At 51.7% G+C, this 71,400-nt stretch overlaps 2 protein-coding genes across 2 annotated transcripts; one reads left to right on the top strand and one right to left on the bottom strand.

Annotated features, from left to right (window-relative positions):
* The first annotated feature begins 23,304 nt into the window (after positions 1 to 23,304).
* On the top strand, positions 23,305 to 32,634 carry SSTR5 (somatostatin receptor 5). The gene is made up of 2 exons (XM_038763559.1): positions 23,305 to 23,373; positions 31,331 to 32,634. Exon 2 carries the CDS (start codon positions 31,392 to 31,394, stop codon positions 32,508 to 32,510), a length of 1,119 nt encoding a protein of 372 aa, XP_038619487.1. The 5' UTR covers positions 23,305 to 23,373; positions 31,331 to 31,391; the 3' UTR covers positions 32,511 to 32,634.
* A 33,799-nt stretch (positions 32,635 to 66,433) lies between these two features.
* Positions 66,434 to 68,101, bottom strand: LOC119942111 (zinc finger protein 665-like). The gene is made up of 2 exons (XM_038762765.1): positions 67,032 to 68,101; positions 66,434 to 66,887 (listed from the first exon to the last, which is right to left on the bottom strand). Exons 1-2 carry the CDS (start codon positions 68,099 to 68,101, stop codon positions 66,434 to 66,436), a joined length of 1,524 nt encoding a protein of 507 aa, XP_038618693.1.
* Positions 68,102 to 71,400: the final 3,299 nt, after the last annotated feature.

Raw genomic sequence — 71,400 nt, 5'->3', positions numbered from 1 at the left:
GAAATCAGCGGGCGGAAGGGAAGAGAGCTGCCCGGTGACATTGCCTATGGCTAGTTGAAGGGGCTGAGAGGGTCACCATTAGTACATTCGTGCCCCTGCCCCTCCCCATGAGCTCCCAGCCCCTGCTCCAACTCTGGCCAGTCATTCATTCAGTCAATCGTATTTATTGAGCGCTTACTGCGTGCAGAGCACCGTACTAAGTGCTTGGGAAGTACAAGTTGGCAACATTATAGAGATGGTCCCTACCCAACAGTGGGCTCACAGTCTAGACGGGGGAGACAGACAACAAAACAAAACATATTAACAAAATAAAATAAATAGAACAAATATGTACAAATAAAATAAATAAATAAATAGAGTAATAAATACGCACGAACGTCTATACATATATACAGGTGGTGTGGGGAGGGGAAGGAGCAGCTTGGGAAGGCCTCCTAAGGCCTCTGCATTCATTTCATTCATTCAGTCGTATTTATTGAGCGCTTCCTGTGTGCAGAGCACTGGGCTAAGTGCTTGGGAAGTACAAGTTGGCAACATTATACAGCAGGCTCACAGTTTAGAAGGGGGAGACAGACAACAAAACAAAACATATCAACAAAATAAAATAAATAGAATAAATATGTACAAATAAAATAAATAAATAAAGTAATAAATACATACAAACATATATACATATATACAGGTGGTTTGGGGAGGGGAAGGAGCAGCCTGGGAAGGCCTCCTAGTCAATCAATCAACCAATCATACTCACTGAGCGCCCACTGTGCACAGAGCACTGCACCAAGCGCCTGAGAAGCACAAAGGTGAGCATTGCTTGGGGAGGCGGTCTGGGCACTGCCCCAAGCCAGTGGCCATCAAAGGGGAGACCAGACTATAGCCGGGACCCCGGCGTGAGGCGCGGGCTGCCGCTGGTGCCCCTGGATTCGGTCCCCTGCTTTCTGCCCCCTGGCAGGACTATATCTTGGGGAAGGGCAGCCGGCTAGGCCGCCGCCCCGGGCCGGCTGTGGTGCGCTGAAGATTTAATTCCCTTGAATTTCTGTGCATCAGGCAGAAACTCTGCGCATCAGGCAGAAAGTCCTCACCCTGGGCTTCAAGGCTGTCCATCACATCGCCCTCTCCTACCTCACCTCCCTTCTCTCCTTCTCCAGCCCAGCCCGCACCCTCTGCTCCTCTGCCACTGCTAATCTTCTCACCAGTAGGCCTTGTTCTCACCTGTCCCACCATCGACCCCCGTCCCACATCATCCCCCGGGCCTGGAATGCCCCCAGTCCCTCTGCCCATCCGCCAAGCTAGCTCTCTTCCTCCCTTCAAGGCCCTACTGAGAGCTCACCTCCTCCAGGAGGCCTTCCCACACTCAGCCCCTTCCTTCCTCTCCCCCTCGTCCCCCTCTCCATCCCCCCATCTTACCTCCTTCCCTTCCCCACAGCACCTGTATATATGTATATATGTTTGTACATATTTATTACTCTATTTATTTATTTTAATTGTACATATCTATTCTATTTATTTTATTTTGTTAGTATGTTTGGTTTTGTTCTCTGTCTCCCCCTTTTAGACTGTGAGTCCACTGTTGGGTAGGGACTGTCTCTATATGTTGCCAACTTGTACTTCCCAAGCGCTTAGTACAGTGCTCTGCACTCAGTAAGCGCTCAATAAATACGATTGATTGATTGATTGATGATTGATTGATTGATTGATTGATTGATTGATTGACGGCCGGAAGCCTCCTCCCTCCAGCAGGTGGCGCCGACGGGCCGGCGGCCTCCTCCTCCTTCTCCCGTCAGCAGGTGGCGCCGATGGGCCGGAGGCCTCCTCTTTCCAGCAGGTGGCGCCGATGGGCCGGCGGTCTCCGCCTCCTCCTCCTCCTCTCTCCAGCAGGTGGCGCCGATGGGCCTGAGGCCTCCTCTCTCCAGCAGGTGGCGCGGAAGGACCGCCGAGCGCAGGCTCGAGGGCGGAAGGTTGTATAATTAATAATAATAATAATAATAATAATAATAATAATAATAATAATAATAATAATAATAATAATAATAACATTTTATTAAGCGCTTACTATGTGCAAAGTACTGTTCTAAGCGCTGAGGAGCTTCCCTTTTTAGACTGTGAGCCCACTGTTGGGTAGGGACCGTCCCTATATGTTGCCAACTTGTACTTCCCAAGCGCTTAGTACAGTGCTCTGCACACAGTAAGCGCTCAATAAATACGATTGATTGACTGATTGATTACAAGGTAATCAGGGTGTCCCACGGGGAGCTCACAGTCTTAATCCTCCCCCTCGTCCCCCTCTCCATCCCCCTGTCTTACCTCCTTCCCTTCCCCACAGCACCTGTATATATGTATATATGTTTGTACATATTTATTACTCTATTTATTTATTTTACTTGTACATATCTATTCTATTTATTTTATTTTGTTAATATGTTTGGTTTTGTTCTCTGTCTCCCCCTTCTAGACTGTGAGCCCACTGTTGGGTAGGGACTGTCTCTATATGTTGCCAACTTGTACTTCCCAAGCGCTTAGTCCAGTGCTCTGCACACGGTAAGCGCTCAATAAATATGAATGATTGATTGATTAATCCCCATTTTCCAGATGAGGTAACTGAGGCACAGAGAAGTGAAGTGACTTGCCCAAAGCCACACAGCTGACAATTGGTGGAGCTGGGATTTGAACCCATGACCTCTTGAGTCCAAAGCCCGTGCTCTTTCCACTGAGCCACACTGCTTCTCTAGTAGTCAACAGGCGGCCTATACCCCAGTGGGTACCCTATGGCACGCCTGGGCCATGGGTGCCCCTGTGCCTATGGGCATCACCTGTGCCTATGTGTATGTGTGCATGTTGTGTCCATGTGCCTGCGCACTCGGAGCCATGGTGGTTCATGTTCACAGACTGCAGGATCCCAGATCCCAGCTCTTCCCTGGCAGGGGCTGATGAGCTCAGTGGGGCCCAATCAATCAATCAATCATATTTATTGAGCACTTACTGTGTGCAGAGCACTGTACTAAGCGCTTGGGAAGTACAAGTTGGCAACATATGGAGACAGTCCCTACCCAACAGTGGGCTCACAGTCTAGAAGGGGGAGACAAAGAACAAAACCAAACATATTAACAAAATAAAATCAATAGAATAGATATGTACAAGCAAAATAAATAAATAAATAGAGTAATAAATATGTACAAACATATATACATATATACAGGTGCTGTGGGGAAGGGAAGGAGGTAAGACGGGGGGGATGGAGAGGAAGAAAATGCCTGCAGAACAGAGCCACATCTATGCAATATTCAAAAGTGAAATGGCAACCACTGCAAACTCGCAAACACCGCAGGGTATTAGAAGGGAACAGACCATGGATTGAAATGGAAATCGGTGTGGCCTAGCGATTACAGCGCAGGCCTGGAACTCAGAAGGTCCTGGGTTCTAATCATCATCATCAATCGTATTTATTGAGTGCTTACTATGTGCAGAGCACTGTACTAAGCACTTGGGAAGTACAAATTGGCAACATATAGAGACAGTCCCTACCCAACAGTGGGCTCACAGTCTAAAAGGGGGAGACAGAGAGCAAAACCAAACATGCTAACAAAATAAAATAAATAGAATAGATATGTACAAATAAAATAAATAAATAAATAAATAAATAGAGTAATAAATATGTACAAACATATATACATATATACAGGTGCTGTGGGGAAGGGAATGAGGTAAGATGGGGGGGGATGGAGTGGGGGACGAGGGGGAGAGGAAGGAAGGGGCTCAGTCTGGGAAGGCCTCTCCACCTCTTGTCTGCTGCGTATCCTTGGGCAAGTCACTTCTCGATGCCTCAGTGACCTCATCTGTAAAATGGCGATTACGACTGTGAGTCCCATGTGGGACAGGGACTGTGTCCAGTCCCATTACCTTGTATCTACCCCAGTGCGTAATATAGTGTCTGGCACATAGTAAGCACTTAAATACCACAGTTATTATTACTAATAGAGGCCCTGGCTGAACTCTTAACCCACCGTAACTCCCGTTGGCCCCTTCCTTTCCAGCCTGGAGGGCATTTTGCAGCAGTGTCTCGGTCAGTCCGGTCGGTCCGGTCCTGGGATCACTCTGACTTTCAGATCACCATGACTCCAGGAGGCCTTCCCAGACTGAGCCCCTTCCTTCCTCTCCCCCTCGTCCCCCTCTCCATCCCCCCATCTTACCTCCTTCCCTTCCCCACAGCACCTGTATATATGTATATATGTTTGTACATATTTATTACTCTATTTATTTTACTTGTACATATCTCTTCTATTTATTTTATTTTGTTAATATGTTTGGTTTTGTTCTCTGTCTCCCCCTTTTAGACTGTGAGCCCACTGTTGGGTAGGGACTGTCTCTATGTGTTGCCAACTTGTACTTCCCAAGCGCTTAGTACAGTGCTCTGCATACAGTAAGCGCTCAATAAATATGATTGATGATGATCCTGCTCCTCTGGCCGGGGCCTGAACCATGTAGCTGGACACTGCCCTCCCTGCCCCCACACGTTGATGTGCAGACAGCATCATTACTGCAGTGATTACCGGAGGGGCCTCGGGGATGTAGGAAAGCTGTGGGCGGCCTCGGTGGAGGCCAGACCGAGCCAGCCCAAACAGCTTTTTGCAGTTTTGCAGGCAGGGGAAGGGGATGAGAAGGAGTCAGGAGGACCCCCAGTGCGAACAAGTGTGCATGTCTTCAAGCACTTGCCCTCCCTCTCCTCACTTTGCCCCATGGCTTGCTCTCCTGAAAACCAAGTTGGCTTTGGGGTGGAAGGGGATGTGGGGAAGAGGTTGGGGGCGGGGTTCATCGCAATTCCCCAGAAAATGCAGCAGTGCCTCCATGAGCAAACACAGACAGGCTCACATACCCAAGTCTCCTCTGCTCCACAGAGACTTCTGACTTTCCATTTCTTCTAATCCCCAAACTGCCGCTTGCAGCCAAACTCACTTTTCTCATCTCTATTTACTTCCCCCAGTCAGGGAATAATCAGGATTCCTCTTGGAGGCACTGAATTGAAGGGCAGGAGGCAGGGCGCTAATTAGCACCTACTGGAGGATGGGAGGGGGAGGCCGCTGAGATTTTAGAAGAATTTCTTGGTGAACTCCTGGGGACCAGGGCAGGCTCCTCTTGTGCTGCCTGCCATTATCCCCAAAGTTCTCCACAATTCAATAGGCAGCAGCCCCTTTATGAGTCAGACACACCTGCCTGTGCCTGTCTGATGGTGGCAGGGGCACCATTCATTCATTCATTCAATCGTATTTATTGAGCGCTTACTGTCTGCAGAGCACTGTACTAAGCACTTGGGAAGTCCGAGTTGGCAACATCTAGAGACAGTCCCTACCCAACAGTGGGCCCACAGTCTAGAAGGGGGAGACAGAGAACAAAACAAAACATATTAACAAAATAAAATAATTAGAATAAACATGTACAAATAAAATAATAGAGTAATACGTACAAACATATATACATATATACAGGTGCTGTGGGGAGGGGAAGGAGGTAAGGCGGGGGGATGGGGAGGGGGAGAGGAAGGAGGGGGCTCAGTCTGGGAAGGCCTCCTGGAGGAGGTGAGCTCTCAGTAGGGCCTTGAAGGGAGGAAGAGAGCTAGCTTGGTGGATGTGCAGAGGGAGGACATTCCAGGCCAGGGGGATGACGTGGGCCGGGGGTCGACGGCGGGACAGGTGAGACTGTCAGAGGCCAGTCCCCCTGCCTCTGAACGTGACCCCTGGAGCTCCCCCACTCCGGGGAGATTGGTCCCCTTGGGGAAGTTGCAGGGCAGGCCTCAAACAGAAATACCCTCTAAAGTCCATCCCTTCTGGCCCCCTAACCCAGCATGGCTTAGTGGATAGGGCACAGTCCTGGAAGTCAGAAGGACCTGGGTTCTAATCCCAGCTCTGCCCCTTGACTGCTGTGTGACCTTGGGAAAGTCACTTCACTTCTCTATGCCTTAGTTACCTCATCTGTAAAATGGAGATTAAGACTGTGAGGCCCAGGTGGGACAGGGACTGTGTCTGACTTGATTAGATTGTATCTACCCCAGTGCTTAGAACAGTGCTTGACATACAACAAGTGCTTAACAAATACCATTACTATTACAATTAATAATGATGGCATTTGCTAAGTGCTTACTATGTGCCAAGCACTATTCTAAGGGCTGGGATAGATACAAGGCAGTCAGATTGTCCCATGTGGGGCTCACAGACTTAATCCCCATTTTACAGATGAGGTAACTGAGGCACAGAGAAGTGAAGTGACTTGCCCAAGTTTATACAGCTAAGTGGCAATCCGGGATTAGAACCCACGACCGTGCTCTTTCCACTAAGCCACACTGCTTATAATTATTATAATAATATTATTATCATTACCCAGCTGGGGACTAGCACGAACCCCAGGTCAAGGACACACTGGCTATAGGGTCACCCTCACTCCTCTGCCAGATTTGTAGGCTGGGGAGCCGGGCGGCCCCGCTGGCCACAGCCAGGAGGACCAGGCCCCGGGGTCCAGGTGTTACTGCTGGGAATTGGGCTAGGGCAGCAGCAGCCTGGTAAGGGCAGGGCCTTGCCTGGAGCCCAGCAGCCCAAGGGGGTGAGGGAGCCAGGGGGCCAGCTGGACTGTGAGCCCATTGTTGGGTAGGGATTGTTTCTATCTGATGCCAAATTGTACTTTCCAAGCGCTTAGTACAGTGCTCTGCACACAGTAAGTGCTCAATAAATACAACTGAATGAATGAATGCATAATAATAAATAAATAATTATGGTATTTATTAAGCACTTACTCTGTGCCAAGCACTGGGGTAGACACAAGGTAATCAGGTTGTCCCACATGGGGCTTACAGTCTTCATCCCCATTTTACAAATGAGGTAACTGAGGCACCAAGAAGCGAAGTGACTTGCCCAAAGTCACATAGCTGACAAGTGGCAGAGTCAGGATTAGAACCCACAACCTCTGACTCCCAAGCCCGGGATCTTTCCACTAAGCCACGCTGCTGGGTAGGGACTGTCTCTATATGTTGCCAATTTGTACTTCCCAAGCGCTTAGTACAGTGCTCTGCACATAGTAAGCGCTCAATAAATACGATTGATGATGATGATGAATGAATGCCTGGCCCAGGGGGATGGGCTGGGGGGCGGGGGAGAGGCAGCAGGGCTCGCTGAAGGCATAGGAGCCAAGTCCAGCTGCGATAAAGGTGCCAGGTGTCCAGCAACGTGGCCCCATCCTGGATCTCCTGCTGCCATTAACCTCTTCTTCCTGGGAAGAAATAAAGCGATGCAGAAGGTGGAGGCTTTGGCCACCATCATCATCATCGATCATCAATATTATTCACACTTAGAGAAGCAGCGTGGCCTAGCCAATAGAGCACAGGACTGAGAGTCAGAGGACCTGGGTTCTAAACCCGGCTCCACCACTTATCTCCTGTGAGACCTTGGGCAAGTCAATTCACTTCTCTGTGCCTCAGTTACCTCATCTGTAAAATGGGGATTAAGACTATAAGCCCCAAGTGGGACATGGATTGGGTCCAACCTGGTTAGCTTTTATCAACCCCAGCACTTAATGCAGTGCCTAGCACACAGTAGGCATTTAACAAATACCATTAAAATAAGTATAATAATGTTTACTGTGATAGTTCTCAAAAGTTGGACCAAGGACTGTGCTGCGCCTGGGTTGGATACAAGATAATTAGATCGGATCCAATATTGGTACCCTGTGGGGCTCACAGCCTGAGAGGAAGTGCAGAACCCAGTCCCCATTGAACAGATGGAGAAGCTGAGGAGGCCCAGAGAGGATGAGTGACTTGCCCCAAACCACACAGCAAACCAGGAACTGAGCTGGGATTAGAACCGGGGACATCCACCACAGGCTCGCTTCCCTCGGCACTGAAAGTCAAGGAGAACTTTCAGCTGGGGGCAAAAGGCCTTCCAGAGCCAGAACCGGAGCCACGACCCTGGTCTCGGGGGTCCGGGTTGATGGGCGGTCGGGGTTGGAAGTCTCCAAGATCTTTGTGCTACTCTCTGTCTTTCTTATAATGTGGGTGCAGTCCCCAACCATTAAATGCTTCCAGGAAAACACCATCCAGATGAGACACGCACTGTCCGCTAATGTGGAAATGAATTGTTCTTCCTGAGCAGGAGCCTTTGTGGCTGCTCTGCCCACACCCCTCCCTTGCCCCTCTTGGGCCAGAAGAGAGAGAGATCCCTTAATGCAATATCAGGAGAACAAGGGCTCAAAACTCACCCATGGGTGCAGGAGCCTGGAGGCAGCAGACCATGCCACAGCCGCAGCCACAACCACAGCCACAAGCGCAGCCACAGTTGCAGTCGCCGTTGCCACAGCCTCCTCAGCCGCAGCCACGGTCTCCACGGCTACAGCTTCCACAGCCATGGCCAAGGCCACCCTGGACGGCAGCGAGCCAGGTGGGGCTGAGCACTGGCTTGGGCCTTATTTGTCAATTCCCCATCATTTGGCTTTACCACAGATCGGCCACGGGCCACCCGACCCCTGCCTCCCCTTTCATGGCACTCGGATCCCTATACCTTGATTCACCCCACCCTCAGCCCTGCAGCACTTACGTACAAATCCATAATTTACTTTAGTGTCTTTATCCCTGTACTTAGCACCGTGCGAAGCCCTTGGGAAAGTACAGTAAAATAGAGTTGGTAGACATGAATCCTGCCCATAAGGAGCTTGCAGTCTAGAGTGGGGAGACAGACATTAAAATAAATTACAATTATGGGAAATGGAAGAGTATATGGTTATGGATATAAGTGCTGTGGGGCTGGTGGGTGGAGCGAATATCAACAGCATACATGATAGTAATAATAGTAATAATGATTATGGTATTTATGAAGCACTTACTATGTGCCAGGCACTGTAGTAAGAGCAGGGGTGGATGCAAGCAAATCGGGTTGGACACGGTCCCTTTCCCACGTGGGACTCACAGCCTCAATCCCTAGTTTACAGATGAGGTAACAGGCACAGAGAAGTGAAGTGACTTGCCCAATGTCACACAGCAGACAAGTGGTGGAGCCAGGATTAGAACCCATGGCCTCTTGACTCCCAGTATCCATTAAGGTAGAGGGAGATGGAGAAATGAGGGCTTGGTCAGGCAAGCTATAATAATAATAATGATGATGATGGCATTTGTTAAGCGCTTACTATGTGCAAAGCACTGTTCTAAGAGCTGGAGGGTGGGGATATAAGGTGATCAGGTTGTCCCACGCGGGGCTCACAGTCTTAATCCCCATTTTACAGATGAGGTAACTGAGGGACAGAGAAGTTAAGTGACTTGCCCAAAGTCACACAGCTGACAAGTGACGGAGCTGGGATTAGAACCCATGATCTCTGGCTCCCAAGCCCGTGCTCTTTCCACTGAGCCCTGCTGCTTCTCACAAGCTATCCATTCCCCTCATCCCCCGCACCAAAGGTATCTGTGCTGGAGGTGACTGACTCGTGGGCTGGGGGCGGTTGGACCGAAGGTGTCCACACTGGAGGTGACTGGTGGGGTGGGAGCACGAAGGACACTTGGAGGAGAAGGGATTTTAGCAGGGCTTTGAAGGTGGGGAGAGTGGCGGACTGTCCGGTACTGATAGAGTTCAAGAGAGTTACTGGACACGATCCCTGCCCTTAGACTCAGGCCAGCCGACCTCCCTGGGGCCGATCTCCTGGAGAGAAATCTGAGGCATCTCAGAGATGACCTCTGAGCCCAGAGAAGCTTCTGTTGAAGAATTTCTTGGCCTCGGAAGGTCCCTGAACCCAGCTTCGCCGACCCAGAGCACTAAGGCCACCCAGAATTCCAGGAATGTAAACAGCTGGCCAGCGGTCTGGTTGGCTGGACGTCGCTGAGAGTCCTGGGTGGTCAGCCCCCACCCTGGGGTCTCCCTCAGCATCAGCCTTCTCTCTGATCTCCCATCCTCGTGTCTCTCCCTACTTCAATCCATACTTCATGCTGCTGCCCGGATTGTCTTTGTACAGAAACGCTCTGGGCATGTTACTCCCCTCCTCAAAAATCTCCAGTGGCTACCAATCAATCTGCGCATCAGGCAGAAACTCCTCACCCTGGGCTTCAAGGCTGTCCATCCCCTGGCCCCCTCCTACCTCACCTCCCTTCTCTCCTTCTCCAGCCCAGCCGGCACCCTCCGCTCCTCTGCCGCTAATCTCCTCACTGTACCTCGTTCTCGCCTGTCCCGCCATCGACCCCCGGCCCACATCATCCCCCAGGCCTGGAATGCCCTCCCTCTGCCCATCCGCCAAGCTAGCTCTCTTCCTCCCTTCAAGGCCCTACTGAGAGCTCACCTCCTCCAGGAGGCCCTCCCAGACTGAGCCCCTTCCTTCCTCTCCCCCTCGTCCCCCTCTCCATCCCCCCCACCTTACCTCCTTCCCTTCCCCACAGCACCTATATATATGTATATATGTTTGTACATGTTTATTACTCTATTTATTTATTTATTTATTTTACTTGTACATATCTATTCTATTTATTTTATTTTGTTAATATGTTTGGTTTTGTTCTCTGTCTCCCCCTTTTAGACTGTAAGCCCACTGTTGGGTAGGGACTGTCTTTATATGTTGCCACCTTGTACTTCCCAAGCGCTTAGTACAGTGCTTTGCACACAGTAAGCGCTCAATAAATACGATTGATTGATTGATTGATTGATTGTTCCTGTTCTGCCCATCTCCCCAACCCCACAGCCCTTATGTACATGCCCTGACATGCTACCCCTACACGCATATGCCTATGCCATCTATTTTAGTATTGGTCTCGTCATCTAGACCATGAGCCCCTTGAGAGCAGGAATCGGGTCTACCGACTCGATTGTCTTGTCCTCTCCCAGGGCAGTACTCTGCACACAGTAAGTGTTCACTACATACCACTGATGGATGGGACCTGCTGCAGGGGAGGAAGTTTAATCTAATGATTCCATCAGAATTTCCAGTGTTTAAGGGCTCATTTTGGGAGGGGGGCAGGGTTTTCGGTTGCTCTTGGCTTTTTTTCTTCGCCCCCTGTTTTCCCCAGAAAGTGGAAAAGGCCCCCCGACCCTCACTGAGCTACCCCAAGCACCAGACTCAGCGATGATAGCCCCAGCTGGGGAGGTCCCAGAGGTGTTTGTGGCCATCGAGTCTCCGAAATGTCCGGTTCTGCGATCCCAAGCTACACCTGTCCACTCTCCCAGTCGCCTGCAGTGCAGGCTGTAGGGCTGAGGTACCGGGAGGGAGAGTGTGGATGACTCGGTGCAAACCATCCCTGCTGCTGCCAACGCAGCTCCAGCGTGGGCCCCGCTGGCAGGGGAACGCCCCTTTCCCTTCTCCACCTCCCGTGTCCAAGTGATGTCATCCCAGTGGTGGGGCTGGAGAAGGGGCACAATAGCTGTTCACGGGAATGGGGCACAAATGTTCAAAGAGACACACAGCCCATGAGGCGGCCACACTGCTGGCCACATCATCTTCATAGGGAAGGGCAACTCCGCTGTCGGGTGCCATGCACTGTGCTAAGTGCTGGGTGGTACAGAATGAATACAAAGTGGGTAGAAACTACAAATTCCAACATCCTAGAGAAGTCTGGTGATTTACCCAAGGTCACAGCACAGGCAAATAGCAGAACCAGGATTAGAACCTGGGTCTCCCGACTCCCAAGCCCGGGATACCTCCATTAGGCCATACTCCTGCCCATCGTAATAAGTGCTCCCCGTTCAGGTCAGACGTGACATCACTGCAGCAGGAAAATCTTGCGGCTCACCCACTCCCCCTCGACGGGGCTGCTCCCAGCCAGAGGAGCTCCCACTCCAGCACAACACCCTGACCGAGCTCATGACCCTGGCTGGAAGCCTCCGGGACCAAAGAGCGGGGCTCGGCCCCGGCCGGGAGCCACTGGGGACAAAAGGTGGGGGGCTCGGCTGTGGCCAGCAACCACAGGGGAAGAAGCAGGGGATCGGTCCTGGACCCAGATCAACAGGCCTGGACCAAGACACCTGGCTGCTCCGGGCCTGGGCCCTCAAACATCTCACATCTCCAGCCCACTTGGCCCTGATGCCACAGCCTGCCTCCCCCATACCCAACTGCAGTTAGTGTCTGGACTCCCCATGACTGCTAACAGGGCTCCCCACACTGTGGCTGGCTCCCGGAGGGGCTGAGGCCGGACCAGGAGATTCAGTACCTCCTAGAGCGGGGACCTGCCAGAGAACACCGGTATCTCTCCTCCCGGAGGGCCTGAGGCCAGTCCAGAAGATCGAGTACCTCCCAGAGTGGGGACCTGCCCAGGGAAGCTGGGATCTCTCTCCTGGACTTTCCTGTCCCTGTAGACGACACCACCATCTTTCCCATCTCACAAGCCGGCAACCTTGGCGTTTTCCTTGTCTCCTCTCTGTCATTCAACCCACAAATTCAATCCGTCACCAAATCCTGTCGGTCTCACCTTCACAGCATTGCTAAAATCTGCCCTTTCCTCTCCATCCAAACTGCTATCGTGTTAATACAATCACTCATCCTATCCCGCCTAGATTACTGCATCTGCCTCCTTGCTGACCTCCCAACCTCCTGCCTCTCCCCACTCCAGTCCATGCTTCACTCCACTGCCTGGATCATCTTTCTGTGGGAACATTCAGGACATGTCACCCCACTCCTCAAAAATCTCCAGTGGTGGCCCATCCACCTCCGTATCAAACAAAAACTCCTCACAGTTGGCTATAAAGCACTCCATCACCTTGTCCCCTCCTACCTCACCTCACTCTCTCCTTCTACAACCCACTTCGGTCCTCTGAGGCTAACCTTCTCTCTGTGCCTCGATCTTGCCTCTCTCATTGCCGACTCCTGGCCCACGTCCTACCTCTGGCCTGCAGCTCCCTTCCTCCTCATATCCTCCAGACAATTACTCTCCACCCCTTCAAAACCTTACTGAAGGCACATCTCCTTCCCAGACTAATCCCCACTTTTCCTCATCTCCCTCACCCTTCTGCATCACCCTGACTTACTCCCTTTGCTCTTCCCTGCTCTCCCTGCCCCACAGGATTTACGTATATATCTGTAATTTTATTTATTTATATTGACGTCTGTTTATTTATATTGATGCCTGTCTCCCCCCACCCCTAGACTGTGAGCTCACTGTGGGCAGGGACGGTGACTCTTTATTGCTGTATTGTAATAATGATAATAATAACAATAAAATAATAATGGCATTTATTAAGTGCTTACTATGTGTAAAGCACTGTTCTAAGCACTGGGGAGGTAACAAATTGATCAGGTTGTCCCATGGGGGCTCACAGTCTTAATCCCAATTTTACAGGTGAGGCAACTGAGGCACAGAGAAGTTAAGCGACTTGCCCAAAGCCACACAGCTGACAATTGGCAGGGCCAGGATTTGAACCCACAACCTCTGACTCCAAAGCCCATGCTCTTTCCACTGAGCGATGCTGCTTCTCTACTGTATTGTTATTGCACTGTACTGTACTGTGTTACTGTACTCTATTGTACTTTCCCAAGCACTTAGTACAGTGCTCTGCACACCGTAAGCAGTTAATAAATATGATTGAATGAATGAAACGGTGCTGTATGTTGTGGCCAGTGACTGGGCTCCCTGCAACTGACAACATTGTTCCCCACACTACTGCCAGAAACCATGCTCCCCGAGACTGACAGAAGTGCTCCCTGTGCTATAGCTGGCACTGGTGCTCCCCGAGACTGCCACAATGTATTACTTCCCAAGCTGTGGCTGGTGGTCATGCTCCCCAGGACCAACAACAGTAGCTGGTGGCTGTGCTCCCCTTGAGGATGACAACAGTGCCCCCACAAAACTGGCAGTAGTGCTCTCTACCCTGGGGACTGCCGTGTTCCCCCAGGACCCTGTACCTGGAAAGTTGAGAAGCAGCTTGGCCTAGTGGATAGAGCACAGGCCTGTAAATCAGAAGGACCAGAGTTCTAATCCCTGCCCCACCATTTGCTTGCTGGGTGACCTAGAGCAAGCCACTTACCTTCTCTATGCCTCAGATACCTCATCTATAAAATGGGTCCAACCTGATAGTCCTGTACCTACCTCAACGCTTAGTGCCATCTCTGGCGTTTAACAAATATCATTAAAAAAAAGTTGTATTGGAACAGTGAGGAGCAGGAATACCAGGATGGTTGGGCCAGCATGAAGCAGGGCAACCAGAATGGTTGGGGGATGAGGCCGGGATGGGCCAGGACAACCAGGATGGTCAAAGGATGGGCCCAGGATGAAGCAGGGCAACTGGGATGGTAGAGGATTGAGGCTGGGAGGGAGCAGGACAACTAGGATCGTCAGAGGCTGGAGCCAGAACAGAGTGGGGCAACCAAGATGGCCAGAAGACAGGGACGGGATGGAGCAAGACAACTGGGATGGTCAAGGGACGGGGCCGGGATGGAGTGTAGCAACTAGGATAGTCAGGAGACAGGGCCGGGATGGAACAGGAAGACCAGGATGGTCGGGGGGTTGGGGGTCGGGGGATGGGGCTGGGACGGAACGGGACAACCAGGATGGTTGGGGGATGGGGCAGTGTCTATAGAAAGAGAGCCTGGGAGGACAGGAACTGTCACTTCAGAGAGACCCGGCCGACAGGGAGTGATGGAAGGATCCAGACTGGAGAAAGAGACCAGGTCCCCGAATCCTGTTCGTTGAAGCGTCCAGCTTTCAGTCCAGTCTGAGACATGACATCACTCCTCAGGGCTGCCCCTGGCCCACCCACTGCCCCTCGCCAGTGAGTCTGGCCAGTCCGGAGCTGTTTAGAGTCGGACAGAATCCAGGCGTGAGGCTGGCCAGCCGGGAGCGGGGCCTCGGGCCCCTCACAGGAGTCTCGGGGTTCCAGGAGGTGGGAGGAGGCTTCGGGGCTCCCCAGTGGAGACCCGAGATGGGAGACTAGGGGGACAAATTCTGCTCCGACAACAAGTCAGTGGGCAAGGAGGACAGCCAGAGGAAGGGATGGCGACCGGGACCTCAGGCCAGAGACTGTGTGCAAAATCTCGGGCCCGGGGATGCTGGAGAGACTGAAGCTGGGCTCTGGGCAGAGCAGTTCAATGGTTTCCTGTCTTGGAACATTTCGAGTACAATATTCCCCTACCCTTTCCCTCCTCCACCTTTCCGGCCACCATCCTGGATCGAGCCCTAATCAGATACTGAATGGACTGCATTGGCCTCTTCTCTGACCAACTTCCAGCTTCTGTCCCCACGGTCTGTCCTGGGCAAGCTCTGTCCTTTCAGGGTGTCCCATGTAGCCTCTACCCTCTTGGTCTGCCACCCCCACCTTCCCCCCAGCCTCTTCCCCGGCCCTGTCTACAGCCAGTCTCCAATTTTCAGTTTCCTCAATAAAATATGTGGTCAGGTCATTAGGGGCAAGGGATGGGGGAGGCAGAGGTCAAGGCGATCTGAGGAGGGAGTTTAAATTGTCTGGAACAACTGGAAAGGGCAGTGGGCATGGGTGTCAATAAGGATGGAGAAATATTTTGCCGGGCAGAGAAGAGGGCAGAGTTAAAGCACACAAGGATGAAGTTGAGGTGGATGAAGTTGACCTGATATCTAGATTTCCTCCAACAGTGCTCTGCGGCTTGTGCATGGGAGCAATGGAAGTGTACTACGGAGGTGATCCTGGGCTCGGGGTTAGAGGTTCGAGATCGACAAAGGGATAGGGGAGCCAATGAGTTGAGTTCAGTGGAGAAGGTGGTGTTGAGGGTGTCAATTTGGTTGTTGAGGGAAGGTTCTTTGGGTACAGAGAGCCCGAGAGTCCTGGGGGGGGTCTCCAGGTGCCACCGGGACAGTTCTCCAAAGACAACTGGGCATTTTCTTAGAACCAGAAATCAAAAACACATTGTGCCCGCGGGTGTCCTCGACTGCTCCCCAAGGCCCAGAGTACTTTTCTGAGAAGGATCGACAGGTGCTCGGAGCAGCCCTGCACCCACAGGCTCCAAATGGCACACTGCTCCCAAAGAGTGCCCACCAGATGCAGTGCTCGGCACCCAACGAGATCCAGCACAGCGTACTGCTCACAGAGGGTGCCATGTGATGCAGCACTCGGTCCCCGGCAGGCTCTAGCACGGCACACTGTTCACAGAGGGCGCCCATCTGATGTAGTGCTTGGCATCCACAGGCTCCAGCATGGGGCACTGCTCACAGAGGTTGCCCGCCCGATGCAAAGTCCCATGCTCGGCACCCAACATGCCCTAGCATGGTGCACAGCTTGTCATGGGCTCTGGGATAGTCATCCCTGGCCTAGTGGCAAGAGCCCAGGCTCTTGGGAGTCAGAGGTCGTGGGTTCTAATCCTGGCTCTGCAACTTGTCAGCTGTGTGACTTTGAGCAAGTCACTTCAATTCTCTGTGCCTCAGTTGCCCCTTCTGTAAAATGGGGATAAGGACTGTGAGCCCCACCTGGGACAACCTGATTATCTTAGAACAGTGCTTGGCACACAGTAAGCACTTAACAAATATCATCATTATTATTATTATTATCATCCCTCTCCCAACCTCACCTCAATCCCATCCCTGGTGGGGCATCCAACCCATCAATCACTCCATCAATCAAACACATGTTCCCCTCATGTGTTTGCTTAAAACTGGGGGGCTTGAGGAGGGAGGAGAACTTAAGCCCTCCTTAGTACTTTGAATGTATGTTTAGTCAGTTATACAATCGATCATTTATCCTGACTCCTCCATTTGTAAATGTTTCTAGGTTTGTCTCCTTCTTTATGGCAGGGAATATGTCTTAGGCTTCAGGCTTCTTTTGGATTTTCCCAAGCGCTCAGTAAGCTATCTTACAGTCTAGAAGGGGAGACAGGCATTAAAATAAATTATGGCTATGGACATGAGTGCTGTGGGCCTGAGGGTGGAGTGAATAAAGGGTACAGATCAAAGTCGAAGGACGAGGGCAATGCAAGGGAGAGGAGTAAGAGAAATGAGTGCTTAGCATTTTCCCCAAAATGGGTGTTCAGGAAAATGCTCCTCCAACCCAAGTGGGAGCTCGGTGGGTGCTCAGTACAGTGCCCTGCCCCTCATAGGAGCTCAGGACCTAGTTTGACTCCTGGAAGCATTTCACGAATCCTGCCCCTTCCATGTCCTCTGAGGCCTGGGCTAAGGGGCTATGCTAGCATAGCAGCTGGCTGAGCCTGGACTACGGGGACTCTTTAGGTAATCCAGGTCCGGGGCACTGGGGGGTCTGGACCATCTAGTGGCTTTGCCCGTGTAGATGCTTTTGCAGGGAATCGGAGAGCCGGATCATCTGGGCCTTCTAACCTGGTCCCGTGACAGGCTGAGGCTGTTTTGGCTTTGAGAATCCAGATCGACTTGATGATTAATCTAATTGGCTTACTAATTGCTCCGCGCCTCCCCTTGGTTGTGCCTGCTAAGAGCAAATCTGTGGCAGTGTGGAGAGAATAAAAAGAACTTAAACAGATCCTGGCAGCAGTCCAGCCCAGGCTCCTCACTGGCAGGAGGGCGGGAGCTGGAGGAGGCAGTCAGGAATGGACGGGGCATTAGGGGAAGGAGCTGGGGGATGGGGGAGCCTTCCCCCACCCCCCGGCTCCTTCCCCCTCCGTTACCCAAACGATCATATCTATTAAACACCTACTGGGTGCAGAGCACTGTACTAAGCGCTTGGGAGAGGACAATATAACAGAGTTGGTCATCATGTTGCCTGCACAGAAGGAGCTTACAGTCTAGAAGGGGAGACAGGCATTAAAATAAATTATGGCTATGGACATGAGCGCTGTGGGCCTGAGGGTGGAGTGAATAAAGGGTACAGATCAAAGTCGAAGGGCCAGGGCAATGCAAGGGAGAGGAGTAAGAGAAATGAGTGCTTAGCTGGGGAAGGCCACTTGGAGGAAATGTGATTTTAGTAAGACTTTGAAGGTGGGGAGAGCAGTGGTCTGCCATATGTGAAGAAAGTTCCAGCCTAGAGGGACTATGTGGACAAGGGGTCAGCAGTGAGATAGAGATAGAGATTCAGTGAGCAGGTTTATGTTAGAGGAGTGACGTGAACATGCTGGGTTGTAGAAAGAAGTCGAGGAGGTAAGAGAGGAGGAGGCAAAGTGACTGTGCCATAAAGCCAATGGTAAGGAGTTTCTTTTTAATTCAGAGGTTCTTGAGGAGTGGGGAGACATTGCCTGGCAAGAAGGAGATAATAAAAATAATAATAATGGCATTTATTAAGCGCTTACTATGTGCAAAGCACAGTTCTGAGTGCTGAGGAGGTTACAAGGTGATCAGGTTGTCTCACGGGGGCTCACAGTCTTCATCCCCCTTTGACAGATGAGGGAACTGAGGCCTAGAGAAGTTGTGACTTGCCCAAAGTCACACAGCTGACAACTGGCAGAACCCACGACCTCTGCCTCCAAAGCCTGTGCTCTTTCCACTGAGACACGCTGCTTCTCTGAGATCATACTTAACCTTTGAGAGGCCAGTTTCCATGGAGCGAAGGTGGGAGAAGTCAGATTGGAGGGGGTCAAGGAGTTTGGAGAGGGAAATAGGGCGACAACCAGAGGGAGTCATGGGTCAAGGGAGGGTTTTTTTTTTAGGATGGGGAGACATGAGCATGTTTGAAAGCAGTAGGGAAGAAGAGGGCTTGGATTCTAATCCCGGCTTCGCCACTTGTCTGCTGTGTAACCTCGGGCAAGCCACTTAATGTCTCTGTGCCTCGGTTACCTCATCTGTAAAATGGGGATTAAGACTGTGAGCCCCACGTGGGATAGACACAAGGTAATCGGATCAGATTTGCAGGTAGGAAGTGTGTGGGAGAGAAGGCAGGCGAGGCGGTTGTGCTCAGATAAGGGGATTTCAGAGTTGGTGAGGGTAAAGACTGTTCAGTAACTACAGATGATGAGATTGAACACATGTTCAAGGTGGTGAGTGGGTGAAGTGGGGTGGAGCAGGAAGTCAGTGGAGTTGAGGAGTGATAAGAATCAGGCAGCAGAAGAGTCATAGGGAACATTCACATGGCTATTGAATAATAATAATTATTATTATTATTATGGTAATAATAAAAATAATGGTATTTGTTAAGTGCTTACTATGTGCAAAGCACTGTTTTAAGCGCTGGGGGGATACAAGGTGATCAGGTTGTCCCACGTGGGGCACATAGTTTTAATCCCCATTTTGCAGATGAGGTAGTTACCTCAGATGAGGCACAGAGAAGTGAAGTGACTTACCCAAAGTCACACAGCTGACAAGTGGTGGACCTGGGATTAGAACCCATGACCTCTGACTCCCAAGCCCAGGCTCATTCCACTGAGCCACGCTGCTTCTGTTAAGCGCTTACTATGTGCCAAGCGATGTTCTAAGCGGCAAAGTTAATAATCCTTGTCCCACATGGGGCTCACACTTTTAATTCCTATTTTACAGATGAGGTAACAGAGGCACAGAGAAATGAAGTGACTGGCCCAGAGTCACAAAGCAGACAAGTGGCAGAGTCGGAATTAGAACCCATGACCTTCTGACCCCCAGGCCAATGCTCTATCCACTAGACCATGCTAAGAGAAGCAGCGTGGCTCAGTGGAAAGAGCCCAGGCTTTGGAGTCAGAGGTCATGGATTCAAATTCCGGCTCTGCCAATTGTCAGCTCTGTGACTTTGAGCAAGTCACTTAACTTCTCTGTGCCTCAGTTCCCTCATCTGTAAAATGGGGATGAAGACTGTGAACCCCCCGTGGGACAACCTGATCATCTTGTAACCTCCCCAGCGCTTAGAACAGTGCTTTGCACATAGCAAGCACTTAATAAATGCCATTATTATTATCATTATTATTACTAAGAATCAATTCAGGGATGGAGAAAGAGAGAAGGAACCACCATCATCATCAATCGTATTTATTGAGTGCTTACTATGTGCAGAGCACTGTACTAAGCGCTTGGGAAGTACAAATTGACAACATATAGAGACAGTCCCTACCCAACAGTGGGCTCACAGTCTAAAAGGGGGAGACAGAGAACAAAACCAAACATACTAACAAAATAAAATAAATAGAATAGATATGTACAAGTAAAATAAATAAATAAATAGAGTAATAAATATGTTAGAAAGGAATGTTAGAAAGGGATCAAAATGGTTCAAAAAGTTGGAGGAGGGGCCTGGGGGGCAGTAGATGACTGTGACTAATACCTGGAGTGGGTGGCTGGATGATGTGGGCTCTAAGGAAGGGAAAGAGAGAGATGGGCATGGCGGAATGGTGCAAAAACGGCTTTGGGGAGCAAGGAGGAATCCGACTCCTTCCCCTTTCCCAGATGAGTCTGGGGGAGTGAGAGAAGATGAGGCCCCCTCTAGAGAGAGCGGCAGGGGAGACTATGTCACCTGGAAATGGACATCTCCTCCAAGAGGTCTTCCCAGACTAGGCCCCACTTTTCCTCATCTCCCACTCCCTTCTGGTTGCCCTGATTTGCTCTCTTTGCCCTTCCCCGCTCCCAGCCCCACAGCACTTATAAACACATCTGTAATTTCATTCGTTTGTACCGATGACTGTCTCCCAGCTCTAGAATGTAAGCTCATCTTGGGCAGGGAATGTTGCTCTTTATTGTTGCATTTTTCCTAGTGTTTAGTAAAGAGAAGCAGCGTGGCTCACTGGAAAGAGCCTGGACTTGGAAGTCAGGGGTTGTGGGTTCTAATCCCAGCTCCACCACTTGTCTGCTGGGTGGCTTTGGGCAAGTCACTTCATTTCTCTGCGCCTCAGTTACCTCATCTGCAAAATGGGGATTAAGACTGTGAGCCCCACGTGGGACAACCTGATCACCTTGTATCCCCCCAATGCTTAGAACAGTGCTTTGCACATAGTAAGTGCTTAACTAATACCATCATCATTATTATTATCATTACAGTGCTCTGCAAACAGTAAGTGCTCAATAAATATGATTGAATGAATTAATCTGGAGAGAACCAGGTTTCAGTGATGGTGAGAAGGAGCAGTAATTGGGCCAGGAACAGGACAATATAAAGGGAAGGTTCCCCCGATGGAGTCGGATTTTCACGGGCCACATGGTGCATGCCCTTTCATCTATAAAAAATACTTGTGCCCACTCTCCCTCCCTCCCTGACCACCACCTGCACTCTCTCACTCTCCAATGGCCTCTTCCCCTCTGCTCTCAAATACGCCCACGGTAGCCCTGGGTTGATCCCCACTCCCTCCTCCAGTTATCACCTCACCTCCCACCTACCATTTCCATCCAAATGTCTCAAATGGATTGTTTACTCCCACTGCCTCTATTTCTCCTCCAACTCCCTCCTCCACCCTTTCACTTCACTGAGGCCACTCTCTCCAAGGTCACCAGTGACCTCTTCCTCCTCCTCTTCTTCCTCCTCCTCTTCCTCTGCTTCACCCTAGTCATCCGTGACATCTCAGGTGACTTTGATAGTGCTGACCACCTCTTTCTCCTGGAAACCCCATCTAACCTTGGTTTTTTTGACACTGCCCGCTCCTGGTTCTCCTTCTAAGTCTGGCCACTCCTCCTCAGTCTCTTTCACAGGCACCCCCTCTACCCGCCCCCCGCCCAAGCCCCTAATTGTGGGAGTCCCTCAAGGCTCAGTTCTGGGTCCCCTTCTAATTCCCCATCCACCCCCACTCCCTTGGAATACTCATTCACTCCCATATCTTCAACTCCCATCTCTAAGTGATGATTCCCAGATCTACATCTCCAGCCCTGATCTCTCTCCTTCTCTGCAGTCTTATATTTCTTTCTACCTTCAGGACATCTCTGCTTGAATGTCCGGGCAACCCCTCAAACTTAACATGTCCAAAACAGAACTCCTCATCTTCCCACCCAAAACCTGTCCTCCCCATGTCCTTCCCATTGCTGTAATAATAACAATAGTAATAATAATGGCATTTGTTAAGCACTTACTATGTGCAAAGCCTTGTTCTAAGTGCTGGGGAGGTTACAAGGTGATCAGGTAGTCCCACGGGGGGCTCACAGTCTTCATCCCCATTTTACAGATGAGGTAACTGAGGCACAGAGGTAACTAAGTAACTAGGGAAACTGAGGTAACTAAGCCACGCTGCTTCTGTAGACAGCACTACCATCCTCTTTGTCTCACACATAGCCTTAACCTTGACATTGTCCGAGACTCCTCTTTCTCATTCAACCTACACATTCAACCTATCACTAAGTCATGGGAAGCAGCGTGGCTCAGTGGAAAGAGCCCGGGCTTTGGAGTCTGAGGTCGTGGGTTCAAATCCCGGCTCCGCCACTTGTCAGCTGTGTGACTTTGGGCAAGTCATTGCACTTCTCTGGGCCTCAGTTCCCTCATCTGTAAAATGGGGATGAAGACTGGGAGCCCCACGTGGGACAACCTGATTACCTTGTATCTACCCCAGCGCTTAGAACGGTGCTTTGCACATAGTAAGTGCTTACAAATACCAACATTATTAAGTCCTGCCCGTTCAACCTTCACGACATCGCTAAAATCTGCCCTTTCCTCTCCATCCAAACTGCTACGCCACTGCTCCAAGCACTTATTCTATCCCACTTTGACTACCGCCCCTGCCTCCTGTTTCTCCCCGGTCCAGTCCTTACGTCGTTCTGCTCCCTGGATCATTTTTCCCAAAAAGGGTTCAGTCTGTGTTTCCCTACCCCTCAAGAACCTCCAGCGGTTGCCCATCCGACTCCACAGCCAACAGAAACTCCTCACCATCAGCTTCAGAGCGCTCAATGCCCTCGCCCTCTCCTACCTCAGCTGTCCTCCTACAGCCCAGCCCCGACACCTTCCTCTTCTAATGTCGATGTAGGAGGGAGGGAGGAAGGGTGGGGGGCGGGGGGTCCGTGCGGGTCGGCCGCTGCCTCGTTGCCCCTACAATCAATCGATCAATCGTATTTATTGAGCGCTTACTGTGTGCAGAGCACTGGACCGAGCGCTTGGGAAGTCCAAGTTGGCAACATAGAGAGACAGTCCCTACCCTACATCATCATCATCATCAATCGTATTTATTGAGCGCTTACTATGTGCAGAGCACTGTACTAAGCGCTTGGGAAGTACAAATTGGCAACATATAGAGACAGTCCCTGCCCAACAGTGGGCTCACAGTCTAAAAGGTGGGCTCACAGTCCTCCGGTCAGCTCCCGCCCGCTCCCGCCTTCCCGTGTTGAGGCCTGCGTGTGTCCCCACGTGTGTGTGAGTGTGTACGTGGGTTGGGGGGCGTCGTGGACCATTGCGAGGGAGCGGGGTGTGCCCGGCGGGGGAGGGCGGGGCGCGGCCGGCTGCCGTCGGGGAGGGGCAGGGGCCCCCACGCTCCCCGGCTCCGCCCGCAGGGGCGATGCCCGTCGGCGCTCCGGACCTCCGGACCTCCGCCCGTCCGTCCGTCCGTCCGTCCGGGGGGCAGGGGGAGTCTAGCGGAGAGCCCGCCGGCCCCATGAGGACGGGCCCCCGCCGCCCTCCGTCCGCACCAGCTGCCCCGCAGACCCAGGTAGCCCGAGCCCGGGGAAGGGACCCCCCCGGCCCGCTCTCCGTCCCCCCGCGCCCCGCCCGTCCGGTCCGGTCCTGCCCCATCCTGCCCTGCTGGGTCTGGGGCCGGGGGGGAGCGTGCTTGGGCGGGCTGGAGCCCATCGGGGCCGCAGGGCAGGGGCGGCGCTCCGGGATGGGGGGGGGGGGTGTTGGAAGCGGGAACGGGGGGCGCGGGCGGAGCCGGGATGGCGGGTGGGAGCGGGGGTCCAGGGGTCGGACTCAGAGCCCTGGCCCGGGCTGGGAACCATGCGGGGTGGGCGCGGAGCTAAGCTCTCCGCCCTCACCACCCGGGGGTCTCGGGCCCCGGACCCTCCAGTTTCGGCAGTGGGGTCCCTTCGGGTGGGGGCTCCCGGGAGGGGGGCGGGGGGCATTGGGGGCGGCGGAGCCCCGGCCCCGGCTCCGCCGCGACACGGTCCGCCCAGGAGGACCGATGTCGTGACACGGTGGAGGTTTGACTTCCCGCTCGGGGCGGGGGCGGCTCAGGCACCGGTTGGCAGGCGGCGGCCGCGGCGGCGGTGTTCCCGCTCGGACGGACCCCGGCCTTGGCCCCCGGGCTCGGACCACCGGACATTGCAGTCCATCCCCCGCGCCCCTTCCCTCCCCTAACCTCCCATCCTCCTCGCCATCTTCCCCTTCCCCTGCCGTTCCTCAACCCGCTCGTCACCCCACCCCAGTCAACCTCCCCACCCCATCCCCATCCCCTTCCCCATGTCCATCCCCTTCCCCACCCCCTTCCCCTCCCCCATGTCCATCCCCTTCCCCTTCCCCATGCCCATCCCCTTCCCCATGTCCATCCCCTTCCCTATCCCCTTCCCCATGCCCATCCCCTTCCCCACCCCCTTCCCCTCCCCCATGTCCATCCCCTTCCCCTTCCCCATGCCCATCCCCTTCCCCATGTCCATCCCCTTCCCTATCCCCTTCCCCATGCCCATTCCCTTCCCCATGCCCATCCCCTTCCCTATCCCCTTCCCCATGCCCATCCCCATCCCCTTCCCCATCCCCATCCCCTTCCCCTTCCCCATGCCCATCCCCATCCTCTTCCCCATGCCCATCCCCTTCCCCATGCCCATCCCCTTCCCCATCCCCATCCCCTTCCCCATGCCCATCCCCTTCCCCTTCCCCATCCCCATCCCCTTCCCCATGCCCATCCCCTTCCCCTTCCCCATCCCCTTCCCCATCCCCATCCCCTTCCCCATGCCCATCCCCTTCCCCTTCCCCATCCTCTTCCCCATCCCCATCCCCTTCCCCATGCCCATCCCCTTCCCTATCCCCTTCCCTATCCCCTTCCCCATGCCCATCCCCATCCCCTTCCCTATCCCCTTCCCCATGCCCATCCCCATCCCCTTCCCCTTCCCCATGCCCATCCCCATCCCCTTCCCCATGCCCATCCCCTTCCCCTTCCCCTTCCCCATGCCCATCCCCTTCCCCTTCCCCATGCCCATCCCCTTCCCCATCCTCTTCCCCATCCCCATCCCCTTCCCCATGCCCATCCCCTTCCCCTTCCCCATCCTCTTCCCCATCCCCATCCCCTTCCCTATCCCCTTCCCCGTGCCCATCCCCTTCCCTATCCCCTTCCCCATGCCCATCCCCTTCCCCTTCCCTATCCCCTTCCCCATGCCCATCCCCATCCCCTTCCCCTTCCCCATGCCCATCCCCATCCCCTTCCCCATGCCCATCCCCTTCCCCTTCCCCTTCCCCATGCCCATCCCCTTCCCCATGCCCATCCCCTTCCCCATCCTCTTCCCCATCCCCATCCCCTTCCCCATGCCCATCCCCTTCCCCTTCCCCATCCTCTTCCCCATCCCCATCCCCTTCCCCATGCCCATCCCCTTCCCTATCCCCTTCCCCGTGCCCATCCCCTTCCCTATCCCCTTCCCCATGCCCATCCCCTTCCCCATCCTCTTCCCCATCCTCATCCCCTTCCCCATGCCCATCCCCTTCCCCATCCTCTTCCCCATCCTCTTCCCCATGCCCATCCCCTTCCCCTTCCCCATCCTCTTCCCCATCCCCTTCCCCATGCCCATCCCCTTCCCCTTCCCCATCCTCTTCCCCATCTCCTTCCCCATGCCCATCCCCTTCCCCATCCTCTTCCCCATCCCCATCCCCTTCCCCTTTCCCATCCCCATATCCTTCCCCATCCCCATCCCCTTCCCGTCGCTGGCCCCTCCGCCTCCGCTTCCGCCTCCTCCTCCCCCTGAGCCTCCGGACCGAGGAAGCCGGTAGGGAGCGAGCGGGGACGAAGAGGAAAAAAAGCTTCCCGAGCTTTCCCACCCTCAGAATTCCCCAAAGCCCATCTCCTCCGGGGGCCTTCCCCGATTTATTTTTAATGTCCCCAGGTTATTCACACATACATACACACATACCCCCGGCCCTCCAACCCCCGCCAATTGCCATGTCGGCCCTTCCTCACCACCTGCACCGCTGTGTGCTCCCAACCGCCTGTAGCTCTTCCGAACAAATCTTCATACACAATTACTTAAATCAGTTCCCGAGGACAGACCCGCGGGGCGCACTGCTATCGAGAAAGGAGAGGCTCTTTTCCAGCAAAGGCTTCGCATGAAAGAGACACGAGGAGGCTAAAGAGAAAACATGAAACCTGACAACTCAGCAAGGGACAGCACACACACAATAATAATAACGGTGACGGTATTTGTTAAGCACTCACTATGTGCCAAGCACTCTCCTAAGCGCTGGGGTAGATACAAGGTAATCAGGTTGTCCCGCGTGGGGCTCAGTCTTAATCGCCATTTTTCAGATGAGGTAACGGAGGCACAGAGAAGTTAAGTGACTTGCCCGAAGTCACACAGCTGACAAGTGGCGGAGCCGGGGTTGGAACCTACGACCTCTTACTCCCAAGCCCGTGTTCATTCATTCATTCAATCGCATTTATTGAACGCTTACTGTGTGCAGAGCACTGTACTAAGCGCTTGGAAAGTACGATTTGGCAACAGATAGAGACAATCCCTACCCAACAACGGGCTCACAGACTAGAAGGGGGGAGACAGACAGCAAAACAAAACAAGTAGACAGGCAATGCTCTTTCCACTGCCACACAGCTTCTTTTAATATACACATATATATGTATTCATTCATTCATTACTGTGTGCAGAGCACTGTACTAGCACTTGTACATATACATGTTTACATATTTATATATACTTAAGCACTAACTCTTACACATATCCTTTTTTGCTCTTCTTTTTGCCTGTAATTTATTTTAAGGGCTGTCTAGTCTGCAAGCTCCTTCAGGGCAGTGATTGTGTCTTCTTTCTCTATTCTCTCCCAAGTTTTCTTTTTTTATGGCATTTGTTAAGTGTTTGTTTACTATATGCCAGGCATTGTTCTACTTCCTGGGATAGGTACAAGATTACCAGGTTGGAGACACTCCCTGTCCCACATGGGATTCACAGTCTTAAACATGTTTTGTTTTGTTGTCTGTCGCCCCTTTCTAGACTCTGAGCCCGTTGTTGGGTATGGACCGTCTCTATATGTTGCCGACTTGTACTTCCCAAGCGCTTAGTACAGTGCTCTGCAAACAGTAAGCACTCAATAAATACGATTGAATGAATGAATGAATCCCCATTGTACAGATGAGGTAACTGAGGCACAGAGAAGTTAAATAACTTGTCCAAGGTCACACAGCAGACAAGGCCTGGGAGTCATCATCATCATCATCATCATCATCATCATCATCAATCATATTTATTGAGCGCTTACTATGTGCACAGCACTGTACTAAGCGCTTGGGAAGTACAAATTGGCAACATATAGAGACAGTCCCTACCCAACAGTGGGCTCACAGTCTAAAAGGGGGGAGACAGAGAACAAAACCAAACATACTAACAAAATAAAACAAATAGAATAGATATGTACAAGTAAAATAAATAAATAAATAAATAAATAGAGTAATAAATATGTACAAACATATATACATATATACAGGTGCTGTGGGGAAGGGAAGGAGGTAAGATGGGGGGGGATGGAGAGGGGGACAGGGACTCTGTCCAACATCATTAGCTTTTCTCTACCCCACCACCTAATACAGTGCCCAGCACATAGTAAGCACTTAACAAATATCATTAAAAAATAAAGTGGTGAAGCCAGGGTTAGGACCCAGGTCTTTCTGATGCCTAGGCCCATGCTCTATCCACCAGGCCATGCTGCTTCTCAAGTTATCAGTAGGTGCTCAGAACAGTGCTGTGCACACAGTAGACACCCATAAATACTATTGATGCTGATGGAGCGCTACCTGCCCACCCTTCCCCTTTCCTCCAGGCCCCCAGAGATGGCAGGAGGGTTTCCAGAAGTCTGGGAAAGGGGTGAGAGTAGCAGGGGAGCCACTGGGGCAAGGCAGAGAGCCTAGGGGAGGAGGGGAGTTGGGAGAGGAGGGATGAGGAAAGAAGAGGGATGTGGTGGAGAGGGGAGAGGAGGGGATGGAAGGAAAGAAGAAAGGTAAGGAGAGGAAGTTGTGGGATAGCAGAGGAGATGGGGGAAGGGGATAGGGACAGGGGCAGGGGAGACTCCGGGAGATCCGTGATGACTGGGTGTCACACCATTTCTCCCCTAGGGCAGGAGGTGGTCACTCCTCAGCCTGAACAGGGGAACTCTGCTAGAGGGCCTCCCTGATCAATAATCCCACTGATTACCAGCTGACCCAAACAATAATCTTGTTCAATACCTTCCTCCCCAATCACTAATCCCACTGATCACGTCCTGCCCAAGCAATAATCCTTCCGATCACCTGTCTCCCTTGATCAATATTCCCGCTGATCACCATCCTACCCAAGTAATAATCCTGCTCAACACCTTCCTCCCCGATCAATAATCCCCCTGATCACAGTCCTACCCAAGCAATAATCCTCTCATCACTTACCTGCCCTGATTAATAACCCCTGATCACCATCCTACCCAAGCAATAATCCTGATCATCAATAATCCTGTTGATCACTGTCCTACCCAAGCAATAACCCTGCTCATCACCTTCCTCCCCTGATCAGTAGTCCTACTGATCGCTGTCCTACCCAAGCAATAATCCTGTCGATCACCTTCCTCCCCGATCAATAATCCCATTGGTCACCTTCCTCCGATTCAATCAGTATTGTGTGCCCACTACGTGTAGAGCATTGTATTGGGCTCTTGGGAGAGTCCAGTAACAACAGAGTTGGGAGACACGATCCTTGCCCTCAAAGAGTTGAAGCGTAGTGATCTCTCCCGAACGAAAGTCCTGCTCATCACCTTCCTTGCCTTCCCTTCTTCCTTGAACCCCGATCAGCACTTCCACCCCCTGGGTCATTATGCCAGAACCCCTCCTTCCCATCTTCTCCTTCCTCTTCCTCCCCTCTTCCCTACCCATTGGTAGGGTCCATCCGGCACCCCACTGCCACCCCAACCTGCCCAGGCTGGAAAGGGGGGAAGAGAGGAAGGGAGGGAGGGTCCTGGCCTGGGGGTACCTGGGGGAGCAAGGCGGGGTGGAGATGGTGGAGGTTGGCCCTGCGATTTGTACTTCCCAATTCATTCATTCATTCAATCGTATTTATTGAGCGCTTACTGTGTGCAGAGCACTGGACTAAGCGCTTGGGAAGTACAAGTTGGCAACATATAGAGACGGTCCCTACCCAACAGTGGGCTCACAGTCTAGAAGGGGGAGACAGAGAACAAAACAAAACATATTAACAAAATAAAATAAATAGAATAAATATGTACAAATAAAATAAATAAATGGAGTAATAAATACGCACAAACATATATACATATATACAGGCGCTGTGGGGAGGGGAAGGAGGTAAGGCGGGGGATGGGGAGGGGAGGGGGGGGGAGGGGGAGAGCTTCCCAAGCACTTAGTACAGTGCTCTGCATGCAGTAAGTGCTCAATAAATATGATTGAGTGAATGAATGAATGACTGCATCCAGGAAAAGGCATCCTGGAGAGGGAATGGCATTACTGTCCCCATTCTACACATGAGGAAAGTGAGGCCCAGAGAGGTTAAGGGATGTGCCCGAGGTAACACAGAGTGACTTGCCTTATGCCGCTGGTAACGTCCCTGGAGATAAGTTCAAGGAAAAGTGAACTCGACAGGAAAATGGCTTGCATTTTCAGGTGTGCAGAATCAGTTCGAGAGTCGACCCTTTTGAGACAGCTGGGATACAAGGAGAACCCAATTACGATAAGGAAACTCAAAGGCCCCAAACCAAACGATAATGCTGCGAGGAGGATAGAGCGGCACCGTTACAGTCATTTTATTTCCAACCTTATTATAAGGAGTGCCTGCCTGCCTGCCCTCCCGCCTGCCTGCTTGCCTGCTGCAGCCGTGGGGATCCCGGCCAAGTCCAAGGGATTCCAGTGTCGTTCTGGAGGGGCAAAAAAGCTAAGGTGATTCAGGCTCGGTCGCTTAAGGTCCATGGCTTCCATTGGCCAGCTGGGATCTGTAGGACCTAATCATGTCCCCTGTGCCTATATTTGTTCCTTTGTGTTTTTTTAATGTTGTCTTTGTTAAGCACTTACTCCATGCCAGGCACTGTACTAAGCGCTGGGGTGGGTGCAAGTTGATCAGAGTGGACGCGGTCCCTGTCCCTCAGGGGGCTCAATCTTAATCATGTTAATGTTATGTAACTTTCTCTCTCCCCTGCAAATGGGCGGCTTTCTGGGAGATTAGACCTATCGCTCTAATCACATGGATTATATAATAATACTAATGATTATGGTACTTGTTAAGCGCTTCCTATGTGCCAAGCACTGTTCTAAGTACTTGGATAGATACGAGTTAATCAGGTTGGACTTAGTCCTTGTCCCACGTGGGGCTCACTCTTATCCCCATTTTACAAATGAGGTAAACTGAGGTCCAGAGACGTGAAGTGACTTGCCCAAGGTTGCACAGCAGACATGTGGCAGAGCTGGGATTAGAAGTCAGGTCCTTCTGACTCCCAGTCCTGTGCTCTATCCATTAAGCTGCTTCTATGTGGTTATATAATAATAATAACAATAATGGTATTTGTTTAGTGCTTACTATGTGCTGGGCACTGTATTATGCGCCGGGTTGGAAACACAAAAATCAGTTTGGACATAGTCCTTGCCCCACATGGGGCTCATGGTCTCAGTCCCCATTTTACAGATTAGGTAATGGAGACAGAGAGAAGTGAAGTGACTTGCCCAAGGTCACACAGCAGACAAGTGGGATTAGAACTCATGACCTTCTGATTCCAGGAGAAGCAGCGTGGCTCAGTGGAAAGAGCATGGGCCTTGGAGCCAGAGGTCATCGGTTCAAATCCCGGCTCTGTCACTTGTCAGGTGTGTGACTTTGGGAAGGTCATTTCACTTCTCTGTGCCTCAGTTCCCTCATCTGTAAAATGGGGATTAAGACAGTGAGCCCCACGTGGGACAACCTGATCACCTTGTAAACTCCCCAGTGCTTAGAACAGTGCTTTGCACATAGTAAGCGCTTAATAAATGCCATCATTATTATTACTATTATTATTCCCAGACCCATGCTCTATCCACTGTGCCATGCTGCTTCTATCAAGGGCAGACCCTGCCCCCACCCACCCACATTCCCATTACCCTCAAGCTCATCCCTTGTTTCATCGTGAGCAATAGGGATCCTCTACCTCTACCTTGTAACCTCCCCAGCGCTTAGAACAGTGCTTTGCACATAGTAAGCGCTTAATAAATGCCATCATTATTATTACCCCAGGGGGGCCAGGGGCTGGGGGGACATCAACTGTGCAGCTGGTGGGGGGAGCTCAGGAAGTCCAGCTGGGTTGGGGTGGGGGAGGGCGGACAGGGAAGCGGGGTCCAGGTCCCAGGGGAGCTTGGATCCCAGGGGAGCATGGGCGGGGCCGATCAGGCCCCAGGAGGACAAAATCTCCCCACCCTCCCAACCAACTCTCCGCGGGACCTCTCTAACTGTCCCCCATCCCGGCAGACCCCCAGCACCTGAGCCGCAGCATCTCCCCACCCGGACCAGCACGGGGTCGGAGGTGAGGATGGACCCCCCGATGGAGCCCGCAGAGCCCGGCTGGGGCGCCGCCCTCCGGGAGCTCAACGTCAACATCTCCGGTCCGCCAGGCGACGGCTCCAACCACAGCGGCGAGGCCCCGCCCGCCCCGTCCGCGGTCCGCACGGTGGCCATACCGGTCATCTACCTGTTGGTATGCGCCGGCGGTCTGGGCGGCAACTCCTTGGTCATCTACGTGGTCTTGCGCTTCGCCAAGATGAAGACGGTCACCAACATCTACATCCTGAACCTGGCCGTGGCCGACGTCCTCTTCATGCTAGGCCTGCCCTTCATCGCCGCCCAGAACGCCCTCTCCTACTGGCCCTTCGGCTCCGCCCTGTGTCGGCTGGTCATGGCCGTGGACGGCATCAACCAGTTCACCAGTGTCTTCTGCCTGACCGTCATGAGCCTGGACCGTTATCTGGCAGTGGTTCACCCTCTCAAGGCCGCCGGATGGCGGCGTCCGCCGGTGGCCAAGTTGATCAGCGCCGCTGTCTGGGCCTTCTCGTTGCTGATGTCCCTGCCGGTCATCATCTTCGTGGACGTCCAGGAAGTCTGGAACACCTGCAACATCAGCTGGCCCGAGCCAGCCGACGTCTGGGGGGCCGTCTTCATCATCTACACGGCTGCGCTGGGCTTCTTCGGGCCCCTGCTGGTCATCTGCATCTGCCACCTGCTCATCGTGGTCAAGGTCCGGGCGGCGGGAGCACGGGCCGGGGCGGGCCGGCGCCGGCGCTCCGAGCGCAAGGTGACGCGCATGGTGGTGGTGGTGGTGGCCGCCTTCGTGCTGTGCTGGCTGCCCTTCTTCACGCTCAACATCGCCAATGCCGTCTTCCCGCTGCCCGAGGAGCACAGCTCCGACGGCCTCTACTTCTTCGTCGTCGTCCTGTCCTATGCCAACAGCTGCGCCAACCCCGTGCTGTACGGCTTCCTCTCCGACAACTTCAGGGAGAGCTTCCGCCGGGCACTGGGCCTGCGCCGCGGCCTCGGGCTGGGGGCCGGGGGCCCCGCCGACCCCCGGCCGGACAAGTCCAGCCACCTGCGTGCCACAGCCCTGCTGGCCGGGGGCTCACGGGCGAATGGACACATGCAGACCAGCCAGCTTTGAACTGGCCGTGGGCTGGGGTTTGGGCCCAGGCATGGGAGATTGCAGGGTGGACAGAGGGAAGTGGTATTTTGGGGTGGGCTGGGTGCTCAGCTCACGTGGGAGAGATTAGAGGGGGATGAGGAAAGTGGTCGTTTGGGGATGGGTAGGGGGCCCAGGCCATGCATGGGAGACTGTGGGCGGGTGGAAGGGAGTGGTTGGTGGGGAGCAGGTGGGGACTCAGGCCATGCAAGGGGGCAGGAGAGGACTCAGGCCACCCAAGGAAGATTGGAAGGGAGCCAGAGGAGGAAGGGATGTGGTCATTGAGGGGTGGGCTGGGAACTTAAACCTTGGCAGATTTTTAGGAAGCGATCATTGGGGGCTGCGCTGGGGACTCAGACCACAGCAGACTGGGGGAAGCAATCATCGGTGGGTGGGCGGGGACTCAGATCACAGTAGATATGGGAGGAGTGATCACTGGGGAGTGGGCTGGGGACTCAGACCACAGCAGATTGCGGGGGACTGATCACTGGGGGGACAGATCATTGCGGGGGGGTTGGCAGGGGACTCAGACCACAGCAGACTGGGGGGAAATATGGAAGATGGAGGGGAGCAGTCATTGGTGGGTGGGATGGAGGCTCAGACCACAGTAGATTGGGGGGTCTGGAAGGAGAGGGGCTGTGAGCTGAGACTAGGGTAGACTGGGAGGTGGTCTGCCCATCTCCCCACCCCTAAAGTGGACGGCTGGAACTTGAAGCTGCTTCTAAGCCCTGAGCAGGGAGCAGTTGGGGACTAGTGAGGCTGTTTAACTTGCGTTGCCACACGCTGCCTGGGAACTGGAATGTTCAGACGTTTGTTCAGGATGAAAAGTGGCTCTCTGCTTCATTGTCCAGAGCTGCAGGATTCAGAGCATGGCCACGGTTGGCCTTGTTCTGGAAGCTGGCCAGCTGGGCCAGGGCGGGCCGGGGCAGGGCTGGGGTGGGCACGCAGGGACTGGGCAGGAGTTGGGAGTGTTGACTGGGGAGACCTGAGCCACAGAGACCCCAGGCAGCAGCGGCCCGATCCTGCTCAGACGCAGAGGCGGTGGGGTTCCCATAGCAGTGACCCCCCACTAACAGGCCGGTCTGTGCCCAGTCCACTACAGAAATGGCCCCGGGCTTGTGGGGACCCGGGGGACAAAAGGGTGCCATGGCTCCGGATGGATGAAGGGGATCTGCTCCAGGTTCGGATAGCCACAAAATAACCTGTGCGATGTCGTCACCGTGCTCCGTGTGCGGGAGGTCACGAGGGCTTCGGTGTCCACAGAGCTGCCCGTGCCCCAACCCTGACTCCCAGGATGGTGGGCACCCTCCAAGCAATGCTCCTGAGGGTCCAGAAGGGGAAGACTGGGGACAGGGGGATAGTGACATCCCCATAACTCCCACATGCCTTCCCTTCCCCAACACCAAACTGAAACCCTGGCTGAGGGTTCACCCCGCCAAAGGCCCAGGCCCGCCCGGACACCTTCGGACACCACAGATGGGCCCAGTCGAGAAAGGCTCACATCACATTTATATCCTTATTGAAAATCTTGTACTGTGTCACACAGCTGCAACCACCAGCCCAAAAAATGCAACGCTCGTCACCCTCACAACCTGCTGGTGTGCATGTGTGTGCACACATTCGTACATGTGTCTGTGCATCCTACCTCAATGTTGCACGGTCCCGGGCACCCTGTGCACCATTAAATACAAACTCAGTTGCCTCCGTGCTGGCCGTTGCCCGTCTGCTGTGGTCATGGAGGGAGGGAGGCTTCCCACTACCATTCCCGTCCTCTCCTGATTGTGCTGGCTGAGGGTGGGAGCACTCCCCTCCCACCCCCAACTAGGAGTGGCCGGTGCCCCCCACCGAGGGCTCCCAAGTTCTGGTCAGTGGCAGGTCATGGCCTCTGGACCATGCCCACCCGTCCCCCTCAGCCACCCACCGGATCAATACGGAGCCCCAGTGCCAAGCCTGGACGTGAGGCCCAGGTGAGAGGAGCAGAGGAAACAGGAGGCACTGATAGACGCAACCCGAGGTCCTGGAGCCAGTTGCTCCCCACGGGGAGCCCCCATCCTCAACCTATGGGTGCGGTGGAAAAGCCATCTCCAAGCAGGGGGGGGATTGGGGTGACGCTAGGGCAGTCCCCGCTCCCTCGCCTCACCCATTCAGTGGTCACAGGTGGGTGGGCTCACCCACATCCGAATCCCATCCGTGCCCAAGACTCAGTGATCACCACTGAGATGAGTGTGATCGAGTGTGATCGCAAATGTAATCACTCCGTGTTCAAATGTGATTGCAGCCAGGGTCAACCAGGGTTTGAAAGTGACTGGGTGCGATCGAGCTCGATCGCCACTGTGATTGAGCATTACCACTATCGTTATGGAGCGCGATTGCAACTGGGGTCGTGAACGTGCTCACCACTTCAGCGAGTGTGATTGTGAGTGTGGTGTGAGCCAGCTCCCGCCAGGCTTGGACCAGTGTGGTCTTTGGCCACAGTATTTGGGAGGAAATTCTGCGTTTTGCCCAAATCGTCTCTCAGAAACCTGGCATTATCCCACTTTAGCAGGGGTTGCACCACACAAGGGGGCCATCGTCTTGATAGCCATGAACAGGGGCAGCTCGGGGGGCTGTGAGGGCAGGTAAGGTGACCGCAGGGCCAGGGGCTGCCAATCAGATAACCTTGGCAGCCAATTCCTCCACCCTACAAACACACACAGGTCTATGGGCTATGGAGTACCCATCTCCCCTGCTATACCAGAAGCTCCTCGGGGCCAGGAATCCTGTCACCCTATGCCAATTATACTAACCCAAGAGCTCAATCAATATGATTGATTGACTGATCGATCATGGGGACACACTATCTGAACTCCGACTGTCGCTTCAGGCTGAAGTGAAGTCCCACGCCAGCCCCTCTCCAACCCCACTGGGCCCCTGTGACACTCCCAAGCTTCCTGAGCCCCAGGGACACCACAATTCTAATGACACCCTAATCCATGAAATCAACCAATCAATCAATCGTACTTATTGAGCTCTTAGTCTGTGCATAGCACCATACTAAGTGCTCCGGAGAGTATAACGTAACAGAGGTGGCTGACACGTTCCCAGTGACATCCTCAATGACATCCTCATTCCCAGTATTCTCCTAATGATGGCATTGATTCAGCACTTACTGTGTGCCAAGCATTGTGCTAAGCACCGGGGCAAGTGTAAGATAATCTGATCAGAGTCCCATTCCTACCTGGGGCTAGTAAGCCCCTAGACCTTGATAACAATATTGGGCAGGCCTGCCCTCCCCAGCCCCCACAGCAGGTGGGACCCCCTGGGTTTCATCATCCATACCCTACCTGGGGCCCTAGGATGTTTACAGACACTCACAGGCTCCTCCCTCAAAGGGAAATGGATTCAGATTTGCGTCTGCATCTGGAAAAATCATTTTCAGTATCTGATAAACCCTAATGGATTCCCGGCTGAGCAAACAGTGCTAGCGCAGACTTTGGAAGGCAGATGCGCTCGGAAACGCACTTCCGTCCCCCGCAGGACCCACGCTTCCGGGGAATCGGGTGGCTGGGAGCGGACACGCAACCCTCGGACCTTTGCGGGGACACGGCCAGAATCCTGAGAGCGTGTGCAGTTTCAGCTCCGTGGCCTGGCCCGATTCAGAAAAACTTGATGGCTGTCGAAGGGAATCTGGGACTACTCCTCTCTGGGGCCGGTGGCCCGGTGCACAAAACCGAGGGGGTTCGCTTCCCATGGGGTGGTCAGCCAGACCATCCCTCTGGCCGGAGAAGGGTCTGTCGGCCAGCTGGAGGCGAGTAGGTGAGGGGTGGGCAGGCTGGCACTACGGTGGCAGAAAGGAAGGAGAGGGCAGCGGCCCTAAACAGTAACACTCCCACACCCCAAACAGAAAGGGATTTGTGTGCCTGCAGGGTGAGACCTGTGCCTTCCAGGCCAGAGGGATGTGGCCTAGCAGAAAGAACACAGTATTAATAATAATAATAATGGCATTTATTAAGCGCTTACTAGGTGCAAAGCACTGTTCTAAGTGCTGGGGGAGATACAAGGTGATCAGATTGTCCCACAGGGGGTTCACAGTCTTCATCCCCATTTTACAGATGAGGGCCAGAGAAGTTAAGTGACGTGCTCAAAGTCACACAGCTGACAAGCAGCGGAGCCGGGATTTGAACCCATGACCTCTGACTCCAAAGCCCGGGCTCTTTCCATTGAGCCACGCTGCTTCTCAAGAAGTCAGGGAACCTGGGTTCTAATCCCAGCTCCACCTCTTAACTGCAGTATGACCTTGGTTAGGGAGAATCCCTAACTTTTTGGGTTCCAATTTCCTCATCTTCAGAGAAGCAGTGTGGCTCAGTGGAAAGAGCACGGGCTTTGGAGTCAGAGGTCATGGGTTCAAATGTGTGACTTCGGGCAAGTCACTTAACTTCTCTGTGCCTCAGTTACCTCATCTGCAAAATGGGAATGGAGACTGTGAGCCCCCCGTGGGACAACCTGATCACCTTGTAACCTCCCCAGTGCTTAGAACGGTGCTTTGCACATAGTAAGCGCTTAATAAATGCCATTATTATTATTATTATTGTCTGTAAAATGGGGATTTGATATCTGTCCTTCCTCCCATTTAGACTTTGAGCCTTGTGTGGGTCAGGAACTCCTCCCAACCTGAAGCAGGGTGGCACAGTGGAAAGGGCACAGGCTTGAAAGTCAGAAGGACCTGGGTTCTAATCTCACCTCCACACTTGTCTGCTGTGTGACCTTGTGCAAGTCACTTCCCTTCTCTGTGCCTCACTTACCTCATCTGTAAAATGGACTTAATACTGTGAGTCCCATGTGGGATGTGGACTATATCCAACCTGATTAGCTCGTATCTATCCCAGCACGTAGTACAGTGCCCGGCACATAGTGAGTGCTTAACAAATACCATTAAAAAAAATCTGTCCCAGAGCTTAGTACAGTGCAAGAGCTTAACAAATACCATCATTATGATTATGATGATGATCATTATTAGGGGTGTTGGGCTGGGGAAGAGCTTTTACCCTCTGTGACTCAAAATACAGTCTTCAGGGGGGAAGCCTCGGGGGCCCCTGGGTCAAGTCAGGCCTGGAAAGGGCCAGGCCCAACTGGGTCTCGTTTTCTGGCCTGAGAGGCCCCCCACAAATCGTCCTGGACTGCTAGGCACCCCAGCTGCAGGAGGGCCCTGGACCCCCACAGAAGATGCTGTCCAGGCAGTGGGGGCTGCTTGTGGCCCCGTGGGGCCTTGACCCTAGCTCACTGGGATCAAGGATTTGTGCCACATCCCAGGCTGAGCACGGGGCTGACAAAGAAGACTCCAGCGGGACACAGTTCCTGATTTCCTCGGGGATCTCCTTCTGAGAGGGAGGGCAGATTTCTCAGCCCCATTTTACAGAGGAGATATTGAGGACCCAGAGAGGGTAGGGGGCTTGCTCGAGGTCATACAGCAGATCAGGGGCAGAGTTGGGACAGGAGCCCAGGTCGCCTGACTCCCAGGCACGGGGTTCTCCCAGCCGGGCCGCTCTGCCGCCCCACGGGATGGAGGAACAATCCGTGTCGGCCGTGACTCTGGGGTTCACGAGCCCCAAGTCCACCAACCTGTGAGGGCTTTGGGAGAGAACCATGCTGACCTCGCTCCCGTCACTGGACGGCTTCTCCGGGAGCACACTGTCCCACCACCCTGCCCTCGGCACCTCAGCTTCACCTCAACTCAGTCCTCCTGGCCATCACCAGGAGGCCATATGTTGCCAACTTGTACTTCCCAAGCGCTTAGTACGGTGCTCTGCACACAGTAAGCGCTCAATAAATATGATTGATTGATTGATTGATTGATCACCACTGGACCAGGCCCGGATGGGGGCCCGGGAATGGAGCAGCGCCCACCATCCAGCCCCTCCGGGAGCAGTGTCAGGGCTGGCCCCGCCCAGGGGTAGGCCTGGGACTGGTCAGCACCTGCCTCTGCCCGCTTATCTCACCGGCGCTTCAGCGTGGAGCCAGCAACCCATCTGTGTCAATGTTTGATCAGAGCCGCCTCCTATCTTCCCCACATCGACTGGTTTTATGGACCGCCGGCTCCTAATGCGGGCCATGCCACCAGCCCCCACCCCCACCGAGGGCAGCCGGGCAGATGGCCTGCTGGGAGGGCGGATGGGAGCTGACTTGGCTCAGGCCAAGTTAGAATCGGCTTCTGGGTTCACCGCTGCCCATCAGGCGTACTCCACGGGACAAGGGCACCCTGAAGGAGGTGGCTGACCCTCGGCTGGGGATGGGCCCCGGTGGCCCCGGGGATGCAGCCCTCTAAGGAGCATGGCAGATGGGCAGATGGGTGCACGGGGCCAGGGCAAAATCTCCCGCAGACACTTCTCCCGCCTGGCCCGGGGAGAGGGGGAGCCCAGGGCCGGTGCCCTGCCCAGCAACCCATGGGCGAGGGTCACGGAACAAATCACCCCCCAAGCACCCAACCCTGGCAGGTCGGTACCAGAACCACTCTGGCCAAGTTCAGGGGCCAGCTGACGAGTACCAGCCTACAGGTGCCAGCCCAGATGGGCCAGGTTATTGGTGAGGGGAAACTTCTGAGGTCCTGCTCTCCGTGGTCAGCCCAGAGGGCCAGGTTGCAGAGCCCTGGTCATGAGGGTCAGCTCATGACTTTCCACTCATGGAGGCCAGCTCGCTGCAGACCGCTCACAGGAGTCAGCTCTTGCGGGACAGATCAGGGAGGCCTTCTTGGGGAGCTAATGGGGATCAGCTCACAGGGACCAGTTCTCAGGGGCCAGCTCAGGGGGGTTCATTCATTCATTCATTCAATTGTATTTATTGAGCACTTACTGTGTGCAGAGCACTGTACTAAGCACTTCGGAAGTACAAATTGGCAACATATCTACACTACATATCTACATATCTCTATCTACACTCACTCCCTTGGTGAATTCATTCACTCCCACCGCTTCAACTATCATCTCTATAATGATGACACCCAAATCTATATCACTGCCCCTGCTCTCTCTCCCTCCCTTCAGGCTCGTATCTCCTCCTGCCTTCAAGACATCTCCATCTGGATGTCTGCCTGCCATCTAAAACTCAGTATGTCCAAGACTGAACTCCTTATCTTCCCTCCCAAACCCTGCCCTCTCCCTGACTTTCCCATCACTGTAGACGGCACTACCATCCTTCCGGTCTCACAAGCCTGCAAGCCCTTGGTGTCATCCTCGACTCTGCTCTCTTGTTCACCCCTCACATCCAATCTGTCACCAAAACCTACCAGTCTCACCTCCGCAACATCGCCAGGATCCGCCCTTTCCTCTCCATCCAAACCACTACCCTGCTGGATCAATCTCTCACCCTATCCCGACTGGATTACTGCATCAGCCTCCTCTCTGATCACCCATCCTCCTGTCTCTCCCCACTTCAGTCTATACTTCACGCTGCTGCCCGGATCATCTTTGTGCAGAAATGCTCTGGGCATGTTACTCCCCTCCTCAAAAATCTCCAGTGGCTACCAGTCAACCTACGCATCAGGCAAAAACTCCTCACTCTAGGCTTCGAGGCTGTCCATCGCCTCGCCTCCTCCTACCTCACCTCCCTTCTCTCCTTCTACAGCCCAGCTCTCACCCTCCGCTCCTCTGCCGCTAATCTCCTCACTGTGCCTCGTTCTCGCCTGTCCTGCTGTCAACCCCCGGCCCACGTCCTCTCCCTGGCGTGGAATGCCCTCCCTCCGCACATCCGCCAAGCTAGCTCTCTTCCTCCCTTCAAAGCCCTACTGAGAGCTCACCTCCTCCAGGAGGCCTTCCCAGACTGAGCCCCCTCCTTCCTCTCCCCCCATCTCCCCCCGCCCTACCTCCTTCCCCTCCCCACAGCACCTGTAAATATGTTTGTACAGATCTATTACTTTATTTATTTTACTTGTACATATTTACTATTCTATTTATTTTATTTCGTTAATATGTTTTGTTTTGTTGTCTGTCTCCCCCTTCTAGACTGTGAGCCTATTATCGAGTAGGGACGTCTCTATTATGTTGCCATCTTGTGCTTCCCAAGCGCTTAGTACACAGTACTAAGCTCTGTACACAGTAAGCGCTCAATAAATATGATTGAATGAATGAATGAATGAACATATAGAGACGGTCCCTACCCAACAACGGGCTCACAGTCTAGAAGGGGGGAGACAGACAAAAAAACAAAACAAATAGGTGTCAATACCATCAGAATCAATAGAATTACAGCTATATACACATCATTAATAAAATAAATATAGTAAATATGTACAAATAAAATAGAGTAATAAATATGTACAAATATATACAAGTCTGTGGAGAGGGAAAGGGGGTTGGGGGGGGCATTGGGGAGGGGAGGAGGAGAAGGAGAGGAAAAAAGGGGGGGCTTAGTCAGGGAAAGCCTCCTGGAGGAGGTGAGCTCTCAGTAGGGCTTTGAAGGGAGGAAGAGAGCTAGTTTGGCAGATGTGCAGAGGGAAGACATTCCAGGCCAGGGGGAGGACGAGGGCCAGGAGTCAACAGCGGGACAGGAGAGAACAAGGCCCAGTGAGGAGGTTAGCAGCGGAGGAGAGGAGTGTACGGGCTGGGCTGTAGAAGGAGAGAAGGGAGGTGAGGTAGGAGGGGGCGAGGTGATGGACAGCCTTGAAGCCAAGAGTGAGGAGTTTTTGCTTCATTCGAAGGTTGACAGGCAACCGCTGGAGATTTTTGAGGAGGGGAGTGACATGTCCAGAGCATTTCTGTACAAAGATAATCCAGGCAGCAGAGTGAAGTATAGACTGAAGGAGCTGCGGAGAGAGAGAGAGAGAGAGAGAGAGAGAGAGTAATAATAATAATGATGATGATGGTATTTGTTAAACGCTTACCATGTGCAAAGTACTGTTCTAAGTGCTGGGGTAGATACAGGTAATCAGACTGTCCCACATGGGGCTCACAGTTTTAATCCCCATTTTACAGATGAGGTAACAAGCATAGAGAAGTTAAGTGGCTTGCCCAAGGTCACAAAGCAGACAAGTGGTGAAGCTGGGATTAGAACCCACGTCCTCTGACTCCCAGACCTGTGCTCTTTCAAATAAGCCACGCTGCGTGTGTGTGTGTGTGTGTGTGTGTGTGTGTGTGTGTGTGTGTGTATCTGAACATCTGTGGGCCCTGTCTGTAAAACCCTTCTCCATGTCCCTGCTCCCATCCGCCCTGCAACTTCCCAGCCCCCAGCACTTATGTACAACCTGTAATTTTTTTTTTTTATATTAATGTCTGTCTTCCCCACTCTAGACTGTAAGCTCGTTATGGGCAGGAAATGTATCTGTGTATTGTTGTATTGTACTCTCCCAAATGCTTAATATAGTGCTCTGCACACAATAAGCGCTCAATAAATACAATTGAAGGAATGAATGAATGAATCCCCATCCGCAATGCCTGCTGCTGCCTCTGTCCCTGCACCCAGGGCCTGCTCCTGCTCCTGCCCCCATCCCCACCCCATGGCTTGCTCCTGCTCCCACCCCTGCCCTCATGGCCTGCTCCTGTGTGCCCGGGCCTGCGATCTCCCATGGAAACAGGCCGCCCTGCTCCCTTTCGCTTGCCCGACAATCATGTTTACGCAAGGCCCAACATCCCTTCGGAATCGGCAGCTGCGCTGGAGGCCAATGAATATTCCTGCGGCCCAGAGCAGGGCTCGGCCCGCTTCAGGGGTACGGGCGGGTGAAGGCTCCCTTGGAAAGGGCCTTGAATATGGAGACTAGGGTTCAATCTGCCTTACCTCAGGTGGAATGGGGGCAGGGGGTGGTGAAAGAACTCCTTGGATAGGGCTGGGGAGAGCAGGGTTCAGCCCATCTTGAGAGTATAAGGGAGTGAAGGCACCCCTTGGGCCAAGCAAAGCTCAGCCCCTTTTCAGGGGCACTAGAGGAGAAGGTGCCAGTTGGACCAGGTTGGGGAGAGCAGGACTCAGCCTACTTCTTGAGAAGCAGTGTGGCTCAATGGAAAGAGCACAGGCTTAAGACTCAGAGGTCATGGGTTCTAATCCCAGCTCCTCCACGTGTCGGCTGTGTGACACTGGGCAAGTCACTTAACTCCGGCTAACAGCGTGGCTCAGTGGAAAGAGCCCGGACTTGGGACTCAGAGGTCGTGGGTTCTAATCCCGACTCCACCACTTGTCAACTGTGTGACTTTAGGCAAGTCACTTCACTTCTCCATGCCTCAGTTCCCTCATCTGTAAAATGAGGATTAAGACTGTGAGCCCCACGTGGGACAACGTGATGACCTTGTATTCCCCCTCTCCCCGTGATTAGAACAGTGCTTGGCACACAGTAAGCGCTTAACAAATGCCATTATTATTATTATTATTATCAGTGCTTAGAACAGTGATTGGCACATAGTAAGCGCTTAACAAATACCATTGTTATTATTATTCTCTGTGCCTCAGTTCCTTCATCTTTAAAATGGGGATTAAGACTGGGAGCCCCACATGGGACAACCTGATTACCTTGCAACCCCCACCCCCAGTGCTTAGAACAGTGCTTGGCACACAGTAAGTACTTAAAAATACTATTATTATTATTATTATTATTGTTCTAGTTCGGTAGAGATGGTGGTGTTGAGAGCATTAATGGCAGTTTGGATATGGAGACTAAATGGGGCAGGATGAGTTGAAAAAACTGAATGGGGTTAAAAGATCAAAGGTCTCTGTAGGGGAACAGCACAGATCTGAGGAGTGGCGGTGTGTGGGGGTGAGAAGGCGATTGAGAAGGTTGTGGTCAGATACAGGGCTGAAGAGAATGAACAGCATGACAGGCATGTAAGCTGACCAGCAGGGAGGAATTGACATCACGGCACCAAGCGAGACCACACTCTCAGACAAAGGGTGGCCCACGGAAGCCGGCTCCAGCCACCCCTTCCATCAATCAATCAATCAATCAATAGTATTTATTGAGCACTTACTGTGTGCAGAGCACTGTACTAAGCGCTTGGGAAGTACAAGTTGGCAACATATAGAGACAGTCCCTACCCAACAGTGGGCTCACAGTCTAGAAACAGTGGGCTCACAGTCTAGAAAACAAGCCTTCCCTCTTCAAAAGGGATGTGTCAAGTGTCAGATTCATCACTGGGCCTCCCTGTTTGCCCAGAGGCAGAAGTGACCATCTGATGATTCTTCAGCCCCAAAACAAGTGTTTTTTTTACCAACATAAGCACTGATACTTCGACAATGACAAACAACGATAATGATTATTGTGGCATTTGTTAAGCATTTACTATGTGTCAAACACTGTATTAAGCCTTAGGGTAGACACAGGATCATCAGGTCCCACATGGGCTCACAGTCGAAGTAGGAGGAAGACTAGGTGCTGAATCCCCATTTTGCAGATGTGGAAAATGAGGCATGGAGAAGTTAAACGACCTGCCCAAGATCACACGGCAGATATACGGCAGATATGTAGTGGAACTGGGATTAGAACTCCCCAGCCGATACTCTTTCCCCTAGGCCACACTGCTTCTCAAGAGGAAGAAAGAGACTCCCGGTCCCAGGAGGACCAATGCCGGCTAAATTCACCATAATGGGCGAGTCCAACACCTGAGTTGGGAGTGACACCCCACCCAGAGGAAGGTCCCCAGGCCCCCTGGGGTTGGCAGAGTCCGAGCAACAATTGCCTATTTCAGCCGAGTGAATATGCAGCTCCCATCCTGCCATGACAAACTCCAGCTCCTGCCGCCCGTCGACAGGAAACATCCTAAAATAAGCCCCACTTTTCCTCATCTCCCACTCCCTTCTGCGTCGCCCTGACTTGCTCCCTTGGCTCTTATAATAATAATAATGTTGGTATTTGTCAAGCGCTTACTATGTGCCAAGCACTGTTCTAAGTGCTGGGGTAGATACAAGGTGATCAGATTGTCCCACGTGGGGCTCACAGTCTTCATCCCCATTTTACAGATGAAGGAACTGAGGCCCAGAGAAGTTAAGTGACTTGCCCAAAGTCACACTGCTGACAAGTGGCATGGATTTGAACCCACGACCTCTGACTCCAAAGCCCGGGCTCTTTCCACTGAGCCATGTTGCTGTTATCCCCTCTCCCCACCCCACAGATCTTCTGTACATATCTGTCATTTTATTTGTTTGTATAGATATCTGTCTTCCCCCCCACTAGATTGTGATCTCGTTGTGGGCAGGGAATGTCACTGTTTATTGTTGTATTGTAATTTCCCAAGCACTCTGCACATAGTGCTCTGCACATAGTAAGTGCTTAATAAATACGATTGAATGAATGAATGAATGAATCCAGGGGGTCCAATGCCCTGAACCAATGCCATCTCACAGACAGCGCCAGTCTGGACCCCGCCAACCCATGGACCATGCCAAATCACGGAATCGTGCGCTGCATTGAGCCATGGACCCTGCTGACCCATGGATTCCCAGACCACGCTGACCCACGGACCCCGCCACAGGATAGCAGTCGCAGCCTCCTTCCTGGGGCAGCAGTCTCAAGACTGGAAGAACCTTATGGTCAGGGAATGTGTCTATTCTCCCCAGGACTTAGTACAGTGCTCTGTTAGAGAGGGAGGGAGCAGGGGGAGGGGAAGGGAGAAGGAGGGAGGGGGCTCAGTGACTCTAGGTCTGAAAGTGGCCTGAAATCGCTTTTCTGGAAGCTGACTCCAGGCACCTTTCAGCCCAGCATGAGTCCCGGTATCCTTCTGCCAGGGCATCTGTCCATCCATTAGCACACTGTGGCGCTCCCTCTGACATTTTAGGGGGCGCAGAGGGAGCTAACCCCACTGATGAAGCGGTAAATGGTATTAGCAAAGGTCAGAGCCCAGGACGCCGGGAGCCCCCTCCTCCTTTCCCACTTCACCCTGGGCCCCCATGGGCCTTGGGCTCTGGGGGGAGCATGGAGGGGCAGAGTAGAGGAATAGGCGCTTCTGGGAAAGAAGAGACGGAGAGGGGAGGGTTACTTCTGGTGCACTGAGCAATGAAGGGAATTAGGGTCCTGGTGCCAGTCTGAGATCCCCCCGCCCCCCGCCCCTGCACAGTCCCCACCCGCAGCCCTGGCACAGGCCCTCCTTTGCTCTAATAGTTCATGATCAATCAATGGTATTTATTGAGCACTTACTGTAGGTGGAAGACTGTACTAAGTGCTTCGTACAGTGCTCTGCACACAGTAAGCATTCAATAATTACAATTGATTGATGGATGGAATGGATTACAATACAACAGAGTGGGTGGACGCTTATCTCTGCTCTCAAAGAGCTAGAGTCTAAAGGAGGAGACAGACTTGAAAACAAATGACAGATGGAGGAATGGCAGAGTGGTAAGTTGATGAGTGCATTTAAAGTGGATGGTGTGGAGTTTCTGTTTGGTTTGTTTCTCTAGACTGTAAGTTTGTTGTGGGCAGAAAATGTGTCTGTTCATTTTTATAGTGTTCTCTCCCAAGCGCTTAGTACAGTGCTGTGCACACAGTAGAGCACAGTTGCCCTCTCCTACCTCACCTCACGTCTTTCCTTCTACAACCCAGCTAAGCACTTCACTCCTCTGGTGCTAAGTTTCTCACTGTGCCTCGCTGACACATCCTGACACATCCTGCCTCTGGCATGAAATGCCCTCCCTCCTCAAATCCAACAGACAATGACCCTACCCCTGTTCAAAGCCTTATTGAAGGCACATCTCCTCCAAGAGGCCTTCCCAGACTAAGCCCCACCTTTCCTCATTTCCCACTCCTATCTGAATCGCCCTGATCTGCTCCCCTTGCTTTCCCCCACTCCCAGCCCTACAGCACTTATGTACATAGCTTTTATTTATGTATTTGTATTGATATCTGTCTCCCTGACTCTAGACAGTAAGCTCACTGTGGGTAGGGAACGAGTCTGTTTATTGTTGTAGTGTAATAATAATAATAATGATGGCACTTATTAAGCGCTTGCTATGAGCAAAGCACTGTTCTAAGCGCTGGGGAGGTTACAAGGTAATCAGGTTGCCCCACGGGGGGCTCGCAGTCTTAATTCCCATTTTACAGATGAGGTAACTGAGGCCCAGAGAAGTTAAGTGACTTGCCCAAAGTCACACAGCTGACAATCGGCGGAGCCTGGATTTGAACCCATGACCTCTGACTCCAAAGCCCTGGCTCTTTCCACTGAGCCACGCTGCTTCTCTCTCAAGCGCATAGTACAGTGCTCTGTACATAGTAAATGCTCAATAAATATGATTGATTGAATGAATGAATGAATAAGCACTCAATAAATGATTGAATGAATGAATGAAGTTTGGAGGTGGATGGGGATTGGTGGTTTTGAGGAGTGGATAGATGGATGCAGGACAATTACGTGGCCATAGGCAAGTCGCTGATCTTCTTTGTGCCTCAAAAATAGGGATTCAATATCTGTTCTCCCTCCTACTTCGACTGTGAGCCCCATATGGGACAGGAACCGTGTCCAACCTCATTGGCTTGTAACTGCCCCAGCACTTAGTACAGGGTGGAATGGATTACATAGGAAGTGCTCATAGGAAGTGCTCATAGGAAGTGCTTAACAAATACCGTTTTTTAAAAAGTGGGCCCTCTGCACATAACACCCCGACATGGAGGGGAGGCAGTGTAGTGTAACAACAATTGATACCATAATAATAATAATAATAATTGTATTTGTGAAGTACATCCTCTGTGCCCAGCAGGGTGCTCAAGTGCTGACAAGCATGGGGTTGGTAGTCAGGAGAACCGGACGGACTTAAATCCCCATTCAGCCAGCTGCTGCTGCCCATCTACCCCCCCCAACCCCAACCCAGCCAACAGAAACTCGGCATCCTCGGCTTTAAGTCACCCAATCAGGTCTCTTCCTCCTACCTTACCTTACTGATCTCCTACTACAACCCAGCCCGCACTTTGCTCCTCTAATGCCAGCTGCTCGCTCTGCCTCCATTTCATCTATCTCACCACCAACCCCTTGTCCACACATTCCCTCTGTCCTGGAATGCCCTCCCCCTTCACATCCGACAGACAATCGCTCTCCCCGCCTTCAAAGTCTTATTAAAAGCATATTTCCTCTGACTCAGCCCTACTTCCCTTATTCATCCTCCTTTCTGCATAGTTAGAGAAGCAGTGTGGCTCAGTGGAAAGAGCCCGGGCTTTGGAGTCAGAGGTCATGTGTTCATATCCTGGCTCTGCCGATTAATAATAATAAATAATGACAGTATTTGTTAAGCGCTTACTATGTGCAAAGCACTGTTCTAAGTGCTGGGGAGGTTCCAAGGTGATCAGGTTGTCCCACAGGGGGCTCACAGTTTTAATCCCCATTTTACAGATGAGGTAACTGAGGCCCAGAGAAGTTAAGTGACTTGCCCAAAGTCACACAGCTGACAGTTGGTGGAGCAGGGATTTGAACCCCTGACCTCTGACTCCAAAGCCCGTGCTCTTTCCACTGAGCCACGCTGCTTCTCTTTTGTCAGCTGTGTGACCTTGGGCAAGTCACTTAACTTCTCTGGGCCTCAGTGACCTCATCTGTAAAATGGGGATTAAGACTGTGAGTCCCCCGTGGGACAACCTGATCACCTTGTAACATTCCCAGCACTTAGAACAGTGCTTGGCACATATTAAGTGCTTAATAAATGCCATTATTGTTATTATTATAGTTGCCCTTGCATTTATATCTAAATTCTTTAACCCTGCCACCGCCCCCTCCCCCAACTCCCCCAGCATCAACCCCATGGCATTTATGTACGTATCAGCAATATATTTATTCATATTATACTTTATATATACACCCTGTATGTGTGTATATATATATACACACATACAGGGTGTATATATAAGGTATAATATGAATAAATATATTATATATGGTGCATATACCTCGTATCTACCCCAGCACTTAGAACAGTGCTTGGCACATAGTAAGCGCTTAACAAATACCATCATTATTAGCATTATTATTATTAATGTCTGTCTTACTCTCTAGTCTGCAAGCTCCTGATGGGCAGAGAACGTGTCTACCAACTGTGTTATACTGTACTCCAATGTGTACTCCAATTTGTACTATCCAAGCGCTTAGTACAGTGCTTTGCACACTGTAAGCATTCAATAAATATGATTGAATGAATGAATGAATTCTCTCCAACACTTAGTACAGTGTTCTGGGCACAAAAAGTGCTCAATAAATGCCATTGATTGATTGATCATTTTACTGTCTGTCTCCTCCTTCTAGACCGTAAGATCCTTCTGGGCAGTGATCATGTCTACCAACTTTATCGTACTTCTGCTAAGCACTGAGTACAGTGCTCTGCACAAAATAAGTACTCAATAAGTATGGTATCGATTGATTGGCTGTGAGATTTTGGGCAGATCACTGAGCCTCTCTGGGAAGGATAATCTCTGTTCAGTCCCATCTCCAATGGCCTTTGGAGGCCAGTTGAAGGACCAGATGTTTGAGGGCCCCAAAGCTCCTGGACGCAGCGGGTGATGGTAACTCCATGACCCCATGACTTTGTGGCGATGGCGTCTTTACCACCTTCCCTTTTGCCGGGAGAACACGTTGTCTTATCACAGCTGGCCCAACGCAATCAACAGTTAGTGGTATTCTGAGACCCCCTTGGCCCCTCAAGAATAAAACTCATAATTGGGGATCTGGAGGAAGGGTGGGGGTGGTGGACATGTTTTGTTTTGTAGTCCGTCTCCCCCTTCTAGACTGTGAGCCCATTGTTGGGTAGGGACCGTCTCTATATGTTGCCAACTTGTACTTCCCAAGCGCTTAGTACAGTGCTCTGCACACAGTAAGTGCTCAATAAATACGATTGAATGAATGAATGAATGAATGGGCATGGTGGGTGAGAGGTGGATAAAAGCAGTGTGGCTCAGTGGAAAGAGCCCGGGCTTGGGAGTCAGAGGTCATGGGATCGAATCCCGGCTCTGCCACTTGTCAGCTGGGTGACTTTGGGCAAGTCACTTCACTTCTCTGTGCCTCAGTTACCTCATCTGTAAAATGGGAATTAAGACTGTGAGCCCTATGTGGGACAACCTAATTACCTTGCATCCCCCCAGCGCTTAGAACAGTGCTTGGCGTATAGTAAGTGCTTAACAAATATCGTTATTATTATTATTCTTAGAAGGGCAGACAGGGAGTGCCCCCACCAGTGGTCTCACCAGCTCCACCCTCCCCTGGTCAGTGGTGGTTTCGGGCGGGGAGTCTCTGGAGACACAGGCAGAGGGCAATGGGCAGCGGTCAGCGGGATCACTAGACTCCAGGTCATTTCTGGAGGAGGCCCACCCCCCGGGGTGGCTGTTTGCCAACAGTAAATATTACGTGGGCGGCAGAGAAGCCGGAGCAGGGAAACTTAGACCGCATCCTTTCAATATATTCAGGTTGGTTGTGACATTTTCCCACAGATTAAATTTGACGTTTAATTAGAATAACTGCTCGGAGCCGGGGGCAGGGAGGGCAGGGAGCTGAGGGGAGAGGGCGAGGAGAAAGGTGAGAGGGAGAGAGGGAAGGGATGCGGGGGAGGAGGGGGAAAGGAGCTGGGGGGCTGCAAGGCTGGGGAGGAAGGAAGGGCAAGTTTGGAGGGGCTGAGAAGCTCTGAAGCTGAGGTGGCTGGAGAGGGAAGGAGGTTGTGACAGGGGTTGTGAGGTTGGGGAAGGGAAGGGGGAGGTGGGAAGGACTGTGAGGTTGGCGGGGGGGAATGTGAGGGGTTGAGGGGCTGGGAGATCTGCCAGGCTGGAGGGGCTGTGGTGTTGTTCGACTCAAGGATGAACGGGCTAGTAGACATCCGACAACGGAGAAATCAGGCTGCAGGGTGGTCCTCAGCCTGCTGGTTTCTACAGGCCCTAAACGCCCAAGGGCTGGATTCTGCCCCCACCCCGGCTCCCCTCGGGGAGTTTTTTGGCTGCGGGGGCCACTGCAGAGCCTGGAGGGGTCGGTTGGGGCCGGGAGGGGGATGAGGGGGATGAGGCTGCTGCTCTTCCCGGGGTAACCAGGGAAACACAGATGACTGACACATAGCCGCCTTGCTCCACCCTGATCCTGACGTCTATCAGTCCCGCCCCAACTCACCCCGCTTCAGGCTCTGCAGCGGCCCCCCCGCAGCCAAAAAACCTGGGGAGGGAGGGAACGGCAGCGCTACACTGCTCACTGAGCAGATGGTCAGTAGTAGTAATTAATAATAATTAGGGTATTTGTTAAAGGCTTACTATGTGCCAGGCACTGTGCTAAGCTCTGGGGTGGTTTCAAGCAAATCGGGTTGGACATAGTACCTGTCCCACATAGGGCTCAGTTTTCACTCCCATTTTACAGATGAGGTAACTGAGGCGCAGAGAAGTGAAGTGGCTTGCCCAAGGCCACACAGCAGACAAGTGGCAGAGCCTGGATTAGAACCCATGACCTTCTGATTCCCAGGCCTGGGCTATATCCAGTATGCCATGCTGCCACCCTAGTCAGCAGACACTGTTGACTGATGGATGGTTTGATTACTTGGTAGATTGACTGGGGGCAGTGGGACTAACAGAGGAGGGTTGGGGTTGGGCACGGGAAGAGGCAGAGCTGGGACAACTGCATAACTGGTACTTGGATCTGTGCCCTTTGGGCATTTGATATTTGCTCCACCTTCAACCCCACAGCATTTATGAACATATCTATAAATTATATATTATAAACGTTTAATATATTATTCATGTCTGTCTCCCCCCTAGACATTAAGCTTGTTGGGGATAGGGGATGTGTCTGCCAACTCTTTTGTATTATACTCTCCCAAGTGCTTAGACGGTGTTCACACATAGTAAGCATTCATTCATTCATTCATTCAATCGTATTTATTGAGCGCTTACTATGTGCAGAGCACTGTACTAAGCGCTTGGGAAGTACAAGTCGGTTGGTGTGTGGGAGAGGTGACTTTTTTGAATTTTCTTATTTCCCATGCACCCCCCCCCATTAGTGCAAATAAAATAAAGTGTATAGTGTAATTGTTAGGTCATTCAATAATTACCACTGATGATGATATCGATGATGTTGATGAGAGGGTGGCGGGGAGTGCGGAAAGGCCAACATGGTTTGACTCAGCCAGAAGGGTCGGGGGCTCGAGGCCTGAGAGTGCTGGGGGGCGGAGGGGAGAAGCCGGGAGGGAAGGGGGGAGGGATCAGATCACCCAATCAGCAAGGAGTCCTGAGTGTCAAGAGCTTCTTGGTGGGTCCCCAGGTCAGAAATGGGAGGGGTTGGAAGGTGCGGAGATGACGCCAGGACAGCAGCGAGAAGCGGTCATTGGTCTCTCTGAGAATTGGTGGAGGGAGAGAAGCGACTGACCTGCTGACCTGCTGACCCGGGGCATGGTCCAGAACAGATGAAGGAGGACTCGTGCCTGGCAGCAATGAACAGGAATCACAGAACATTTTAGCCAGTAACAGATGGACCGTTGAGCCGCTTTCAGGGAAATCTGAAACTTGAACCACAAAACGCAAACATAAGAAATAGCACTGCGGGCCTGACACACAGTCCAGCCTTCCCAGAACTCTGTCTCCAAAAGGGCACCAAGGTGCTTGGAAAATTACATGCTGTTGTCCTCTTGGACATGCCCCCTGACCATGGTAAAGTTATGATCTTCCAACCCCCGTGACTCTCCCCTCTCCATTCCTGACTGTCCCTCAGTGACCCAACTTGGCCCATCCAATACCCCTAACACCCCCATCTCCATCCTTGACTCTCCCCTAGTGACCCAGCAGAGACCATTCAACCCTGCTGGGCTGTCCTTTCTCCAGAAGCATCTCCATAGGCCCAGCCAGGGACTATCCTCTCCAAATTTTGGCGGTGAAGATATCCAGAGCATCTCCTGCCATAGCTGCTGCTGAAATCAGGGGCCACTATTTGGGCTCTGTGAGGATGGTGGTTCGGGGAACATTTGTTACGGTGTTGACTTCGCATTCCCTTTGTGCCAACCACTATGGTGAGAGCTGGTGTCGATAAATAGACTGGACACGGTTCCTGTCCCGAACAGGATTTACAGTCTGGAAGAATGGGAAAATGGTTATCTCAGATGAGGATACTGAAATCCAGAAAGGGTAAATAACTTGCAGAAGGTTTCACACAACAGGCGAGGAACCCAGCTGGAGCAAGAACCAGGCTGGGATGGGGCAGGTACCAACTGCTCTGGGGTGCTCGATCTTGTGGAGCCCACTGAGACAGTGGCAGGTTTGAAATGTGCCAAAGGTGCTCCCCTTCCCTCCAGGTGGTGAGATGCCCCGACAAGCAGCTTTCTTCTGCCGGATGGCTGGGACCGATCGACCCCAAGCTGAGGGAGGGACTGGGGTCGGAGGGCCTAGGGTCTCAGGGGGAAGGGATCAGGGTGGTTGGAGGGCTCGGGGATTCCGCCCAGCAGGAATCCCGGACACTTGGGCCTCTTCCACCTCTGGCAAGGCCAGACGCCACTGCATGAGGAGGGGGCGCCAGGGGGGAAACAGGATAAAAATAGAGTGCTCCCACACCGGCCACGGCCCCTCCGTGTACGTGGGAGGCCGCCTGTCACCATAGCAACTGCTCGCCCCTTGCATATTAATGACTCTCAGCCCTTCCCATCACCTTGGGGTTGGCGAGGGCCCAGACGTGTCCGTGCCGGTGACAGCAGGCTTTGGCCCTGGGCTGGACTTACCTCTGGTCTTCGAGGCCTGAAGCAAGGCCAATTAGGCCCAGAGAGTCTTGAGCGACTAGGCCTGGGTCACACAGCAGGTCCAGGAGGAGCTGGGACCCGAACCAAGGCTCCTGACTCCCAGCCACTAGACGGAACAACTACTGGCCTGGGGGAGCTGTGGGGACCCCATCCCATCCCAGGCCTGGGAGTCAGGAGGACTTGGGTTCCAATCCCGGCTCTGCCACATGTCTATTGCAGGATCTTGGACAAGTCGCTTCACTTCTCCGGACTTCAGTTCCTTCATCTGTAAAATGAGGATTAAGGCTGTGAGCCCCACGTGGGACAGGGATTGCATCCAACCTGATTAACTTGTATTTACCCCAGAGCTTATAACAGTGCTTGGCACATAGTAAGTGCTAACAAGTACCATTATCATTATTATTATTATTGTTAGGAATCCAGGGCCCGGGTGGTCTGGGTCATGGGGACGCTCAGCACCTAAGTCAGGGCTGGCAGGATGGACTGGCCACCCGCTCTGGTCTTAACACTTCACAAGACCTCAGGGGGGATGCTCAGCATGGATCAAACCGTTTCCACAACGTGCTGGTTCCTACAAAGCCGAGAGATGGCAAGGAGAGTGGAGGAGAGGAAAGGAGGGAGAGTGGAAGAGAGGGGTGGACAGAGGGAGGGGGGGAAGGAAGGTGCTGTGGGGGAAAGGAGGGAGAGACAGAGGGAGGGAGAGTGGAAGGAGGGGGAAGGGAGGGAGAGAAGGAGAAAGAGAGAGTGGAAGGAGGTCTCTTACCACCATGACCCTACAGAATTTCATCTGAGCATGGAACTCAGAGCTCTGCAGTTACGGAAAGCAGTGTGGCCTAGCAGAAAGAGCCCAAGCCTGGGAGTCAGAGGACCTGGGTGCTAATCTCAGCTCCACTACTTGCCCGCTGAGCAAATGTGGGCAAGTCCCTTAACTTCACTGGCCTCAGTTTCCTCATCTATAAATGGGACTCTCCCCACAGACGCCCTCACTGGCAGAGGTTCAGCTGGCATATTCCCCTGCTGACAGAGGGAAGAATGGTGTCCCGATTCCTAGAGCTGGGCCCTTCCCATGGGACCGGGCCTCCAGTGGCGTCCCACCACCTGCCCGGTCCCGGCTGCTTCAGGAAGGTCCACAAGGTCCACCCTGCCAATTAATCAATCAATCATGTTTACAAAGCACCTACGCTGTACAGAGCACTGTGCGGAACACTTGGAAGGGGACAATATCTCCATCATTCATTCATTCAATCGTATTTATTGAGCACTTACTGTGTGCAGAGTACTCTACTAAGCACTGTCCTCAAGGTGCTTACAATCTAGGCAAGGAAAGAGACACTAAAGCAAGTTACAGACGGGAGGAAGAAGAAAAATGAATCGGTAAGAGAGTTAGGACTTCAGTACTAGAGTAATGCTCAGGAGGTCAGGACAGGGCCATGGGGTCAGATCTGGGTTCCAGGGTCAGGGAAGGCCGGGCCGGGGTTCTGGCCTGGGGCCCTACAGGGTGGTGCCCACGGGGCAGTGCCCATAGTGCGACACCCTAAGCTGAAGAGCAGGCTGGGAAGAAGCTGGCTGATCCAGGGACACGTGGCCGGGGAAAGGAAGCGAAGCCACAGGCGGTTGCTATAGAAACGATCACACACTGGACCCAGGAGAGAGACGGAACAGATTTACACGTCGGAGAGGTGTGGACGCGAACTGGCAAACAGCCCCCTTCGGCTTTGGATTCCTTGTCCAAGTCGCTGCGGATCATCAAGCGGGGAGATCCAAACCCTCCATTGTCAGCCAGGGCACTGAGCGGTCGCGGCTAGGGGCTTGATCGGTCCTTGGACTGCCTCCTCTTTCTGATCGACCAGGCCCCGGGCACCCCCACTGCCCAAACCTTCCCTGACTGCACCTCGGGGGCCTTGGCACCACACCGATTATCAGCCCCCCTTTCTGAGGCCGCTATTCCAACTGGAATAACTTGTGCCTCTCAGATCTTCTGCCTTCCTTCAGCTCCCACTCAAGGAGGGCCTGGAATGCCCTCCCTCCACACATCCGCCAAACTAGCTCTCTTCCTCCTTTCAAAGCCCTACTGTGAGCTCACCTCCTCCAGAAGGCCTTCCCAGACTGAGCCCCTTTTTTCTCTCTTCATCGCCCCCCTCCCTCCCTCCCTCCCTCTATCCTATCCCCTTCCCCTCCCCACAGTACTGGTGTATATTTGTACATATGTATTACTCTATGTATTTTATTAATGATATGTGTATAGCTATAATTCTATTTATTCTGATGGTATTGGCACCTGTCTACTTGGTTTGTTTTGTTGTCTGCCTCCCCCTTCTAGACTGTGAGCCTGTTGTTGGGCAGGGACCCTCTCTATATGCTGCCGATTTGTACTTCCCAAGCGCTTAGTACAGTGTTCTGCACACAGTAAGCGCTCAATAAATATGATTGAATGAATGAGGGTGGGCAGGACAGGAGGAGGAGGGTGGGCCAGGTTTGGGGGGAGGGTAGGTGGGAGGGGCAGAAGTGGGAGAGAGGGGAGGGAGGGCAAGTCAGGGCAGGAGGGGCAGGGCAGGAGGGACAGAGAGGGAAGGAGGGGAAGGAGATGAAGAACAAGGCAGGAAGGGGAGAGAGGGGAGGGTGCAAGGGGTTTTAGAGGGAAGAAGGGAGAGGGGAGAGGAGGAGAGGCAGGACAGCAACAGTCCAGAAGCCCCAGGAAGAACATGTCTGATCCACAGATTCAATCAGAAACCGTCCTGCCAGAGCAGCAAAGAGAGAGGAGCCAGAGCCTGCAGGGAGTGTAGGCTTCGGGGAGCAGGGCGGGTGTGGATGAAGCTTGGGGGGCTCTCTGGGGGAGCAGGGAGCTGACCCCTCGGATCATTTATTTCCCGGCAGAACTCACTCAGATTGACCCCTATCTAGGAGTGAATCACTTCCGCGCTGTAATTACTGGCAATTAGCCAGAAAATGGCCAATTATTGTGAATCAGCCTAATGGGGCAGCTTGAACAGCCGGAGTGTGTCCGGGACTCTGGGGTTGGGTGAGGACTGAATCCTTTCCCGGCAGAGCGCGCTCCATTCTGTCCCTGGCCAACTTGGTTCAGACCCACCCTTGTCCTGTCCCTGCTTAGCCCTGCACTGGACAGTTGGCCAGGGGAACACCCACACCCACACAATCTACCAATCAATCCTATTTATTGCACACATATTATGTGCAGAGCACTGTACTAATTGTTGGTAGACATGTTTCCTGCCCACAAAGAGCTCTGGGGGTTAGACATAAGAAATTATGGGTAGGTACACATATGCTGGGGGAGCTGAGGGTGGGGTGTATAACAAGTTTTTGAAGAGTACAGATCCAAGTGGAAGGGCGATGCGGAAGAGAGGGAATAGGGGACCTGGGGGCTTATTTGGGGAAGGCATCTTGGAGGAGATGTGATTTTAGAAGGGCTTTGAAGGTGGGGGATGTTGCCGTCTGCCGCATAAAAAGGGGGAAGAAATTCCAGGCCAGAGGGAGGACATGGACAAAGGGTCGGTGGTGAGATAAACAAGATCAGAGTACAAATGAGTAGGTTGGTGTTAGAGGGGCGAAACATGCGGCCTGGGCTGGGCTGTAATAGGAGATCAGTGAGGTGAGGTAGGTGGGGCGAGTTGATTGACTGCTTTAAAGCTGACCTTAAGGAGTATGTTTGATGTGGAGGTGAATGGCATCCACTGGAGGTTCTTGAGGAGTGGGGAGATGTGGACTGTGAGCCCATTGTTGGGTAGGGACCGTCTCTATATGTTGCCAACTTGTACTTCCCAAGCGCTTAGTACAGTGCTCTGCACACAGTAAGAGCTCAATAAATACAATTGAATGAATGAATGAATAAATGAACTTTTTTCTTTTCAGAAAAATGATTCAGGCAGCAGAGAGAAGTACTTATATTTCCCAAGTGCTTAGTACAGTGCTCTGCACACAGTAAGCGCTCAATAAATACAATTGAATGAATGAATGAATGAATGAACTTTTTTCTTTTCAGAAAAATGATTCAGGCAGCAGAGAGAAGTATGAACTGAAGTAGGGAGAAACAGGAGGCAGGGAGGTCAGTGAGGAGGCTGATGCCGGAGTCAAGGTGGGATATGAAAAGTGTTTGGAGTCACAGTGGACTGTGAGCCCACTGTTGGGTAGGGACCGTCTCTATACGTTGCCAACTTGTACTTCCCAAGCGCTTAGTACAGTCCTCTGCCCACAGTAAGCGCTCAATAAATACGATTGAATGAATGAATGAACGGGTAGCAGCTTGTATGAACAGAAAAGAGCAGATTTTAGCGATGTTGTGAAGGTAGAGCTGATAGGATTTGGTGACAGATTGAATCTGTGGGTTGAATGTGAGAAATGAGTCGAGGATAATGCCAAGGTTTCGGACTTGTGAGACGGGCAGGATGGTGGGCTGTCTTCGGCGATGGCAAGGACAGAGTTGGGGTGTGAAGATGAGGAATTCGGTTGGGGACACTTTGACCTTGAGGGGTCGGCAGGATGTTCAAGTAGAGATGTCCTAAAGGCAGGTGGAAATGAGAGACTGCAGGCTGCAGATAAGACAGACACGCACTCATCATCATCGTCATCATCAATCGTATTTATTGAGCGCTTACTGTGTGCAGAGCACTGTACTAAGCGCTTGGGAAGTACAAATTGGCAACATATAGAGACAGTCCCTGCCCAGCAGTGGGCTCACAGTCTAAAAGGGGGAGACAGAGAACAAAACCAAACATACTAACAAAATAAAATAAATAGAATAGATATGTACAAGTAAAATAAATAAATAAATAGAGTAATAAATATGTACAAACATATATACATATATACAGGTGCTGTGGGGAAGGGAAGGAGGTAAGATGGGGGGGATGGAGAGGGGGACCAGGGGGAGAGGAGGGAAGGGGCTCAGTGTGGGAAGGCCTCGGGCAGGAGGAAGTGCGGGACTGCAGCAGCAGACAGTAAGCGCTCAATTAATACGATTGATTGATTGATTGATTGATTAATTGAGTGATTGATTGATTGACAGAGGCACACGCGGAGCTGCCTCGGGACCAGCAGAATTGGTCGGGAAAACGCCGCCACCTGGTGGCCACGAGGGGGAGCTGCACCAGTGCTTCCGGGGGGCTGCGCCCGTTCCCCGCCCGAGCCCGGGGAGCATTCATTCATTCAATCGTATTTATTGAGCGCTTACTGTGTGCAGAGCACTGGACTAAGCGCTTGGGAAGTCCAAGTTGGCAACATAGAGAGACGGTCCCTACCCAACAGTGGGCTCACAGTCTAGAAGGGGGAGACAGAGAACAAAACTTATTGACAAAATAAAATAAATAGAATAAATATGTGCAAATAAAATAATAAAGAAATAGAGTAATAAATGCATACAAACATACATACATATATACAGGTGCTGTGGGGAAGGGGAGGAGATAAGACGGGAGGGATGGAGGGGGGAGGAGGGGAAGAGGAAGGAGGGGGCTCGGTCTGGGAAGGCCTCCTGGAGGAGGTGAGCTCTCAGTAGGGCCTTGAAGGGAGGAAGAGAGCTAGCTTGGCGGATGGGCAGAGGGAGGGCATTCCAGGCCCGGGGGAGGACGTGGGCCGGGGGTCGACGTTGGGACAGGCGAGAATGAGGCCTAACGGTGAGGAGATTAGCGGCAGAGGAGCGGAGGGTGCAGGCTGGGCTATAGAAGGAGAGAAGGGAGGTGAGGTAGGTGGGGGCAAGGTGATGGACAGCATTGAAGCCCAGGGTGAGGAGTTTCTGCCTGATGCGGAGGTTGATTGGTAGCCACTGGAGATTTCGAACAGTCGCCGTTCAAACCGGGACGGGGCCAGGCTCAACCTCGGCCTCGGCCTCCGCTCCAACCTCAGTCTCAACCTCGGGCTCGGCCTCTGCCTTGACAAGCAGCGTGGCTCAATGGGAAGAGCCCGGGCTTGGGGGTCAGAGGTCATAGGTTCAAATCCCTGCTCCACCACTTAATAATAATAATAATGATGGCATTTGTTAAGCGCTTACTATATGCAAAACACTGTTCTTAGCACTGGGGGGATACAAGGTGATCAGGTTGTCCCACATGGGGCTCACAGTCTTAATCTTCCTTTTACAGATGAGGTAACTGAGACTCCGAGAAGTTAAGTGACTTGCCCAAGGTCACACAGCAGACATGTGGCGGAGTTGGGACTCGAACCCATGACCTCTGACTCCAAAGCCCGTGCTCTTTCCACTGAGCCACGCTGCACTTGTCGGCTGTGTGACTTTGGGAAAGTCACTCAACTTCTCTATGCCTCAATTACCTCATCTGTAAAATAGAGATTAAGACTGTGAGCACCACGTGGAACAACCTGATCACTCTGTATCCTCCCCAGCGCTTAGAACAGTGTTTTGCACATAGTAAGTGCTTAGCAAATGCCATCATCATTATTATTATTCTCTGTGCCTCAGTTACCTTCATTCATTCATTCAATCGTATTTATTGAGCGCTTATTGTGTCACTGTACTAAGCGCTTGGGAAGTACAAGTTGGCAACATATAGAGACAGGTCCCTACCCAACAGCAGGCTCACAGTCTAGAAGGGGGAGACAGACAACAAAACAAAACATATTAACAAAATAAAATAAGTAGAATAAATATGTACAAGTAAAATAAATAAATAAAGAGTAATAAATATGTACAAACACATATACATATATACAGGTGCTGTGGGGAGGGGAAGGAGGTAAGGCGGAAGGATGGGAAGGGGGAGGAGGGGGAAAGGAAGGAGGGAGCTCAGTCTGGGTGACTTTGGGGAAGTCACTCAACTTCTCTGTGCCTCAGTTACCTCATCTATAAAATACAGATTAAGACTGTGAGCCCCACGTGGGACAACCTGATCACCCTGTATCCTCCCCAGCACTTAGAACAGTGTTTTGCACATAGTAAGCACTTAGCAAATGCCATCATTATTATTATCATCATCATCATCATCATCATCAATCGTATTTATTGAGCGCTTACTGTGTGCAGAGCACTGTACTAAGCGCTTGGGAAGTACAAATTGGCAACATACAGAGACAGTCCCTACCCAACAGTGGGCTCATAGTCTAAAAGGGGGAGACAGAGAACAAAACCAAACATACTAACAAAATAAAATAAAATAAAATAAAATAAATATTAATAATATTATTATTATTCTCTGTGCCTGTTACCTCATCTATAAAATAGAGATTAAGACTGTGAGCCCCACGTGGGACAACCTCATCACCCTGTATCCTCCTCAGCACTTAGAACGGTGCTTTGCACATAGTAAGCACTTAACAAATGCCATCATTATTATCATTATTATTATCATTGGGGGGTGGGCTTGTCTCGAAGGCATCCCCTTCGCGATGCACTTAGTAAGCACTTAGTACAGTGCTCTGCACACAGTAAGCACTCAATAAATATGATTGATGATCCCCTGCACCCATTCAGCGTTCTGCAGGTGTCTTCTCTACATTCACCTCAGCAGGTGGACCCCGGAGACCCGGCCCCCTGAAATCCGGCGCCCAGGGACCTGGCCCAGGGAGAGCCAGCCCCAGGATCAATCAATCAATAGTAACAACTATCATTATTATTATTATTTTTATTTCCATAACCTTGGCATTGTCGTCAACTCAAGGAGCAGTGAGAGAAGCAGAGAGGCAGTGTGGCTTAGTGGAAAGAGCATGGGCTTGGGAGTCAGAGGTCGTGGGTTCTAATCCCGTCTCTGCCACTTGTCAGCTGTGTGACTTTGGACAAGTCACTTCACTTCTCTGTGCCTCAGTTACCTCATCTGTAAAATGGGGATTAAGACTGTAGGGACTGTCTCTATATGTTGCCAATTTGTACTTCCCAAGCACTTAGTACAGTGCTCTGCACACAGTAAGCGCTCAATAAATACGATTGATGATGATGATGATGATGATAATGATGATGATGGCTGTGAGCCCCAAGGGGGACAATCTGATAACCTTGTATCTATCCCAGTGCTTAGAACAGAGCTCGGCACATAGTAAGCGCTTAACAAATACCATCATCATCGTCTCTCTCATTCCACCAACATATTTGATGTCAACAAATCCTGTCAGTTCTATCTTCACAATATTGCTAAAATCCACCCTTTCCTCTCCATCCAAAGTGCAACCACGCTGATCGACGCATCCCGCTTCATATCCAACATTTACCCTTTCCACCTTCAAAGCCTTATTATTGTTATTCAATCGTATTTATTGAACACTTACTGTATGCAGAGCTCTGTACTAAGCACTTGGGAGGGAACAACACAACAATAAATGGGCACATTCCCAGGCCACAAGGAGCTTTCAGTCTAGAGTGAGAGGAGACAGACATTAATATAAATAAATAAATTACAGATATGTACATAACTGCTGTGGGGCTGGGAGTGGGGTGAACAAAGGGAGCAAGTCAGGGTAAGGCAGAAGGGAGTGGAAGAAGAAGAAAGGGGGGCTTAGTCAGGGAAGGCCTCTTGGAAGAGATGTGCCTTTACTAAAGCTCTGAAATCTTTAGGAAGAATAAGAAGAAGAATAATTTAGAAGAAAGAATAATTGTCTGTTGGATTTGAAGAGGGAGGGCACTCCAGGCCAGAGGCAGGATGTGAGGGAGGGGTTAGCAGCAACATAGGTGAGATCGAAGTGCAGTGAGAAGGTTGGCATTAGAGGAGCTATGTTCATTCATTTATTCATTCATTCAACTGTATTTATTGAGTGCTTACTGTGTGCAGACAGCTGTACTAAGCGCTTGGGAAGTACAAATCGACAACACATAGAGACGGTCCCTACCCAACAATGGGCTCACAGTCTAAAAGGGTGAGACAGACAACAAAGAAAAACAAGTAGACAGGTGTCAAAATCGTCAGAATAGAATTATAGCTATAAACACATCATTAGTAAAAAATGGTAAATATGTACAAATAGAGTAATAAATATGTAGAAGTATACACAAGTGCTGTGGGGAGGGGAAGCGGAAGGGGGTAAGGCAGAGGGGCGATGGGGAGGGGAGGAGGAGGGGAGGAAAAAGGGGGGGCTCAGTGTGGGAAGGCCTCCTGGAAGTGGTGAGCTCTTAGTAGGGCTTTGAAAGGAGGAAGAGGGCGAGCTTGGCGGATGGGCAGAGGGAGGGCATTCCAGGACAGGGGGAGGACGTGGGCCAGGGGTCGACGGTGGGCCAGTGAGGCCTGGTGAGGAGGTTAGCGGCAGAGGAGCAGAGTGTGCGGGCTGGGCTGGAGAAGGAGAAAAGGGAGGTGAGGTGGGGGGGGCGAGGTGATGGACAGCTTTGAAGCAGAGAGAGAGAGGAGTTTCTTGCTTGATTTGAAGGTTGACAGGCAACGACTGGAGATTTTTGAGGAGGGGAGTGACATGCCCAGAGCGTTTCTGTACAAAGATAAACTGGGCAGTAGAGTGAAGTATAGACTGAAGTGGGGAGAGACAGGTGGTTGGGAGATCACAGAGGAGACTGATGCAGTAATCCAGTCGGGATAGGATGAGAGATTGAATCAGCAAGGTAATAATAATAATAATGTGGGTATTTGTTAAGCACTTACTATGTGCCAAGCACTGTTCTAAGCGCTGGGGGAGATACAAGGTAATCAGGTTGTCCCATGTGGGGCTCACAGTCTTCATCCCCATTTTACAGATGAGGTAACTGAGGCCCAGAGAAGTTAAGTGACTTGCCCAAAGTCACACAGCAGGCAAGTGGCAGAGCCGGGAACAGAACCCATGACCTCTGACTCCCAAGCCCAGGCTCCTTTCAGTGAGCCACGCTGCTTCTACGTGTGAGGGCTGGGTTGTAGTAGGAAGTAGCGAGGTAAGGTAGGAGGGGGCAAGGGGATTGAGGGCTTTAAAGAAAGTGGCGAGGAGTTTTTGTTTGATACATTGCTGGATGGGCAACCACTGGAGCTTTTTGAAGAGTGGAGAAACATGTCCTGAATGTTTATGTAGAAAAATGATCCACACAGCAGAGTGAAGTATGGACTGGAGTGGGGAGAGACAGGAGGCAGGGAGGTCAGCAAGGAAGCCAATACAGTAATCAAGGCAAGATAGGATAAGTGCTTGGATTAATGTGTAGCAGCTTGGATGGAGAGGAAAGTGTGGATTTTAGTTTTGTGGTGAAGGTGGGACCAACAGAATTTAGTGATGGATTGAATATGTGGGTTGAAGGAGAGAGAGGAGTCAAGAAAAATGCCAAGGTTATGGGCATGTGAGAAAGGAAGGATGGTGGTGCTGTCTACAGTGATGGGAAAGTCAGGGAAGAACAGAGTTTGGGTGGGAAGATAAGGAGTTCTGTTTTGGACATGTTAAGCTTGAGGTGACGGGAGGACATCCAAGTAAAGATGTCTTGAAGGCAGGAGGAATGTGAGACTGCAGAGAGGGAGAGAGATCAGGACTGGAGATGTAGACTTGGGTACCATCCTCATAGAGGTGGAGTATGGCCTAGTGGATAGAGCACAGGCCTGGGAATCAGAAGCTCGTGGCTTCTAATCCCGGCTCCACCACTTGTCTGCTGTTTGACCTTGGGCAAGTCACTTGACTTCTCTGGGCCTCAGTTACCTCATCTGTAAAATGGGGTTTAAAACCGTGAGCCCCACGTGGGACAACATGACTGCCTTGTACCTACCCCAGCACTTAGAACAGTGCCTGGCACATAGTAAGCACTTAACCAATATCATAATTATTATTATTGTTATTATTAGTTGAAGCCATGGGAGTGAGTTCATTCTCCAAAGGAGTGTGTGTAGATGGAGGGTAGAAGGGGACCCGGCATTGAATCCTGAGGGACACCCATAGTTAAGGGGTGGGAGGCAGACGAGAAGTGCATGAAAGAGCCTGAGAATGAGCGGCCAGAGAGATAGGAGGAGAACCAGGAGAGGACGGTGTCCGTGAAGCTGAGCTTGGACAAGTTTTCCAGGAGAAGTGGCTGTTCAATGGTGTCAAAGGCAGCAGAGAGGTCGAGGAGGATTAGGATGGAGTAAAGGACGTTGGATTTGGCAAGAAGGAGACCACTGGTGACCACTGAGAGGGCAGTTTCTGCGGAGTGAAGGGGATGGAAGTCAGATGGGAGGGGGTCAAGGAGAGAATTGGAGAAGAGGATCTTGAGACTGCCCATGTAGACTACTCAGCTCAAGGAGTTTGGAGGGGAATGGTAGGAAGGAGATGGGGCGATAACTGGAGGGAGCCGTGGGGTCAAGGGAGGGTTTTTTGAGGATGGGGGAGATATCGGTTATTCCACCTATTCAGCACTGGGTCGGTTCCCCCTGAGGTTGGTTCCGGCCCCCAGCCCGGCTCTGCTCTCCGGCCTCCCATACTTGTCTCTGGGGACCGGCGGCAAGGGACAGGCGGAGGTCGGGCCCGGGGCAGGGGTCTCAGTGCTACCCTGGGGCACCCTTCCCGCTCCAATCAATCAATCGTATTTATTGAGCACTTACTGGGTGCAGAGCACTGTACTAAGCGCTTGGGAAGTACAAGCTGGCAACATATAGAGCCAGTCCCTACCCAAAGTGGGCTCACAGTCTAGCCCCACACCCAGCGCTGCTCGGAATGTCCTGACTGCATCTGACCCGATTATTTTGTATCTACCCCAGTGCTTAGTGCTGTGCTTGGCACACAGTAAGGGCTTAATAAATACCACTATTACTATGTGACTGATAATGACATTGGATAAAGACTATGAGCCCTGGGTGTGATAAGGACTAAAAAGGACAGGCAGCCATGCAAATCCTCTGGTAATCTGCCATCCTTCCGTCAGGATAATCAGATTGGACAAAACCCATGTCCCACATGGGGCTCACAGTCCTAAACCCCATTTTACAAATGAGATAACTAAGGCACAGAGAAGTGAATTCTTACATCAATCAATCAATCAATCAATCGTATTTATTGAGCGCTTACTGTGTGCAGAGCACTGTAATAAGCGCTTGGGAAGTACAAGTTGGCAACATATAGAGCCAGTCCCTACCCAAAGTGGGCTCACAGTCTAGCCCCACACCCAGCGCTGCTCGGAATGTCCTGACTGCATCTGACCTGATTATTTTGTATCTACCCCAGTGCTTAGTGCTGTGCTTGGCACACAGTAAGGGCTTAATAAATACCACTATTACTATGTGACTGATAATGACATTGGATAAAGACTATGAGCCCTGGGTGTGATAAGGACTAAAAAGGACAGGCAGCCATGCAAATCCTCTGGTAATCTGCCATCCTTCCGTCAGGATAATCAGATTGGACAAAACCCATGTCCCACATGGGGCTCACAGTCCTAAACCCCATTTTACAAATGAGATAACTAAGGCACAGAGAAGTGAATTCTTACATCAATCAATCAATCAATCAATCGTATTTATTGAGCGCTTACTGTGTGCAGAGCACTGTAATAAGCGCTTGGGAAGTACAAGTTGGCAACATATAGAGCCAGTCCCTACCCAAAGTGGGCTCACAGTCTAGCCCCACACCCAGCGCTGCTCGGAATGTCCTGACTGCATCTGACCTGATTATTTTGTATCTACCCCAGTGCTTAGTGCTGTGCTTGGCACACAGTAAGGGCTTAATAAATACCACTATTACTATGTGACTGATAATGACATTGGATAAAGACTATGAGCCCTGGGTGTGATAAGGACTAAAAAGGACAGGCAGCCATGCAAATCCTCTGGTAATCTGCCATCCTTCCGTCAGGATAATCAGATTGGACAAAACCCATGTCCCACATGGGGCTCACAGTCCTAAACCCCATTTTACAAATGAGATAACTAAGGCACAGAGAAGTGAATTCTTACATCAATCAATCAATCAATCAATCGTATTTATTGAGCGCTTACTGTGTGCAGAGCACTGTAATAAGCGCTTGGGAAGTACAAGTTGGCAACATATAGAGACGGTCCCTACCCAACAGTGGGCTCACAGTCTGGAGTCACGGTCACAGTCTACATATTCTTATACTTTTTTTTTACCTTGGTTGGAATAATCCGCCCCCCAAGAAAGGGATGTAAGCGACCCCTAGTCTAGACTTCCACGTTTCTCTTCATTCAGATGTCAAATAAAGATTGCATGTTGGCCAAAGGATCCCCACATTTATTATGTTCATAGAATGTCTCACCTTTTTCAATTCTCTCAAGTTCATTAGTGTTTGAATGGTATCTGAAGGCTCTTTCACCTTCCTTACACTTGAAGAGTTTTTCTGCAGCACAGATTCCTGGTTAACTATTATTCCTACAATCCATTCATTCTACTTAACCGCCCCCTCCCCCCCCCCCCAAAACCCAACTGTGTATGGTATTTGTCAAGCATTTACTAGGGGTTAAAAATTCATTCTACTTGTATGGTTTCTCTCCAGTATGAATTCTCTGATGTTTAATCAGGGTTGAGTGGTGAGTGAAGGCTTTACCGCGTTCATTACAATTGAAGGGTTTCTCTCCCATATGAATTATCCGATGATTAATAAAGTTTGAGCTCATACTGAAGGCTTTCCCACACTTGGCACACTTACAAGGTTTTTCTCCAGTGTGAATTCGCTGTTGGTTGATAAGGGTCAAGTGGTGACTGAAGGCTTTCCCATATTCACTACAGTTGTAGGGTTTCTCTCCGGTGTGGATTCTCTGATGATTAATATAATTGGAGTGCATGTTGAAGCCTTGGCCACACTCACTACATTGGAACAGTTTCTCTCCCGTGTGAATCCTCTGGTGCTTCCTAAGGGCTGAGTACTGATTGAAGCCTTTCTCACATTTGGGACATTTGTAGGGTTTCTCCCCAGTGTGGACTCTCCCCCCTTTCAGACCCCCCTTTTAGACTGTGAGCCCACTATTGGGTAGGGACTGTCTCTATATGTTGCCAATTTGTACTTCCCAAGCGCTTAGTACAGTGCTCTGCACACAGTAAGCACTCAATAAATACGATTGATGATGATGATGATGCCCGACATGGGCTGAGTTCAGGCAGAAGGCTTTTCCGCATTCGTGGCATTTGTAGGGTTTCTCTCCAGTGTGGATTCTCTGATGCCCGATCAGAGTTGAATGTTGACTGAAGGCTTTTCCACGTTCTGTGCACCGGTAGGGTTTCTCCCCAGTTTGAATCCTCTGATGATTAATAAGGTTGGAGTGATTACTGAAGGCCTTCTCACATTCCCTACATTTGTAGGGTTTCTCCCCCGTGTGAATTCTCCGATGTTTAAGAAGGACCGACTGCAGGCCGAAGCCCTTTCCACAGTCATTGCACCTGTACGGTTTCCCTCTGGTGTGACTTCTCTGGTGCTTCACGAGGGCCGATTGCCGACTGTAGGCTTTTCCGCAATCCTTACGCCGGTTGGGTTTCTCTCGAGTTGCGTTTCTGCTATGAGTCCTCCGCCGCTCAGTAAGGCCTGAGGGTTGACTGAAGTCTTTCTCTGCAGTGTGAACTCTCTGGTGATTGATAAGATTGGAATGGTCGCCAAAGGCTCTGCCACAGTTATCACACTTGTACGGCTTCTCTCCCGAATGAATTCTCTGATGGGTAACCAGGGTTGAGTGGTGACTGAAGACTTTCCCGCATTCAGGACATTTGTAGGGTTTCTCCCCAGTGTGAATTCTCTGATGGACAATCAGAGTAGAGTGTTGACTAAAAGCCTTTCCGCATTCACTGCATCCGTAGGGCTCCTCTCCGGTGTGAATTCTCTGATGTTTAATCAAGGCTGACTGGTGGTTGAAGGCTCTGTCACACTCACAACACTTGTAGGGCTTCTCTCCAGTGTGTATCCTCAGATGTTCAATGAGACAGGAGCTCCATTTGAAGGCTTTCCCACTCTTTGTACAAATTCTCTCCTGTTCAGCTTTTTCCCGTTCTTCCGGCCTCTTCTCCGAGGAGGTTCCCTTCTGGACTTCTTGGAAGCAGGTGAAGCCTCTCTCCTGGTTAGGTGATTCCCTCATCTTCCCCAGTGTGGAAACCCAGCCTGGCTCCTCCAGTCTTACCTCGCTCTCGCACGTTTCCCCCTCTTCAGAAGCCATGGGAATATTCTGTCAGCGTCTTGCTGATAAAATCCTCTGTACTTCTGATTCTCCGCAAGTGTCCTGCTCCGGGGCAGTTGCCTCCTTGGTCTCCACTCTGGTTTTACAATCTAAAACAGACAGCAGAAACAAATATCACTCATCAATTCACTGAAATTTAAAAATTGATCAGCGAGGCTGCACGGGCAGAGTCAGCCATTTCAAACTCTTTTTTAAAGAGCTGGTGATTGTTGGCTAAACAATAATTGTTTTTTTAACATGGAGAATCAAGCAGAAACTTTGCCTGGACACCTGGCAGAGTAAGAATTTGCCAAAATAATAGAAGCACTCTTTGAACAGAACACAATTCATTTCAGAGAGTAAAGGGAAACCCATATAGGCCGGGGTAGTTGGTAAAGTTAGTAAGTTGAGCAGGAAGTTGAGAAGCAGCATGGCCTAGTGGACAGACCCCGGGCCTGGGAGTCTCTCTGAAGGACCTGAGTTCTAATCTCGGCTCTGCCAGTTGTCTACTTTTTGGCCCTGGGCAAGTCACTTAACTTCTCTGTGCCTTCAGGACTTGCTGACAGGTCCCTTTATTTTTGGGGGGGAAGGGGGAAGGGGAAGGGAAGGGAAAGGGGGGGGTACCTGAGACCCTGATGAAGCTGAAATACAGCATGGATGGGAGACCGGACACTGGCCGCAAACAGAACCAGAGAAGGCCATAGTCTCTGCTCTTAATGTGATTACAATCCAATTAGGAAGACAAGAGCTATTTACAAATAGTGGCTTCAGCGGGAGAAACGGAAAAAGCCAGAACGCGAAAAGACAAGCAATGGAATAAACAGTACCTAGAGGACTCGTAAATTGCTCCACAGATGCGTGCCAGGGGGACCGCGGGGTGCAACGGGACCAAGGTGGAAGAAATGGAGAAATGTTTCCTGGAGGAGCTGGGGCTGCAAGCTGCCCTGAAGATACGGAGGGCTGAGGTCACTGTCGCGTCCATCCGACTTGTACCCCTTCCAACAGATCACCACCGTCTTAATCGTAATACTGATGGCAATAATAATATTTGTTCAGTGCCTAGTACGTGTCAAGCCTTGTACTAAACGCTGAGGCAGATACAAGGTAGGCTGGAAACAATCCTCGTCCCATTTGAGACTCACAGTCTAAGTAGGAGGAAGTAGGATTTAATCCCCATGTTACAGATGAGGAAACTGAGGCACAGAGAAGGTAAATGAATTGCCCCAGATCACACAGGAGGCAAGTGGCAGAGCCGGGATTATCAATCAGTCGTATTTATTGAGCGCTTACTGTATTAAGCGCTTGGGAGACTACAATATAATAGAGTTGGTAGATAATGTTCCCTGGCCACAATGAGTTGCAGTGGTTACAGTCCAGAGGGGGAGATAGACAATAATATGAATAAATAAATGACAAATGTGGACATAAGAGCTGTGGGGCAGAGGGAGGGGTGAATAAAGGAGGCTGATCAAAGTCCAAGAGTGACACAGAAGGGAGTGGGAGAAGAGAAAATGAAGTCTCAGTCAGGGAACGCTTCTTGAAGGAGTTGTGCCTTCAATAAGGCTTTGAAGCAGGAGGGAGAGCAATTGTCTGTAAGATTCGAGGAGGGAGGGCGTTCCAGGCCAGAATCAGGACGTGGGTGAGGGGTCGGGGCCGAGATAGACGAGATCGAGGTACAGTGAGTAGGTTGGCATGAGAGGAGCAAAGTGTGTGGGCTGAGTCGGAGTAATAATAATAATGATGTTAAGCGCTTACTATGTGCCAGGCATTGTTCTAACAATAATAATAATAATGATGATGATGATGGTATGTGTTAAGTGCTTACTATGTGCCAAGCACTGTTCTAAGTGCTGGGGCGGAAACAAGGTAATCAGGTTGTCCACATGGGGCTCACAGTCTTAATCCCCATTTTACAGATGAGGCAACTGAGGCACAGAGAAGTTAAGTGACTTGCCCAAAGTCACACAGCTGACAAGTGGCGGAGCCGGTATCAGAACCCATGACCTCTGACTCCCAAGCCCGAGCTCTTTCCACTAAGCCACGACCCAGGTCCTCGGATCCCCAGGCCCGGGCTCTTTCCATTAGGCCATCCTGTTTCCCAGATGAACTGAAAACCCATAATAATAATCATAATAAACACATTCACACACGGGTTACCGTGGGCCCGGCTTGGGCTTGGGCCCTCCCGCTATCCAGAAGCCTGGGCCTTGGATTTGCTTCCTTGCCCACTGAGGCAAGGAGCTGTGAGTGGATCCCATGGGGGGGTGGGAGGCCCGGCTCAGCTCTTCCCAGTAGGAGCAGCAGCTGCAGCCTCCCGGCTCACTCCCACTGCCTCCCTCTGGGGCAATTCCCTGGCGGGCTCCAACCCTCCTCTCCCTCAGTTTCCCCACCTTCACAGGCGCCTCCCGCCCTCCCTTACAAAGGGCCTGGCAGCAGCTCCAGGGAGGAGGGGCCTTGCCCGCGTGGTCATTCCTCTGGGCACTGCTGGGCCAGAAGGAATCTCACATAGCGCGTCCTTGCTTAACTTCCTTGCGCACGTGCTTCATCGAGTGATGGCATTTTTTTTATTAAGCGCTTACTATGTGCAAAGCACTGTTCCTAGCACTGGGGAGGTTACAAGGTCATCAGGTTGTCCCACGGGGGGCTCACAGTCTTAATTCCCATTTTACAGATGAGGTAACTGAGGCTCAGAGAAGTGAAGTGACTTGCCCAAAGTCACACAGCTGACAAGTGGCGGAGCCAGGATTTGAACCCATGACCTCTGACTCCAAAGCACGGGCTCTTTCCACCGAGCCACGCTGCTTCTTGATGCGAACGGATGCCAAAACGACAGGCAAACACGGGCCCGGCTGGATCGGGACGGGCTGGGCTAATAATAATAATAATAACAATGTTGGTATTTGTTAAGCGCTTACTATGTGGCAAGCACTGTTCTAAGCGCTGGGAGGGGAATACAAGGTAATCAGGTTGTCCCACGTGGGGCTCAGTCTTCATCCCCATTTTACAGATGAGGGAACTGAGGCCCAGAGAAGTGAAGTGACTTGCCCAAAGTCACACAGCTGACAGTTGGCAGAGTGGGGATTTGACCCCATGACCTCCAACTCCCAAGCCTGGGCTCTTTCCATTGAGCCATGCTGCTTCTCTTACAGAGCACTGTACTAAGCGCTTGGAAAGAACAATTCGGCAACAGCGAAAATCCCTATCCAACGACGGGCTCAGTCTAGAAGGGGGGAGACAGACAACAAACCAAAACAAGTAGAAGGGCATCAAAAGCATCAAAATAAATAAATAGAATTAAA

This window comes from Tachyglossus aculeatus, chromosome 21, assembly GCF_015852505.1.
Source record: "Tachyglossus aculeatus isolate mTacAcu1 chromosome 21, mTacAcu1.pri, whole genome shotgun sequence".
NCBI lineage: Eukaryota > Metazoa > Chordata > Mammalia > Monotremata > Tachyglossidae > Tachyglossus > Tachyglossus aculeatus.
The sequence above is the reverse complement of the archived record's forward strand: the minus strand, read 5'-3'. Positions and strand labels throughout refer to the sequence as shown.

Excerpts from the sequence above, each read along its gene's own strand:
- SSTR5 (XM_038763559.1), top strand. The coding sequence starts at position 31,392 with ATGGACCCCCCGATGGAGCCCGCAGAGCCCGGCTGGGGCGCCGCCCTC.
- LOC119942111 (XM_038762765.1), bottom strand. The coding sequence starts at position 68,101 with ATGGCTTCTGAAGAGGGGGAAACGTGCGAGAGCGAGGTAAGACTGGAG. Across the intron at positions 66,888-67,031 it reads TCAGCCCATGTCGGGCATCA|GAGAGTCCACACTGGGGAGA; the intron begins TCATCATCATCA and ends TCTGAAAGGGGG.